The 72,089-nt window shown below is 34.8% G+C and overlaps 6 protein-coding genes across 8 annotated transcripts in view; all 6 read right to left on the bottom strand.

The window, feature by feature from the left end:
* LOC147389743 (uncharacterized) overlaps positions 1-5,147 on the bottom strand; it is an 11,702-nt gene extending 6,555 nt beyond the window's left edge. The window contains exons 1-5 of the mRNA XM_086419798.1: positions 5,005-5,147; positions 4,671-4,904; positions 3,745-3,888; positions 2,825-3,631; positions 2,726-2,739 (exon numbers count right to left, since the gene is read on the bottom strand). Coding sequence (XP_086275924.1) covers positions 2,726-2,739; positions 2,825-3,631; positions 3,745-3,888; positions 4,671-4,904; positions 5,005-5,095 — 1,290 coding nt within the window. The 5' untranslated portion in view covers positions 5,096-5,147. The remainder of the gene's footprint in view (positions 1-2,725; positions 2,740-2,824; positions 3,632-3,744; positions 3,889-4,670; positions 4,905-5,004) is intronic.
* A 2,516-nt stretch (positions 5,148-7,663) lies between these two features.
* LOC147389742 (uncharacterized) lies at positions 7,664-14,220 on the bottom strand. Its single transcript, XM_086418815.1, is given in 10 exon segments — positions 7,664-8,236; positions 8,758-8,993; positions 9,834-9,990; positions 10,237-12,098; positions 12,101-12,440; positions 12,570-12,678; positions 12,777-12,814; positions 12,948-13,070; positions 13,167-13,367; positions 13,667-14,220. Coding segments are annotated over 9 exon segments (3,084 nt in total). The 5' UTR covers positions 13,745-14,220; the 3' UTR covers positions 7,664-8,236; positions 8,758-8,817.
* Positions 14,221-30,313: 16,093 nt separating this feature from the next.
* On the bottom strand, positions 30,314-36,066 carry LOC147389741 (transcription factor MYB17-like). Of its 2 annotated transcripts, none has more exons than XM_086419197.1 (5): positions 35,716-36,066; positions 35,228-35,364; positions 33,219-33,348; positions 30,714-31,351; positions 30,314-30,610 (listed from the first exon to the last, which is right to left on the bottom strand). In XM_086419197.1, the coding sequence occupies exons 2-5, from the start codon at positions 35,358-35,360 to the stop codon at positions 30,579-30,581; spliced, it is 933 nt and encodes a 310-aa protein (XP_086275323.1). In that variant the 5' UTR covers positions 35,361-35,364; positions 35,716-36,066; the 3' UTR covers positions 30,314-30,578. The 2 variants fall into 2 exon arrangements, with proteins under 2 accessions (XP_086275323.1, XP_086275322.1); XM_086419196.1 differs by having other exon boundaries at positions 35,228-35,452; positions 35,716-36,065.
* A 2,576-nt stretch (positions 36,067-38,642) lies between these two features.
* Positions 38,643-51,949, bottom strand: LOC147389740 (DEAD-box ATP-dependent RNA helicase 8-like). Its single transcript, XM_086419195.1, is given in 12 exon segments — positions 38,643-38,974; positions 42,748-42,861; positions 42,972-43,045; positions 43,122-43,210; positions 44,159-44,339; positions 44,471-44,722; positions 45,407-45,546; positions 45,549-45,644; positions 48,732-48,947; positions 48,950-48,965; positions 50,225-50,285; positions 51,292-51,949. Coding segments are annotated over 11 exon segments (1,464 nt in total). The 5' UTR covers positions 51,552-51,949; the 3' UTR covers positions 38,643-38,974; positions 42,748-42,782.
* Positions 51,950-55,234: 3,285 nt separating this feature from the next.
* On the bottom strand, positions 55,235-62,478 carry LOC147389739 (acetyl-coenzyme A carboxylase carboxyl transferase subunit alpha, chloroplastic-like). 2 transcript variants are annotated; one of them, XM_086418190.1, is made up of 11 exons: positions 62,323-62,478; positions 61,301-61,749; positions 60,361-60,435; positions 59,590-59,697; positions 59,345-59,505; positions 58,578-58,692; positions 58,326-58,480; positions 57,854-57,905; positions 57,696-57,764; positions 57,465-57,542; positions 55,235-56,526 (listed from the first exon to the last, which is right to left on the bottom strand). In XM_086418190.1, the coding sequence occupies exons 2-11, from the start codon at positions 61,673-61,675 to the stop codon at positions 55,498-55,500; spliced, it is 2,217 nt and encodes a 738-aa protein (XP_086274316.1). In that variant the 5' UTR covers positions 61,676-61,749; positions 62,323-62,478; the 3' UTR covers positions 55,235-55,497. The 2 variants fall into 2 exon arrangements, with proteins under 2 accessions (XP_086274316.1, XP_086274317.1); XM_086418191.1 differs by having other exon boundaries at positions 62,287-62,414.
* Positions 62,479-65,639: 3,161 nt separating this feature from the next.
* Positions 65,640-67,606, bottom strand: LOC147389738 (transcription factor LAF1-like). The gene is made up of 3 exons (XM_086419049.1): positions 67,196-67,606; positions 66,466-66,595; positions 65,640-66,300 (listed from the first exon to the last, which is right to left on the bottom strand). The coding sequence occupies exons 1-3, from the start codon at positions 67,329-67,331 to the stop codon at positions 65,688-65,690; spliced, it is 879 nt and encodes a 292-aa protein (XP_086275175.1). The 5' UTR covers positions 67,332-67,606; the 3' UTR covers positions 65,640-65,687.
* Positions 67,607-72,089: the final 4,483 nt, after the last annotated feature.

Below are 72,089 nucleotides of genomic sequence, written 5' to 3'. Positions count from 1 at the left end.
GGAAAACAAATCCATGCTCAGATTATAAAGCAAGAGTTGCAGTCCGATGTGTATATATCTAGCACTCTCGTTGACATGTACTCTAAGTGTGGGAATATGGAAGATGCTCGGCTAATGTTCGAGAAGATGCACAAGCGGGATTTTGTGTCATGGAATGCCATGATCTCTGGGTATGCACAACATGGTCTTGGAGTAGATGCCCTTAATATATTCAAAAAGATGCAACATGAGAATGTGGAACCAAACCATGCAACCTTTGTAGCTGTTCTTCGAGCGTGTGGGTTTATGGGCCTTTTTGAGGAAGGGTTACGTTACTTCCATTCAATGCTCAATGATTACGGTTTACACCCTCAGTTGGAGCATTATTCATGTATGGTAGATATAATTGGACGATCAGGTCGGGTCACTGAGGCTTTCAAGCTTATCAACGAGATGCCATTTGAAGCTGATGCTGTAATATGGAGAACCCTCCTCAGTGTTTGCAAGATCAATGGGAATGTAGAGGTGGCAGAATGTGCGGCGAGTTCTATTCTACAATTGGACCCTCAAGATTCTGCTGCTTATGTACTACTTTCTAATGTTTACGCTGAAGCCGGAATGTGGGGTGAGGTTTCAAAGATGAGGAAGATGATGAGGCAGAATGGGCTAAAGAAGGAGCCTGGCTGTAGCTGGATTGAAGTAAAGAGTGAGGTGCATACGTTTCTTGTGGGCGACAAGGCTCACCCAAGATGCCGAGAGATATATGAGAGACTAAAAGAGTTGATCATAGAGATGAAGTGGGTTGGGTATGTGCCAGACATGGATTTCATTCTTACGGATGAGGAAGAAGAGCAAGAACAGCTTGAATCCCTCGTGTAGCTTCACATCAAGAAACTAACAAAGCGAGTTCTTGGAGATGAGACACCTATTACAAATGTGCAGATAATTTGAAGGCCAATGCCACCAACAAGGGATTAGATTCAAAGTGGGAATGGGAGACAAAATCAGATTCTGGGAGGATAGTTGATGCGGCACTTTACCTCTGGCAATTCAATTTCCTTCCTTGTACGCCTGTTCTTTGAAAAAGAACTACTCGATCCAGCGGTGTATGATTGGATACGAGTCCAACTCTACCTAGGACCTGGGATTTAGGAGAAACTTTAATGATTGGGAGTTAACTGAGGTGACATCATTCCTTGATCTCTTGCATTCGTTTCATTTCAACGAGAGCGAACAGAACAGGTGGGAATGGACAAGGGCAAAGGATTTGAGATTCTCTGTTAGATCCTTTCATAGATCACTCATTCCTTCGAACGAGCGATCATCCTCGAGGTCCCTCATTTGGTCTAAATCAGTTCCCTCGAAAATCTGCTTCTTTGTATGGTTGGTATCTTTTGAGAGGATTCTTACGATGGATAACTTGATTGTTCGGGGTTGGATCACTCCAAATTGTTGTCCTCTTTGTCTTAGGGATGCGGAATCTATTGATCATATTTTTATTCATTGTTCTTAGTCTTATATTATTTGGTCTTACTTCCTTGATTTTTTTCGTATTAATTGGGTCTTTCCTCGTAAGTTCTCCTCGTTGTTAGCAGAGTGGGACACTAATGTCTTTTTCGCCAGAAAAATATTCCTTTGGGTGATGCTTCCATCAGCTATTGCTTGGGGGGTTTTAGACCGAGAGAAATAACAGGGTCTTCAATAGTAAGAGCAGAAGTTCTCACGACGATTATCTGGAGATAATGAGCCTTTTATACCTTCGGTCAAAACAAAACATAGACTTTGCGGAGATCACTTTGGAAGACTTCGTTTTTAGATGGAACTCTTTTTTAGATCATTGACATTTTATTTTCCTTGTTCTGCTTCTTTTTAGAGGCCATCTTGGCCTCCCTGTATTTTGTTCCCCCTTTATTAATATCTTACACTTACCCAAAAAAAAAAAAAAAACAATGTTGGTCTTGCTGGCAAGCAAAGGTCCACCATTCTGATCTTCAGACTCACATCCGATGTATTGGTTTGAATCAGCCTTAACTTAGGTCAATTTGTTCAATATCATGAGCTATTTCCCATGAGAAAGATTTTTGAAAGATCAACTACCCATTAAGATTATTCAAGATAGTTTCGACAAAACAATGGGATTTCCGGCATGGGCATCCTCTTTGGGGTTAAGGTGATAAAAGAGGAAAAGCAATAAAGTTGTGTATTATCATAAAAAGGTAGTAGAGGAAAGACAATAAAATTGGAAAGAAGGTGTAAGAGGAAAGACGATAGAGTTACAAGAGTATTCTTGGAAAGGAAGAGATTAAGAAAGACAATAAAAGGTAAGAAAATTGTGCTCGAGATTCATAGTAAGATAAATCCCAACCCCTCTTTACGTGAAGGATAAAAGAGGGAAAAAGGGGGGGGGGGGGGGGTTAAAAATGGGGGTAACCTAAATTTCCTTGCTTTTCTAAGGGTAGCCTTATGGAATGCCTCTGATATGAAGCTTAAAAAGCTACCCAATGATTTTGACAAGTTCTTAAAAGTAGATCCACACACGCACACAACCAAATTACAGGAAAAAAAAACTAATTATAGATACACGCATAATATTATTTCTCACTTGATACACCATTTTAACCTTCTTGGTCCAAGAAGAAACACACAAACAAACCCATTTTTCTAACTATTGATCCTCTGCTTGGTTGATCGATTCTTCTAGCTTCCCCTCCCCTACCTTGGCCTGCCCAACCTCATCTCCTCTTACCTGTTCTTCTCCTCCTGCATGCACCAAGAGAATACAACATTGGTGTACCATTGTAAATCCTAAAACTAATAAAAATACAACATATTGTAACATACATACCATGAGAGGGGCTGTGATACTCCTGTGAAGCATGAGATTCCCCTGTACCTTTCCTTAACCAAGAATAAACCGTTCCTCTAATCATTTTGACCATTCCCTTTCCAGGGCTCCCACTCCCTCCCCCCACTTCCTCATTTGTGCCCAATCGTTTTGCCACTTCGGGCGACTCCGTCACCATCCCCATCGGCTTATTGTTCTCTTTATCTCCCTCACCATCATCCTTCCACTTGTGCAAGGCTTCTGAAATTACCTTTGAAAGCGCTTTGTCTTCATCACTTGGCTTCAACTTCTCTGCTAAGTACTCCTTCATTGATACTCCTTTATCAGGCCTTTTTTTTTCCACACCACCACCACCACCCTCTGTCTCCATATCCGTGCCCGTACCCGTACCCATACTGGTATCCATAGCCGATCTAGTACTCATACTTGTATCGTACACTTTGGACACAACTGAACTTCCAGCCCCAGCAACCTTTTCATACACTGGTGTTAGCTTCTCTGTCACTGTTGTTGCGATAATGTTTTTAGCAGAAATTGCTTTATCCGCAATTGCAGACGTAGCTGAAGAAATTTTCTGAGTGTAACTGCTTTGCTGTATTGTTTCTCCCACATTTTTATTTTCTACGATTGATTGGGGATTTTCAGGAATGGTCTTGGTCTCAGTGGAAGAAGATAAGTCTGGAAAGAACTGATTGTGACGTCCAGTATCAGTGTGCGACTTTTGTTGACCTTCTGATGGTTGATCGAAGACTTCCATCTTCCCAAAGGAATGAATAATAGGAGTGATCCCTACCTCTCCTCCACCACCTATTGTACAAGTGAGCAATAACTTGTGCATGTTAGTATTGGCACGATAGTAAATAAAAGCACATTATAGCATGCCCTTCGAATTCATGTTGATTGTGATTTGATGATCTTACTTGCGTTTGTGGGGTCCATTACTTTAGTCTGGTAATTTGAAGGAGAAAACGCTTGAGATGGGTCCTTGGGTGCATCTAGATCCTCATCGAAGGGTTTTTTGTGAGCCAAATCGATCCTTGATTGCCCTGGATTTATCTCCTGACCTGTGACTATGTTACTAGTAGCGGTGGACTTATACACTTAATTTTATCAAAATTCTAGGGTGTCCCCATTATTCAACAAATCAGATCGAAACCCAGGTCCAACCCATGATAGTAAGCATTTCTTAATCGAACATCCTAGCCTCACTAACAAGTTGAGACTCTTCATCGCATTGACAGTTGGAATGGAAGGGATTCCCAAGAAAATGTATCCTAGGAAATTATGTGTTAACCCATCCCTAGAAGTACGGAACTTATTTCAAGAGGAAAACTGTGTTTTTCTCCTCTCCTCCGTCCTAACGATCTTGTTAAGGTGCAATAAATACGCTTTCGAAATTGGAATCTGAGTGTATTTTGGTAAAAAATAATTTTTTCAAAGTCATTTTCAATACAAAATCCAATTGCCAAAGTGTATTTATAGCACTTTAACGTGTGCCATTAGGGCACATGTTAACAAGTCCCAAATGTGTATCCCTATGAACTGATCTTTAGGAAATCTGCTTCTTGTTTTCTTCAAATCCCACGGTCATGTTGGAGTGCCGTACTTTTCTAGTGACCAACAATGCCTGAGATGGAAAGTAATTTCAAGATTTCCTTGGGATTAGTTTTACTAAGGAATCTGATCTCAAGATTTCCTAAAGATCAGTAGCATCCTTCTAGGGATTAGTGCATTCTTTTCTAGGATACATTTATCTTGGGAATTCCTAGCATCTTAACCGTCTGTTTGATGGAAACCCTCAATCCTGCGTTGAGGCTATTGTTATCCTAGAAATGAGAAAACTTACTCGCTGGTGCACCATGAACTTCTGGTTCTTCTTCTTCTTCTTCTTCATATTCGTCATCTTCTTCTTCCTCCTCGTGATACTGATCACGATCTTGATCTTGATCTTGATCTCGATCTTGTTCGTGACCATGGCCGTGCTTTTTAATCCCAAGTGCGTCCTTTATCTTCTTTGCCTTAGCCTTAACCTTCTTCAAAACCGACCCCTTATCATGGTTTTCATCTTCACCTTCAACAACTAAAGCAAAACAAATTCAAAAAAAAAAAAAACCACAGAACCAAAAAATCTAACATAAGTTAGACCAATTTAGATATAGAGAACATTAATGGGTTCTTACCATGGTGCGTTCCCACGCTATGAGGATCTTCGTGACGATGTACAGGTGCCATTTGAGTATCCATCTTGAGCACAAAAGCTTCAAGAGACATCTTTGATTGACTTGCAGAATAGATATCTTTATGAAGGAGATAAGTTGAACTTCATGGTTTTAAAAGGAATAATGGAAGTACGGTTTTGCCACCTGTGCAATTGGCAGACCGTTATACTTCCATTATTGTGACACGTGTAAAATGAAAAGAAACGTGTCTTCTCTCTGAACTCGTATTATCTCGAAGTTCCATACGTGGCACCTAGTCGTGGGAAAGGCGTTATCTATCTAAAAGAAATAGAGGAAAGAAAGTTTGCTGTACTACTCGAACAGCAAAGTTTGCTCGTCCAGTCCCTTTAACCACAGCGCCTATAACTTTGTTTGGTCCCACTGTAGGAGTTGTTTCTACTGCTCTTTGATCTGGTGATTGGTGTTTTTTTTTAATTATTGTTCTCAGTTGTTTGGCTAAGATCATTTATGATTAATCATAATTTAATTTCGAGATGAAATCGATCCTCAAATAAGTGAGCTTGAAAAAAAAAAGATGAGCTACGTGGCGCTTTAGAAGGATGTGAGAAATGGAACTTTGCTATGCCATGTGGGAGCTAATTCTTTTCAGAAGTTGAAGGTCATGGAATCTAAAGTAACCGTTTTACCGCGGTTGGAGTAACTATTTGTAACGAACTAGACAAATCGAGCATGAATTTAACGGAGTCCAATTTTATTGTTTGAAAGGAAAATTACTTGAAGGACCCGTGGGGAAGGGTTTCTATTTAATTACTCCCTAAGATTTTAGTGGACTTTTAGTAAACTTTTTCTTTTTAAATGGTCTCTGACCTCAGTCCCACATTTTTTACAATTAAATGCTTTAATTGTTTGAATTTATTATTTTTATTTAAAAATTGAATTTTTGACATTTCAATCGAATTTTGAAGACTTCATTCTATTAGAAAAATTTTAAGAAAGAAGAAGAAGTCATTTTCAATGATTATTTTCAAATATTTTAAAAATGTATATAAAAAAATTAGAGATTATTAACCGAACAATGACAAAAAAATTTGTGAGTAAAAAATCACTTCTATTTATTAAACAGCTTTATCATAGTATTTTTTTTATTTTTTTTATAAGGTAAGCGTAAATGCACTTGTATAAAAAAAAATATTTATATAAGAATATTTTTTTATAATTAACTTAAATTATTATTTCAAAAGATTTAAATAGATAAGCTAATTTATCATAGTTTATAATTTCATATCTTATAAAAATATTTCTATAATATAAAATATCAATTTGGGCGAATTTGAATTTACACCAAAAACTTATCTCATTATAAGTTTAAATGTATTACTAGGACATTTTTGGAAGAGAATTTGTGTGTTAACAACCATCCACTCGGCCTTCTTTTGTTTAAATGCATTAAGAACACTACGTGAAAAAAGCGGTAAATTTGATGACAAGCGGTAAATTTGATGACAAGATTCATCGAATTTATCCCTTTTTCATGTAGTGTTTAAAGCACCGCTACTAAGCTAACCCAGCGAAAGTGGTTCCGCTCACATTTCATATGGTATGGGGGCAAGTTTTAGGCTGTTTGACATGTGCTCTAGCGTAAGCATATCCGTGAACTCACCTGAACATCACAGGGAGCGAGATGCGTGCAATGAGATTGGAACTGAAGACAAAACGCGAAGTCTAATGGATGAATTACGCTCAATATGGAAATATATTGATTTTGTCAAATGCCCCGACCTTTCGCGGAACTCCACTTCGAATTAATTCGTGAGCCAAGCTAAGAACCCACGCCTGAGCCACACACATCTTGCGATCAAACCCTGCGAACTATAAGAGTGGGCATGAGACAACTTGCATGGAAGATAGGATGAATCTTCAGCTTGGGAGGGAGCTGAAGTCGGTATGATACCTTGCCTACCTTTCTTAGTATGGGAAAGGGACTCTCATACTTGCGTATCAACTCCTTGTGTATCTTCATGAATACTTTGAATTGTTGGGGTTGGAGCTTCACCATCACCAAATCCCCATCGATCTTGGTTGGCCTTTCACCCCTAGCCACAAGTCATCCCCGTATTTTGCCACATACGTGGGTTCGGTCCTCCAAGGCCTGTTAGAGCTCTCTTCAACCTGCTCATGGCTAGATCGATCGGTTTCGGGTCAAATAGGAAGAACTAGAAGATTCCACCTCTGGAAAGCGCCTACACCTCGGGAGTAATCATTAGTAATAGGGCGCAAATTGTGGGGAAGGACAAAGGAAAGAATGATGCCTAAATAAAATCAATTGATTCGTCATGATAGAGAAGGAAAATGGCGTACTGACCGTACTCGAGCTTCGGATCAATCTCCCCAGAAGCAAGGATTCATAGGGTGGATCTTTTGGGAGTCGATCTAGATTTGAATGCAACTGGCACACTAGACACCTTTTTAACATAATTGATGCAGTCTTTGCTCAGTCTTGACCAATAGTATCTGAGATGGATTCTTTTCCCTTTCTGTCTTCCTTGGCTCTTTTAAACACTACGTGAAAAAGGGTTAAATTTGATGAACCTTGGCGTCAAATTTACCCCTTTTTTCATGTAGTAAGTTTTGTTGAATTTCATGTTTGTCCTAAAACGAATGTGAATCGACTGTCAAAGAGATGATGAAAGAAGCTGTAAAGAAAACAGATCCGGAACCCACCCAGACTAGATTTCTTCTTGGTAGATGGCTACTTTGTTAAAGCCAAAAACTTCACATACTTTTGTGCAATTTTTGTGATACATTATGGGGTCATTATAATTCTCGTTTAGTAGTGTGCTTGTTTTCTCGATGAAGACTATACGAATTCAGCCATACGATTATATGCTCTATGATTATAAGCATAACATCCATTAGTATTTCAGCACAAATCTTTACTATTTTCAGATGTTTTCATCATTTTTTCTCAATGTGGGTGTTAATCCAGTGGTCTTGGTTCACTCTTTTGGTTCAAGTTCGCTATATTTACCTCTCTTCAGGACACTCTTTTAGCTATTTTGAAGAAGAAAAAATATTTTAAGAGAGTGAGAGAGATATTCTCCTTTACTCTTCTCCATTGAAGAACTTGAGTTGAGCTTTGACCTCCCTCTTCCTTCCTCTGGTCATTTCCTGTTCACCACTTAATAATAATCAAGGTCTTATCCACGAGCCACATGGTTGACTTCAGCGAAACCTGAAACCCATACAAGACAATAGGCCAACTTGTGAGATGTTTAAATTAACAAAGTTTAAACTGCCTTGAACCAACCCAATGTGACTTGTCCAAAATTTGAACTCTCGAACGTCAAGAATGCATGCTTTCTTATGTGTTTCTGTGTGTGTTCACATATCATCTTTAATCTTCATCAATGATGTTCGGCGTTCAATTTCTTGTATTTAAAAGCATTGATCACTGTCTAGTAAATGTACCTTTTCATAATCTATATCATTTTCACTTGGTAAAAACCTCAGAATCACATAATGTAAAAGAATATATTAATGAAAGCTATGTTACATTTTTTATAACGACTCATATGGCACTGCAAGACCTAGATAAACCACACTTAGGAGAACACTTAGCTACCTTATAAAACTAATTGGAAATTTTGTGTTCTCAGAAGAGAGATAAAGAAGCATGAAGAAAGAATGAAGAATTGATATACATATTATATTTTCCTTGACAAAGCTCTAATATCAATCTGCCACTTAAGATACCTCTCTGCTCCATCTGTGCATCATATCGATCCAGTTTTCGAGCATCTTCAAGACCACTAATTAGTTCTTCTTAGCATTCTTGAGATTACGAACGGTCATTACAAGCTGTTGCCTTTCACCTTCTACCTCTGCAAACTTGAGACTTATTTCTGAGTATCTCTCTTGCATATCTTTCAGCTCACCTTCCATAGATTTGTTCTTCGCCTTCAGTAATGCAATTTGACTTAGCACTTCATCTAAGTGCCTTGATCATAGATACCAGAAATGGAAACTTTCATTTCTTTTTCTGAGAAAGTTTCACAGTTGCTGTGGAGACACAAAAAAAAAGGCAATAATTATCATCATTAGTACTAAGATAATATGTCCTTAACCCATAAATAAGTGTTTAGATGCAAAAAATAGAAGGAAAAAAAAAAACTTGAAATCAGGAAAATGAACTTGTAATTAACCATCTTATACCTTTTGATTGCTTCTGTAGTGCCATTCGAATCAGACAAGTAAGCTTTAGTGCCCATCTCTGTATCCAACAAAATTTCTGCTATATTTCTTCCTCCAGACTTATTAGCAATTGCAGTTACGTTCTCGGCATCATTAACTTTCTGTATCTAGAAAACAAACCCTTGCATAAGTTAGTTTGATGGCCATAAAAGTTAACTTCAGAAGTTAGGCCCAGTGAAATACCCAAGTTGCCTTATTTGAGACTCAAAAAGATTTAGCTCTTACCAAGAAGAAGAAGAATTTTGCTTGATTTTTAAGTTAAACAGCAACTTAAAAAGAATCTGACAGTGGTCTATGTATTAAAGAAATTCCTCCACTTCTACATCTTTCTCATTGAAGTATAATGAGGGGTTTTTTTTTTTTTTGGTAATGCAGGGTTAGCCAACACCCCATTTGGGATGGGACCCTGACCTCACAGAAGTTTCCCAATATGCAACAAGGTAACTCAGGAGACCACCCAGTTTCGAACACATGGCCAGAGCCAGAGGGAGCAAAACCCTGTTGCTAGCTTTACCAAAGATTATGACTATTTATGCCGTGTATAACTTGAATAGTATTTCATGTAAGTGAGAAGATACTAACCTCTTGAAACTGATGTTCACAACTTGTACCATTCTGGTTGAGCTCTACCATCCTGTTTTCAAGTTCTTCTATTATGTTATGCAGATCCTTTTCCTTCTCTAAAAATGCATTGGTTGAGTTTTCTAGGGCAGCTTCCTTGAGTTTTATCTGTCCCTGTTAGAGTTTGCAAAACGAATCATTGTATTTCTAAGCCAAATCCACAATAAACAAAACTCGAAATAAAAAAATCTAAAATTATATACAAAGGCTAACATCATGCGTATGAGACTATATAAACATATTGGGATACTTTACAAAGGATTCTACCGTTTCTATACTTCTCAAACAATTGATTTTTATACAAAACTAATTATGCTTTAAACATCTAATAGAATATACTCAATGGAGTAGCAAATTTACCTGAAGTAGTTTGATTTTCTCCCGCAAACCAGCAACCTCCTTAGATCCACGAGGAGCTGGTGCTGATTTATTGTTCCTTGAATTTGGTTTTGTCCCATCTGTAACTCGTTCAATACTGTCCTTTAGCTTCTTCTCAGTCGCAGCAATCATGTCTTCCTTCTTTTGTAGGTCACCTCTTAAGTTAAAGACCTGTTTTCTCAGGTCCTCTTTCTCTAACTCATCCTCAAACAAGGAATGTTTCAAGTCATTATACTGAGCTCTAAGGATTTCAACCTCCGATTGCATAATTCCGATCATTGTCTCCTTTTCCTCCTTTACAGACCTCATATGTTTAAATTCCTCCAATGACTTATCTGCTTCTTTCCTCAATGAATCAATTATTCTCACCAATTCATCTCTTTCTGCATTTCCTCTTCGAAGCTCCATCTCTGCCTCGTTAATCGATGTCTTAATTATTTCCATCTCAACTCTCAATTTTTCTACCTCTTCTGTCTTTTCAGACCTGAGCATTAGGATCTCCTTTGACAAACCTTCATGCATTTCTTCCTCATGCTTCTTTTGACATTGAAGCTTCTTGGACATATCTTCGAGTTCCAACAACATCTGCTCAGCTTGTTTTGTTTCCAAATCTATTTGGTTTGAAAGCTCTTTCAGTTTTCCTTCATATTGATCTTTAACCAACCCAAGCTCTTCTTTAGCTTTCTCGAGCAGTTCTTCGTGAATGCTTTTCTGCATACGCAGTTCATTTGCTTCCATCAGTGCTTTCATAGCGAGCTTCTCATTTGCATCAAATGTAGATGCCATTTGTATGGAAAGCCTTCTAAATTCTTCTTGAAGCCGCTCAGCCGTGTTAGCATTAGTCCATCGTGCCTTCCTCAACGCCTCCTCTGCTCGGATGGTCCTTTGTTCCTGCTCAACTTTAGCTAGCGTCACAGCTTCCAGATCGGCTTCAAATCCTTGTGCTTGGTTCTCAAGTTCTTTCTCCAAGCTCTTGACCTGGTTTTCAAGGTCAATTATGGTAGCCGAAGAGACTGAGAATTCTGCTTCTTGTTTCTTGAGTTGCTCCTCCAAGCTTTCAACCTGGGCTTCAAGTTCATTCATCATATTCAAAGAGGCTGGGTACTCACATTGCATTGTAAGTTGTTCTTGCAGATGGTTTTGTTCTAGTTTTGACAAGAGATCGTGGTTTTCCTGTTTTAAAATCTCATAGTCCAAGGCAATCTGTTCCATTTGCATCTCGAGCTCATCTCTCTCTCTCCTATATACATCTATTTCACTGTACAAATCAATGATCTTTTGCTCAAGCATGTAAGATTCCTTAGCTTCATCATGATCCTTCACTAGTTGTTCCAGTGCTTGTTGTTCTTCATCCTCTTCTGTTTCATGTTTGGAGATTGTTTCCTGTTGGACATTGTTGGAAAGAGCGAATATTTCCCTATTTTTCTGCTCCAACATTTCATCTAGGTCTTGCACAGCAAGAATTAACTCCGAGTTGGCCTCTTGTGTCTTTTGCAGTTGTAACCGGAGATTGGCGTTCAGATCTTTTTCATAATTCAATTCTTGTCTGATTTCTTGCAGTAGACCTCTCGGATCTTCACTCTCAAACTGCAACTTGTTTGAAACTTTTGCCGCATCATTACGTTTCTGTGAAGCCTTGAGTTGCTCACATTCTTTTTTAAGCACATCTCTCTCCTCTTTCAGGCTAACAACTTCTCTTGAGAAATCCTGACCCCTTTTGCTCTCCTTCACAATTTGCTTTCTGAGAGTCTGTAGTTCCAGCTCCGACACTTCCACCTGTCTTGCCAAAATAACAAGATCACTCTTAAGCTTTCCAACAGAGATATCGGAAGACTGTGGTGACCTTCTTTTGTAAGATTGTCTTCTGAACTGTTTGAGTCATCTGTACTTCCATCTGGAGCAGAACCTACGGACCACTCCGCGTTTGATCTCCAGTTCTCCTGCCCATTTGTCGCTGTGGCATTGGTTATTGATTTCTGAGGAATAGAGACGTGGCTCAGAGATGATAGGAAGCTGGTAGGGTCCTGATGTACATTATTATTCTTCAATCCAAGTTCTCTTGGGGTGTCTCTCTCAGAGCTGCTCTCTGAACCCGTTGTTGATGTAGTATCAGAGCTTCTACATGCTACAAGGATGCCATTGGTGGCCTCAACTCTCTGAGATATCGTTTTGTTAATAACCCCATTCTGTGAAACAATCAGAAACACAAACCAAACCTATGTTATTATAACTTTTGCTTGAAAAAACCCAAATGTCTAAAGGAATCATAATCGCAATTCATAGTAACAAATGTTGAAGATGAGATGAGACCTTACTTCAGTAGAAATGCCGTCAGAGTTTCCATCAACTTCACAATTGCTGAACTGGCTCCTCAAGCTCCTATCTTGGGATTTAACCGTCACATCTCCATTGTCTTCAATCTCTCTGCAAAATCTCTCATAAAAGGAAGAAATAAAAAACCGTAATCCTAATTCATAGTTACAAATCAAAAAAAAAAAAAAAAAACTAAACCTCATATTCACCTTTCATCAGTAGCACCATGCATTCGCTCAATAGTAACCTGTCACGGAAATCATAATCACAAATATCAGGAATCTCTACAACCATTTAGGCTTGAATTACATATCTTAATCAAAATTGCAGTTTAGTCTCTCTCAATAAACTACAAAATCAGGATGGAAGAAAACACTAACATGAAGAACTGCGCCAGTATTTGAAGTTTTAAGGGGAAGCGAAACCAAAGACGGTTTCATTGCCTCAGAATAATCTGCAAAATCAATGCTGACTTCTCCCAGAAGTCCAGCTTTCGATGATCCCTAAAGAACCCATAGAGCAAACCAACAGAAATCCATCAAGAAGGAAGAAAGAGAGAAAAATGAGAAGAAAACTCAAGAGATATCGTCATTTCTTACGGTTGAAACAATGAACTGGTAAATTTTCTCATTAATTTTCCCTGTTTTTGGTTCCCGGACGAATTTTACTGTTTCATAGATTGGGTTCTCCCAGTGACAAATTCCATCACGAACCATGGCCTTCTCCAATCTTACAGTTGGTTTTCCGACATCGACAGGAACCAGAGACACCATCAGAGTAGCCCATCCTACTTGTGGTACCTAAATTGAATGAGAGAACATTAAACAACATCACATTGCCAATTTGAACACACTTCAGTTAACCGAAAACATGATTTTATACAGAATTAAATGAAGGAACCGAACTCATTCAATCCCCAAATTTGGAGATAAGACTCTGACAATGATGATGAAATTCACATTCTTCATCTGGATCCACCGATCTCAATCGGTTCTTGAAAATTCGAATTAAATTACTTTCTAACAATCTAAACTAATAATCTACAAGGATTCAACTATAAAAAGTTGAGAAATTTACTTGCATTATAGTGAAATAATACCTGAGTTGCATGAAATTGCAATTTGAATACAGCTTTGATCTTGTTTTTCTCGATCCTCCATCTAGCCGACTTGAACATCTTTGCTTTCCGCTTCAGTTCTTCAACATCTCCTCATCGAAACAAAGCTTCCGATCTTTCAACCAGAAACCCTAGCTAACATCACACTCACCTCATCAATTTTCAACTACCAAATGCAGGAAAATCTCCAATCTCAATTTGCTCTGTAAAAGATTCAATTTTTTCAGAATTAAAACCAAAAAAACTTAGTTTTTCCTGAAATGCGAAGCAAGACCTTTAATTTATCTCTAGTTCAACCTCATTTGGAGATGAAGAGATCAAACCAGAAACTGTAGATAGTTGGAAATGAGAATGAGTAGTTGATCGGTCAATGTGATTGCAGATCCATTAGAGAGGAGTAGGTGAAGTTCTGAGATGAAATTCACCATAAACAGATAATAAAATTATAAAAGAGAATTCGAGAGTTGGAAGGAAGAGAACAACCAAACAGATCCGAGTGTTCTTACCGTTGTTTTCTCTCTGTAACAGTCCTTGACAGAGATGACTTAAATTAAAAAAAATAATAAATAAAGAAAAAAAAAAGGTGAAAAAGAAGCTTCGCTGAAATATTTTATTAAACAAATCTCTATTAGGCCAAAAAGTTCTGCCGGTAGGTTGCGTGAGAGGAGCACTAAATTAGGGTTTGAAAAGACAGAAATGACCTCAACATGTAAGATAATTCATTGGTCTTTGATTGGGAAATTCTATGAAAACAAGGAAAGTCACTTCAACCTTATCTTATTTGAGCCCGATGACAATTTATTTTTCCTAATTTCGTTTGATTTGATTTAGTATTAGAGCCTAGTTACTCTAAATAACATTCTACGTATAACTTTGTGTGCAAGAGAACCATCGATTTTCCTTAAATATATAATACTCGTATCTCAAGTAAAAGCAGTGATGTTCTTACATACTCAAGTATGTTTTATGGGCTATTTCAAATCACTTTATCCTTTTCTTTGCTATTATGGGTTATATCAATATTAAGATACATGATTTTAGATAGAATTGAATGGAAGAACAAGATTTTTTTAATTAATCTACCGTGAACATTTTAATTACGATCACAATGATGTTAAAGATGATATTGGTGATGGTTATTGTGGAAGAAAAATCCATAGCGATTGATGGCATGGATGATGAGGTTCTTTTTTCCATTTTCTTTGATCAGGATACAAGTAATATTATTTCAGTGATTAAGTCAATTTTCAATTTAATAAAGTACTGATTTTAATTTTCGTTTTAAAGATTTATTTTTGCCTCCATTTTTATAAGCATTGGACATGGTAGAAATTGCCACATTCTTTTTTATATAATATAGGATCATGTGATGAAGGTTAACAATTTTTTAATCACATTAAAGAAAACATAATCTAATAATTAACTCTCTTTTTTATCATGTCTAGAGGACATGACGTGATCATTAAGTAGTTATATGGTTTTAAACTATGTTGGTGACAATCACAATACCAAGGATTTGAGACATACTTTGGACAAGATGAAGATCGAATTACCCATTAGAGATTCATTGTACCCAATAGTTGAAATAGTTGTTCAATTAATTGGAAGTCTCTACTTCTTCCTTCTTAGCTTAATGGAATATGACATTAGGACTCCCTTACATTACGATGTTTCCTAAGAAAAAACGCTTTGACGATCAAATTAATAAATAGTTCGGTTGGCTTAAGAGTATGGGAATTGAATACGTTTGTTTTCAATCTTTATTTATTAATAAATCTAACTATAACAATAAAGCACTCTCAAAGGGCATGGAATGTCTCATTTTTTTGTTGTAAGAATCTCAATAATAATGTCTCTATTAGATTCTCCAATCGAAATCCGGGAAAATTAGGGTAATTGGTTATAGCATGTTGACTAGGTTGTATTGTCGGATAGGTGTTGACATGTGTCATGGCCAAATTTTAGTCACATGTGATGGGATGGTGTGTTTTAGAAAAGCATATATATGGGTTCATGTTTTGTCAAGCTGAAATGAAATGATGAAAATGACTTAAATATATCACTATGCTTGCTCGTGAGTTTAATTATTATCATTTGAATGTTGTGGCTGATGACTTTGGACATGCAATATTTTATGCCCTCTCTTCTGGGTTGCCTATAACGTTCACAAAAATTGTTTATTTTGGGTGGTTGTTGATCTAGGGGAAAGAATTTATTCTTGTCTGCGTAGCCCATGCATACAATTCTATTCTCCATAGTCCTCGTTAATGCACTCCCAAGATAACCCTCTTCTAGAGGAGTCAAACTCAATTACCATGTCCATTTGCAAATTTCTTCTTACAACATTTGTCTTTCATCGTGGACAATCAGTGTAAAGATGTGTTTATGTTAGGAATCGTGTGTGCTTTTGTACCTCACACTTGATGTGAACAACACATACAAATCAAATTGAAAATGGAGATAATAGTAGTAGTCCCTAATGACACACATACCTACCTTTTCGATTGTCCTTTTTTTTCCTTTTTCTTTATGCTCTCTCTTTTTCCATCTTAAAGTCAAATTATGTGAGCTTTTTGCTAAAATACGTAGTTAATCCACGAACTATTAGCACTCAATAAGTATAAGAAATGTGAGACAAACCCAAACCCCACCATTTTTGCACAAAAACACAGCATGAGCAACAGCATCATCACCTCCAACTATGCATGATTGCTCAAATTCAATCTTTATGGGCTTAAATGTGGTCCTCCCTTCGTACAAATATTTGTCCATGTTCGAGCTGGAGGCTTCAATGCTAGACAAATTTTTGGAAAATTTTAGTAAGCAAAGTAAGACACCAGTGTCAAACAAAAGCTAGTGGTAGGAAGATATTACCTTGGGATTACGTATGAAACCGATCTGTGAAACTTGTATTTCTCTTTCCATCTCAGCCGTTGCCCATTGAAGGGCATTGTAGTAATTTGGTCTTGATGGCTACGCTTTGTTAAAATTTTGCTCTCGCTGCGCGATACGGCTCGCAAGCTAAAGATCTAGTAAGCATAAGAACGCTAGATCCTACATGATCGATAGGAGAATATTCTAAAAAAGCCGCCGGCTTACCTAAGCTATTGCCGGCTTCTTACTTTGACTCTTAAATTGGTCAACTTTCCACGTCATTAATTTTCAGTAAATATTTTCTATTTTCAAAAATGATTTTTTACCTTATCTGGTTAGTACTCTTACATGAGTATCTTAGAAAACAGACATTCGAAAGTGAAATTGGTTGTCTAATTGTGGACCGAAATAGCAGTCTAGCACTTTATGATGGTACACGTGGTGATGTACAGGAGGGTGTATTGGGGCCTACTTCAAGTACTCGTGTCCGTTTTGAAGTTTTACAAGACCACTGATGGACTATGTAGTGGGCCCAATGTCTCACATTAATTGATACCCTTCGTATCATACACGGTGGTTACAATTGAATGGGAATAGATTCCTGTTCTGGTAATATTAAAAGTGACTTCAATTCTCACATTAATCTCATGGGGAGGTGCATAGATAATTATAGATATTTTTCACTTGTATTCATGATTTTTAAATTCGGTATAACGTCTCGTCTCGTTCAATTCTGATACCGAGTTGACTCGGATGATATGTCTCGTCTTTATTCGAGTTATCTCGTTTGATAATAAGACAATGATTTTTAACCATTTAAAAAATATGAAAATTTTATAAATTATTCTTATTAAAAAATGAATCCAAAAAAATATATATATATAATTAAACAAATTGATTTGGAAGTGTAAGAATAGAGGGTTGAGGCTTTAACTCATTTGTCTCGGTTAACTTGAACGAGATTTTCAAAATCTCGTCCGTTACATCTTGTTTAACTCGTGAGTTAATCATGTTCTGCACTGTCTTGTTTGTATCGTCCGAGATATCGGAAAATATCGTTCGAGACGATTCATTTGTCTCACAATACGCAGTTATCTCAAAATACTTTGTGAGTTGATCTCGTTCTGCTTCGATACCGAGTTAACTCGGACGATACGTTTCGGTCTCAGACGAGTTTAAAAACCATGCTTGTATCTCAATGAAAAGCATCTACGATTTTGTACATACATCCACGTTAGCAACGTGAGAATCAATATCGATTTTAATGTTACTTCAACATTTTCATGGGAATATTTTGAATAATGTTGAAGTGACCTCAAAATTGGATCTCACATCGTACACCTTAATATGAAAATGTAGGTAAACCATAGATGCAAATCCTCAAGATACGACTAAAAAAGCATTTATGATTCCTATCTACTTTCAAGTCGAGATGTGCAATGTGAGATCTAATCTTAAGGTCACTCCAGCACGACTCGAATAATATATATAGGATTTTTGGGGGTAAACTCTTTTAGGGTTGACGAAGGATTAATTAAGAGTGCTAAGATGGCCACCCCAACTTTTATTAATGCCACATCAATTCCTATGTAAATCACCAAAAAATTTCATGCAGTTGGTATGGCGTTAGTTAAAGGTGGTGTGGCAATAGTAACTCTCTTAATTAATTGAGGGTAAAAGAGATTGACTTCTTCTTCGAATCAATAGGGTTAGGTGTTCAAGAATAAAATTAAGATTAAAAAGATTCTCTACGTAGTCTCTTAAAATATAGTAGGCTCCATATAAAACAGTAAGGGAACACTTTTTTTTTTTTTAGACATCGCATCTTTGCCTGTAAGGGACAATACCCTTCCACGTTTAGCTGTTTATTTGAGATGTCCTGTGTTTTTAAAGCTGATGACACGTGTCCTTGATATCAATCTACACTGGATGATTAACAGAAAATTACTTGTAATGCCCTTATCTTTGATCTATAGTCAAAATTCTTTGATTTTTATCCAAATCTTTAAATTTTTAACTTCTTGGAGAAATTACATTTTAGTTGTTAAACTTTTTTTTCAACTCTCCAGTTTCACCCTCTTGTAGAAAGTTGAAATGAACAACTACCGAATTCCAAATTTTAAAATTAAAATTAAACATTAAAATTAACTTTTATTTTTTATTTTTTATTTTTTTATTTTTTTATTTTTAACTTCTCATACTGTTGTCCTTTACAATGAGATAAAGTTACAAAATTTTCTCTACTAAGTTAGTAAGGATGTAATAGTGTTTTTCTTAACTTTGACCACATCTTAGTGGACGTTTAAAAAAGAAAATACAGCCTGATTAATAATTTATAGCCACTGGATTCCAAGGCAAATTGTACTTCTTAAGTATCATGTGCTATCCTATAGTTTGACATAATGGAGTCATACTTAATAAACAATAGTTTCATATCTCATGTGTTACTGTTTTATACAAATTATAAAATCTAGTTGCACGTGTCAAGTGGCATAAGTCCAATGCAAGATGATCTAACACTCAATTTATAAAATATAACAACAAGACTGTGTTTTAAAACCTAACAACTAAGAAGGCTTGAGGTAAGAAAATTAATAATAATAATCTCAAAGTGGTATTTTGAAAATTGGATCGAAGTTTGACCAGGTCTAATTGGATTTTGCTAAAAAATGCCAATTTCTATGAAATGTCCATTGTTCAATTGTCGAACCAAATAAATCTATTTCAATTTTTTTAATTGAATTTAGAAAAAAATTCAATTAGGGAAGATTTTTTTTTTTTTTTAAGGTCAACAGGTTAAGGCAGACCCAAACCAGCTACTACTGAAGAACCAGGACACTAAAAGCATCCTAAAAAATAACAGAGATAAGATCGTTAAAAAGTAACTCACAATCTAATTCAGTACAATCTAAACTATCAAAGTTATTGATAATTGATTTTGGAAATGTTTATCTCAGGAGAATTTTTGATGTCTAAATCAATACATTTGTTAATAGATTTTTGAAAGTTATCTTTTAAGGTAAGATTTAAATGTTTGATTATTTTCTAAGTATGTTATTACAGATATTTTTAGAAAGTTTTAATATATGAAAATCAATCCAACCAAAATCTATCATGGTTCGACCAATTGAACAAGTTTTCGATCTCATTATTGGTCCGATTACGATTCTTTAAACATTCTCAAAGTGTTTTTTTTTTTTTTTTAGTACATTTTATAATAAAATAAAGAAATGCTAAATAAAAAAGGAAAAAGTTTTAAGTTAGTTGGGCTTCCCCTGTAAGAGACGCTGGAGAGTGAATAGGTGGGGCCCACAGTAAGGTGAGATGGTTGGCTCCTGCCTTAACTTGGCTTTAAAGCTGCTCCTGTTGGGCGTGAGGTGGGCTTAACCACAGTTTCTCAATTAACCATGTGGACTGTAGCGTGGATGTTCAGATTTCCCAAGCCAAGCGAAAGCGTGCCAATCTTTGTACTCGCCAGAGTTGCCTTGAAAATGAACTCCAGGCCTCCTTTGCCTTCCACGTGGCACTTCATTTGTCACTGACCCTTGAATGTTTTTTCATGCGCTCATCCATCAAAGCTAAAATCAGGGTCTGATTTTTCAGGACAGCTGCTATTGACACCCCAACGTTTACTTATTACATGTCATTTTCTTACATTATTTATCACACTTTAATTAAATATTAAAACACACTCTTCAAATATTACAAAGGTTTGGCTCAAATTATTATTTTAACATTAAAAATAAGACATTATAACACAATTTTAATAGTTGTTTACAATTATGATTAGGTTCATATAAAATCCTAAACCCAAAAAATAGAAATGTAGCAACAAAAAAAAATTAAAAAAAAACATTATCGACACCCCCAATCTTTATTTATTCACAATCACTCACTTATGAGTGAATCTTCATTTGGTGCATTGAATATGATGAAATTTCGAATTTGTTACACTGTTCATTTTAATTCCTAAAACATTTATTCGTAATTTTTATAACCTACGAACTCAAGAGTTTGTCATTTTTAATATCTACGAATCCATAGATGTACTAGTAAATACATTGATTATAGAAGTGATGAATTTACTTGAAATACATGTTTCGAGAATTAAAATGAACAATATTGTATCGAAACAGGAATTTGAACTTAAGTTGAGCATGTTTTTGGAAAAAATCCTTCACTTATTGTCCTTACTTTTATTTGGGAAAGGAAAATCTGGGGTGCCAATAGCAGCTCTCTTTTCTAAGGAGTTAAAGTGGAGAATTTTTCACAATGGTGGAGTTGAATTGAGACCCAACATCCTGTAGCACTTGACCCACGCTCCCAATTAAAATAGAAGGTAACAGCATCACGAGTTTACTACTGCAGTTTTCAATATTGTATAACTGTCAATCCAACTGCCCTCGTGACTCCACACCCGATGTTGGGAGTGGGTCCCACTAATCCTCAGCTCCTCCATTCCTCTTTAGCTCAAATAAGAGAACCTAAACACATGGTAGGAACCAAAAGATTGTAAACTTGTCACACATAGCTGTCAAAAAGGCTTTTAGTATCTTGCCCCAGTGTAAGTGGACCTCAGTCGGTGGCCCACATATGGGCCTGGCCCAAGCTTTGTGGGCACATTGGAATGTCAGTTGTGGCTATGACTTTGTTCAGAAACCTTGGTGGGCCACTACTAGCCTTATTACCATTATGACAAGGTAGTTAATGTATGTTGCTGTAAGAGATGGTCACCTTCTCAAGGTTTGGCACATTGACATGGAAGGGCTCAAACATTCAAGAGGTGGGAATAAAAAATTTGTTTTGTTTTTTCACCCAAAACTTGTACTACTAAGCATTTGATCTACCCTTAAAAAAAAAAATTTCTTTTAATGGACCAAAAGGAGGTACTTTTTTCTTGGATATGTATGTAGCTAGAGCTCTATAACATATAACAGGGCTCCCAATGCACCTATGGGAGGTGAGAAGCGATCATGATAAGACTTCAACAAGTTGACGCTTTTATGTAAGACCCCTATTAGGGTATGTTTGGAAGGTGGATTTATAGGAGTTGAGGTTGGATATTGAGAAATGTCCGCAACTTTGTATAGAAACTCTAGCATTTAGTTGTCCAAGGATCTAGAGTCATCATTTGATATTAGCATAAGTGGCATGTTATGGTTTGAGGAGCCTAAAGATAGGTACTAGTGTTATTGTTTGAGGAGCTTGATGGTATTGGTCACGAAGGAGTATTGTTCATCTTTATACGTAGTGAAGACTTCGGTCAATCTATGGTTTTCTTTTAGAAATTTTTTCAAGATTTTTTTTCATAATTGCATTAGTATTATGTAAAACCCTAATTAGGTTTTCTGGGGGGTTTAAATACCTATTTTCGGTGAAAGAGTATAATATGTAACCATGAGTTTTCTTTTCATTAGTGATCAGTGTGATCTGTGGATGTACTTCAATGTTGAGGGAACCACGTAAACTCTCTATGTTTCTGTGTGTGATTACATCTTATTTTTCTTTTTCTCAATTAGTTTTTTTAGTTCAATTACCCCTATTTTCTAAACAACTAGTTATTAAGGAGTTACTATTAACCATTCCATAGTATTCAAGGGAATGTATTTATCTTTATTTGGTAAAAGGGTGTAATCTATTATAGAGAGTTTTCTCTTCATAGTGGAATCAGTGTTAATCTATGGACGTACTTCAATATTAAAAGAACCATATAAAATCTTTTTGTTAATTTTTCTTTATGTGATTGCATCTTTATTTATTTTCTTAATATTATTTTTGGATTGATTTCTTTATATGGCATAGGTAATCTTTTTTGTGGGAAACTCCTAAGGATTTTTTATATAAATGGTAGAAGTGGAGTTGAGTCAAAGGAGTTGCAACTTCGACTCTCTCATGTCCATCTATCATAGAAGCCCTTTGTTGCCGATCAAATTGGGAAGGTAGAACTTCTTGTCACCAAACACACCCTAAATATTTCTTACCATTTAAGTGTGGTTGGCTAGCCCACCTACAAAAGCATAGCCTCTTGTCATATACTAAATTTATGGAAAGGGAAAAGGGTAATTTAGGAATTATGTAAAGAGTTTGGATAAAGGAAACCACTTCATAAAAAGTAAAGAGCAGAGATAGTTATGCCAGTAATGATGAATATAGAGGAGAAAATGGTTTCCAACACAAGATCCCTTCACATTTGGAAACATTGTCATGAGAGGGACCCTTTATCCACTTCTTTCATTATCCCTTTCTTTCACATCTTTATAATTTATAAGCATTTTATCTCTACCTAATTTGGCAAATAAAATTATATCCATATAGCTCAAAATTACAAAAGAAAGCTTATGTTCTTATTATTAGGCTATCAGTATGAAAATCTGTGAGGAATTGAGAATAATAACATGCTTTCGGCCTCACCTAATCTGATCTTTAAATGAAATCAAAGTGATAAGATAAGAAAGGTAGGTAATGATAATATACTAAAAAGGATAAATCCATTTGAAATCATGATGTAGTTTAACTCTTAGTTAGACAATCTAAGAGAAAATTAATTTTGTCCAAAGCAACATCAAATGCATGGATCGAAATTTTGATGAGATTTGCGGTTGATGGATAGCAACCAATCACCTTATGATTTTGCAGATAGACAATTAGGTCCTCGAAAATGGCATTTGTTTTTTGTATTATGTTGATTTATACCAAGAAGGGCCCTCTACCAATTAGATCTTAACAACCAAAGAGGGAAAAAAAGAGGTAATGAGTACTTAAAACCATTTTTCAAAAGAGGGCTTGTTTGGGTTTGAGAGTTGATTCAACTAAATTAACCATTTGTCGAAGTCTTAAAAAATAAAGATTTAAAAAAAAAAAAATTGTAGATTATCTAATAACATTTTAAAGAATTGAAATTACATATATCAAATGATTACAGTAATCTTTCCCTAAAACATCAATAAAATTCATAAATCATCTAAGCGTTTATCTCATAGCAAACTTTTATCTTTTGCTCTTTCCTTCCTCAAGTCACCAATTCTCTTTTCATCATTTTCACTTTTTCAGTACAAAGGGATAAGAGTATGGCTAGGACCACGCCTCAAGAAACGAAGGTCTTGAGTTCGAATCGCCCCTTAAGGATCACCCTAAGGGATTTATCCCAAAAATTACTCGATGCCTTTGATGGTCCACAATTTTTTAACATTGTAAATTGGGGTTAGAAATTTTAAAATGGATTTAATTTTTTTGTGAGGATGATCTCCCCTCACAAAAAATCACTCCATTTTGAAACTTCTAGCTCATATAACTCAAAAATTGTTGTCACCATATATATTGCTCACGAGCATTCTCTTTAGGTTAAGAGGTAGAAGAGGAAAAACAATAAAGTTAGAAGTGTATTATTAAAAAAGGGAGAAAAAACATATAGACAATAATTAAAATTAAAAGGATATTTTTGAAAAGACGGAGAGCGAGAAAAAATGTAATAAAATTAAAAGTTGTCCTTCTTATGCCTAATAAGCTTAAATCTCAATTACTTTTTGTGAAAGATAAGTTAGACCTTGAGAAATTAGACCTCTTTTTCTGATACTTATCTGCTATAACATCAGACTATTATTGATACTTAATTTTCAATCAAAGAACTTCGAAAGACCTAATACTTTAATTAATCAACATCATATTACCACATGGGATGTATCTGGCAATCGAAATGAAGCTTGTGACATGGGAGGAGAATGAAGTGACCACGTGGAGCCTTATGTGGCTGTCATCTCACCAACAACATGTAGATTGTAGGATGACCCGACCCTTCCTATAATATGAACATTTCCTTAACTGTTAACTTATATTAATAGACTAAATTAAAAGACCCAACAATGGGGAGACTATCATGAGCACATGTGCGTCCACGGGAGACAACACAAGAAGCTCACGAGCTTAGCCACAAAAAACACTAATAATAAATAAAGAAAACAAGAAAATGGCTCAGATGGTGGTGCTCTACAATCTATAAGACCTCTCCCCCCTAATAATTAAAGGCTTTGGTCCACCAACATTGAAAGACTACGACGAGCACATGTGCACAAACAGGAGACAACACATCCACAAAAGAAGACAACACAAGCTACTCCCCAATGTCCAAGTGGTAAGGGATCGAACCTTCTTCTACTATCAAGCATTTCCGTGATCTGATCCTGATGTGATCCTTTAAAGTAAGACCTCATTTCCAAAAAGGAAAGAAAAAAAAGAAGAAAAATAGATGCAAAGATGCATAGAGATCACGTGCTAGAAAATCCAAAAATCAAAATAACTCATGTGACTAAAGATGCATAGAAATAACTAAAGAAAGTTGAAAAAGAGAGAAATAAAGCTAGAGCTTCATTAGTAAGTTTGTGTTTGAGAGTAGGGATCCAATAAACTAATACAGAGACTCGCAGGGTTGCAATGATCCAAGAAGGTATGCCATGTGCAATGTTTGGCATTAGCACCAAATGTAACATGTATTTTTTGTGGTTAAAACTTGGGTTTTCCTCTTGAGAGAGAGAGAGAGAGAGAATATATGTCTAGGTCCCTCAACTTTTTGTGAATTTCTAGTGTAATTTTGATGCGCCTCTTGGGTTTTTGGTGAATGTTTGAAATACCGTTTGTTTTTAAATTGATCATCAATACCCTTGGTCTTTAACCTAGAGTTTTGGTGACAATTTAGTTACTCACAATTGGATTAATTACTCGATTTTTATTACCATTCTATCTTCTAAATTAATGAGAAAAAATAAATATTTTTTACTCTAACTAATGATAATATGATGCTCTTTTGTCAACCCCACATAAGCTCCCTGACCTGGTGGTTACATAACCATAAATCTTTTTCTTGTGTATACCAAAGCAAATGATCTACGGTTCTATGATGGGGGTGTACAAAAGGTGATCAGGGTCTAGAAAGTTGTTTCTAGAACCTTATTTACAGAGACTTTTAAGGGTGAATAATACATAAAATCTCCTAAATAGACATAATATGTTGATAGTCCATATTTATTATTATTTTTTAATAAATTATGAATTTTCGGACTAATTATGATTATTTATATATAATAGGTCAAATCACAAGATCTAAAAGGATAAACCAGGACAAATGAAGAAGTACATCACAATTCAAGACCCAACATAAGATTATAGATTAAGAATCAAATCCAATGGGTTCATAAGCACCGCAACACAGTGAACCCCATGAGCAACTTAGTGAAGACAACAAGATGTTCATTGAGATTCGTGCACTAATAAAACGACGTGATTTATATTGTAACAAGTTAAGTTTTTGAGTCCTTGTAAAATATTGAAGTATTTTGAATTTAGAAAGAATCCTAATCTGGCCTCTATAAATAAAATGTCAAATAAGAACTACAGAAAGGAATTCAATATCTCTATTTTTTTAGTTTTCTTAGTTTTTAGGTTTACTTTTTGTTGGAGCTTCTAAACAGAATGAGTATTTTACTAGATTCAATTCAAGATTAATAAAAAATCATCATTTTCTCCCATATTCTCTTCTCTTTTACTTTTATTTTATTTTTATTCTTGCTATGATATGTGGTTAAACCTTTGTTAGAGAGGTTGATGAAACCCAAACAAGATTATCTTAGATAATTATTTATTTCAATTAGGCTTGCATATTTTATTATGATACCTATTTCTTAAGTAATGATCATTGAATAGAATAACTAGTCTTATGATTTTGATAATTTAAACTTAGATAAATTAAAGATAAACTATTATTGATTAGAGATTTAATGTTTTACCTTTGATTTCGTTTTATTAAATATTATCATAAAGTTTGGGATTACTAATTGGATAAACAAATTTCATCTCCCAATTCAATAACATTAGCTTTGTTAATTGGATCGAGATAAAAAGTAAACAAATAAATTGATAAGGTGACGTGTTTTGGTGGATTTGACTAATCTAATTATTTACATTGTGATTTACATTTATATTTATTTTAGACTAGTTTTAATTTAGTTTTCTTTAATACTTCAAACCTGATTGATTGTTTTAAGTCAAAAGAATAATTGTCGGATCAACATTGTCTCTGTGAATTGACCCCTTGCTTACCAAGGTTTTTATAGATTTTTGTTCTCTTATTTTTATTGATAATCTGCACCAAAAAAGGGGCCTATAAAAAAAGAGTGTCAAATTATCATGACTCTTTTTACTCTAGTTGTCTTTGATGAATAAAAAAAATTAACATTTGAATGGGATTGGTTTTTGGAATATCATATATTTGGAGGACAAAAAAAGAATAACTGCAAAATTATTCAAAATTTACATCCTAAAGATTGAAAATGTGGAAGATAATGAATTTTTATTTAAAAAATCAAGTGGGATAGTCCCTCCATCACTTCCTGCACATGGTTTCAAAACTCGTCTGAGATCAAAACATATTGTCCGAGTCGTCTCGGTATCAGGCATGAACGAGACAAACAAATCAATTTTTCAAATGAGATTTAATATCCCACATGCATTTTTGGACGAGACATCTCAAACACATAAATTTTATTTTAGTAAGTCTAATGCTATTTTGATCAGCACATAAATTTTATTTTATATCTTAAAAATAAATACAATATAAAAAAAGAAAATCACTAATAAATAAATTTGCACACAACCTTCAAACTCATTAATTTTTATAGGATTTTGTTAATGTGTGCCCTAAGGGCAAACGTTAAAGTGCAATAACTACACTTTGGAAATTGGATTTTGTACCAAAAATGCCCTTAAAAATTTGTGTTTTATCAAATATCCTCAGATTCCAATTTCCAAAGTGTATTTATAGCATTTTAACATGTGCCCTTTACAAGACCCATTTTTATATTATAATTTTTTTTCATTAATTTTACAAATATACTTTAGAAGAGATAACTAATATTTTTTAAAAATAAATAAATAAAAATAGTTATATATAAATATATAGCATCTGGTTCGGGTTGCCTAGAGTCTCAATCCGAATTCAATTCAAGTTTAGATTTCCTAGCTCAGGCTCAATTCATTTTCCATATAACCCAACCCAAGCTCACCAATCAATCGGATGGAGCTTGGGTTGAGTTTGGGTTAGCCCGCTCTAGTTATATGGATTGTAACAATCCAGCCATTATCTAATGTTGTCGTCTTTTGTAATCCGTATTCTTTTTTAGCTTCATGTGTGACTCCTTACTTAAGCGTTAGTGTAGAATTAGCAACTACCACATGAATACCATGTAATTGGAGGCCTTTGGAACTACATCTCAACAATTCATGGTATTAATCTCGCAATGTAAAGATCTGTTGTGTAAATGTCTTGTATTATGTCGCGCCATGTAGAGCTGTGAAGGTCCAGGGGCAGCGCCCTCGTCGGGGGTCCCATTGCCCAATCAACGAGCAGGGGTGAAGGGGGAAGCATCTCCGGTCCGAATTTTTTTAAGGGGTATGGAAAGAGCAATCTTGTAATGTTTTCTTATATTTTTGGGGGGTTTTTTGTTTTGAGGAGTTTTACATATTTGATAACTCTCAGTTATATATATAAAGATCTCTAGGTCTATAAAACTTGTGAGAAAATAGTGATTATTCTTATTTTGTTTTGTGGACGTAGGCACGTTGTCGAACCATATAAATCGTTGTAATTTGTGCAATTGAGTTATCTTTGCTATTTCATTTTTTCACAATGTACGGAACCCCCCCCCCCCCCCCCCAACCTCCACGACAAAGTAATTAATTGTACTAAGTAGTAATTAGACTAAATCTTAACTAATCCCACATTAATTATAGTGGTTAAGAAATCAAACCATACCAAATACCCACCTCCCACTTAAAGAATAATCTCTAATTTAATTATCCATTTGATTCCACTATTTAACCAATTACCATATGAGAGTTGGTAGACAGTTGTTTGTCCTTATGAAATTAAGTATAACATAGTGGGTGAGTTTGTCATCACCCTAAGTATACTAAATATTCTAAGTAAATGACTTAAAAATTTTCAAATAGAATAATGTTTTTTAGCTAGAAAGTCTTCATTCGGTCAATACTTGGCTGATGTGGTACGGACATCGATCCATAAATCTTTTTACTCGAGATATACAATTGTAATTCTTTATGAGGATGCGTAATTGTGTATCCTGAGGAAAAGATATATCGTTCCGTCTTCATGCCACATCAGCCAAGTATTTGACTGAGTACAGACTTTCTAGTTCAAAAATCAGCACTCTTTCAAATATGATTGAACTCTTTGCAACTCCTTGGACTTCCTCTCAAGTAAGATTCACCAAAGGACTTACTATTTATTTATAGTTGAGAAGGATTAATTACTTTTGGCCTTGTTTTCAATGTTCCTCGCTTGATATAGATTGCTGAACATTCCACCATTTATGTTATTGATTATGGAGATACCACCATTCTCCAAATAAATCCAATTTCATTTTTTGGTATATTAGTACACCTTATTCCAATGCATCCAATATGGATAAACAACTTAATCTAACACGGACCCTGGTTAACTGGTTTAACCAAAGTGGGCCCAAAGATCATGGGCCAGAATTAGTTCAACCCCTGAACAGCCTGTGCTAATTGGGCAAAAAAAATCTTGATCAAGCCCAGCCCAGATGGACTCACACGTAGTTTTCTAATTTCATGTTATACACCTGACAGGCCTATCTCCCAAGTCAGAGCCCACCTTAAACATGAATCGGATCAAATTAAGCCCAACCCAATAAATAAATGGGCCAATCAGCATTACCCAAACCCGGTCAACTCCAGAACCGGGCTAGGCCAACAACAACGTACGACCATTAATTGCACTAATTAGGGGAGCCAAATCAGTAGCAAATGGCATCTTGCACGTGGTATTGCGATCAATGACCAAAAGTGCCTATTAGCACTCTTTTGGGCCAACTGATCCTAGGAATTTTCAGGTGGATCGAACAAGAATCTTTTCTAATTGGTAATTTCTAGAGCTCGTATTTCCATATTTTCCTTCATGATCTATACCGTTGGGTTGTGAAGTACATTACATTTCAAATTTTTAAATGAAAAATGATGATTTAGGCCAAGCATTCAAGAGATGGGATGGAAAGAATGTGCAAGAACCTGAGCTATGAAATAAAAGTTATTTTAGATGGAGGAATACAAACATCCAATGCAAGTATGGGATGTTAGTGACCTCCAAAAAATCATTCTTTTTTCAATAGGACCCATTTGAAATGTCTTCTAATTATGAAAACAAGCAATTGATAGTTATGTTAAAGTTCAATTACATATTCGTATACAGCACAGGATCCCAAAAATATATATATTTATATAGATGTCATTAGCAAATGTTAATAGTCGCCATCAAGAATGTTGTCTCGTTCCTATTCATAGGAATGCTGTCTACATGGCACATTTGGATTGGAGAATATACACATTGGGCTGCGTACACGGCTTGGTTTTAAACTCCAATTGAAGCGTGCCACATAGACATCGTTCCTATTTTATAGGAACAGGACACCATATTGGATCCTGAGTCGTGTTAATAACACCATTGATATTCACTACAATCAGTCCAAAAGTAGCAAAAGTAAGAGTCCCAATTAGAAAGAAGATGAATTTGACAGTTCCAACAGAGAGGACGACCAAAAAATATGATAGGTGGAAGGTATTTGAATTAACGTGACACAGTTTTAGGCAGAAATTGAATAGAGAAACGAGATTCACCAGTCAATAACAATATTTTTTGGGATAAGGCTTCGATAATTAAGACAATGATGATGATATTAACAATGATTATATATTGAACTATAACAGAAGTTTAACTGAATTTCTACGATGAAACCCCAAAACCATCCTAAGCTTCTAAAATGAAATCAGAAGCCATTTCCAACTATATTTACCAAACCAAAAGATCCTTAAGCCTAGCCTCCATTGCTATTTTTTATCAGGGGTGAAAGAACAGAAGACCAGCTACAAAACAAAGATGTGAAATCCATAAAGAACTGAGAAACAAAGGAGTCCCCAAAAGCACCACTAACGCGAACTATGACGCTCTCGAAACCAACATTTCTGAATCTGTACAAACAATTCTTAAGGATATCAACTTCAGGGCAATTCAAACAGAGAAATTCAAGGAGATTTCTGTCTATATGTAATTAGGGGGTCAGAGAGAAATTACCCATCTGTCCTTGGAAGTAGCTCAGCTCGTCACCACTAGGGAAATCTAGGAGCAGGTGCAACGACATATCTGAAGAATAATCCATCTCATTTGAGCTAGATGAGTCTGACCCAACAACCATATTGTCCCCATCCGACCTCCAGCTCATACACTCCATGTCCTCATGTTGATCATTCTCCATGTAAGCATCTATAGTGGATATTTTAACTTCTGCACCCACCCCTGAGCCTAACTCGCATTTTGTTGACGAAGATGCTTGAGAGATGGGGCTCTGACTTGTCATGGTGTCTCGCCCGTTGAATCTTCGGAATGATTCGCCAATTTCAGAATTCCAAATCCGGAGGAAGTAGTCAGAATTGGGATTCCCAGATGATGGCGGTTTGGATTGGGATCCGAACAATAGTGATTCCTTTGATAACCGGGCTTCTGCCTCAAGCCTGACACTCTCCCATTGTGCCATATGGCGTGTTGAAGGTGCAGCAGATGATGCTGCTGACAGACCAGAGAAGGTGGAGGAGGGAGAGTGGGTGTGTGGGTCAAGACCCATGCAGCGGAGGCGCTTCTTTAAGTGGGTATTCCAGAAGTTTTTGATCTCATTGTCGGTTCTTCCTGGCAGTTGGGAAGCAATGGCGGCCCACCTGAAATCATGCGTAAGCTTTATTCATACAAGCAAACATTTCACAGCTTCCGCATGATTAAAAAGTCACCATGTGTCCTAATTGGGCATAAGCCTTACATTCGTAGCCAAATCCTATTTGTAATACTAATCAAGATTATCCATTTTTGTTGGTTTCAGGATTGGAGTCAAATGATGCTAATGAAAGCAACCGATGGTATTGATAAGAGTATATGATGTAATATATGTTAGAATTCTATGTCGTGTGGCCCAATTGACCTCACGGTTTTGTTGTTTTAGTTGCACAAGGATTCAATAAACATTATAGATATCAGTAAGAGACCTTGATGGATAGGAAATTTACTAAAAGAATAAAGCTAAGCCCTCAACCTTCATCTATAAAAAGGGGTCAGCGACGACCCCATATTGGAAGGTACGAATAGAAAGAACATATGTGTGAAAAACACATAAAGTAGAGAATTCATAAGAGTGATATCCATCAATCACTAATACCTAGCCAATCCATATAGAAAGAAGGGAGAAGGTGAGTATAGAAGAAAGGATCAATTTAATTGGGGTTTCAAAACTTTCGAGGAACACGTGGATAGAGAGACACACCTCCAACGTTTTTTAATCAACGATTTCACAATGGCACAAGGCAAGTACCCTTAACTCGTTTTACATGGAATGAATAGTATGTTTAAGATATGTGACAGATTAGATCCTATTGGGAAAAATCAAAGCATATTAAGGTTATGTTTCAGGATTTTGAATGCGTAAAATATAACAATATAATGATACGTGTTCTGAGATGTCTAGCATTTCTAAGTTTGGCTTGGGTTTGCAGATGCTAATTCAAAAGTAAAAGGGGCCCTTTCCTGGCGTAGGGTTAAGTATGCAATTTGCCGAACCACTTGAATCCTTGTGTTCTCTGTATTTGTTTTGATTTATTTGTGGCTCATGTTTCGCTTCCACACAACAACATATGAGTATACAGAATCCACATTCAGTTTATCTCCTCACCAATGGCAAGTTGTGATGAATGAAAGGTTGTGGTAGAGCTTAAGAATGATATTGAGAAAATTAGTATTATTAGATACTTAGAAAGTTAATATTATCAGTTAGGATTTTTTAAACTAGGAAAGTCAATTTTAGATATCATTTTCTTTTATATTTTGGCTCTAGTAATTTTCTATATAAACTAGCCAAGTTGTTGTGATTTGCAGAGCCTGATGGTACCAATTAATAAAGAGGTATATTTTCTTGGGGTATATATTTATCTTTTTCCCAATGGTATTTTTGTAATTTCACTAATATTATGCAAAACCCTAATTATGTTTTATTGGGGATATATATGTTTATCTTCTTTTTTTTGGGTGAAAGGGTGTAATCTGTAACTGCAAGTTTTCTCTTCATAGTGAAATCGATGTGGTCCATGGACGTACCTCAATCTTAAGGGAACCATGTAAAATTTGTGTTACTCTGTGTGATTGCATCTTGTTTCTCTGTTCTTCGTTCTCAATTATTTCCGTTTTTCTTGACACAAGTGTTCTTATAATGACATCCAAGAACGTAGCAGATGCAACTCATAAGTCAAGTAATGATTGATTAGAATCTTCTAACACTACACCATCTACAAGCAATAAAAAAAAAAATTGCCAAAGAGTGATTAACATCCATGCATGGTGGTACTCAATCAAATAAAATTTAATGTGCAATACCTTTTCCAAACCATTGTTTCATCTATGGATTAATCTTTTCTTATGTAAGAATAGATGATAATTGTGTCTCTCACACAAATACAGACTATTAGGGATGACTGTAAGGGGAGTAAGTGTGGCCTCAAATGAATTATAGTCTGAAAATATGAGTAAATGCAAGCAGAGTACCTGTTGCCGAGAATGCCGTGCAGCTGGATAATAGTCTTCTCTTCTTCCAAAGTAAAGGGACCACGTTTTATGTCTGGTCGTAGATAGTTCGTCCAGCGAAGTCTACAGCTCTTTCCACAACGAAGCAGACCTTAAAAAGCCACAAAATACCCATAATTAGAATAATGGACTCTTTTACATTACATTTTACATTTTACATTTTATCTTTAAAAAAATAATAATAATTAAAAAAAGACTCTTTTACATTTTACTACTTCTATTCAATTAAAACCCTGTGACTTAAGGCTTCGCTAAGATGTAGGAGTGCAACTTGGTTTGATTTGAGGTCAAATTGAAACGAACCAATATAGGTCAGTTCCACTAAATAAAAATTAAAATTGAACCAAATTCTATTGGAATCAAACAAAATTAAAGTCAGCTTGATTTAGTTATACTCTTTAGACTGCTAATATTTTTTAATGAAAAAATAAATCTAAAATTTCATACAATAATCAATAATCTTTCCATAAAAAGTCACTAATTTATTTTCTAACTCCTAAAATAATTCATAATAATTATTATATACATATATATTTATTTATTTATTTATTTTTTTTTTTGATATAGGGATTCGGTTCTCGGTTTGTTTCGGTTCTATACAAGTTTAATCCAATAATCGAACCAAATTAATTGGATCTTCATTTTTGTAACCCGGAACTAAATCAACCCAAAACTATCGGTTTGGATCGGTTCTCGGTTTGAACCGGACCAAGTTGCACCCCTACTAAAAAGAACATATAAAGCTTTCATTTTGGGACGCGTTATTGACACCCTTTTTTTTACTTGTCACACCCAATAATGTGTAAATATGTAAATACTTTTTTTTTTATTGTATTGTTTTTATTGCATACACTCACCGAACAAACGCAAATTTTCCTTTCTACCAATTCAAAGTATATTAAATCCTATCAAAGTTCAATCAAATTCACATAATCGAACAATTTTTTTTTTAGACATCAAAAATTGCGTTTTGCTTCAGTTGTGGGAGTCATTGTTCACTAAAATCTGATTTTTATCATTATTTAGTATAAGTATTTTGATTGATGGAGGTGTGTTTTTATCATTTATTTTTATCAGTCTTTTGTTCTTGGAATTGTTCTTAATCGTTTTGCAAATGAATCATGAGCATTAATTCCTCAAGGGTCACCCGCAAGGACGCACCCTCACTTACCTAGTGTGTGGTTAATGGACTGTGCACACAGTCGATCCTCTGTCTAAGGAAAATACCCAGTTATCCAAAAAAAAAAAAAAAAATAGTTAAAAAAAATTTTGGTGGGTGAAACTAGTACATAACTACTATTTGTTGCATAAAGCCACAAGGACGGTGGGTAAAACGAGTAAGTGGGTGTGAATAGCACTCCCCTTTCATTTTCCAGACGAATGTCATGAATTTCTCGCCTATTTATTTAATTATCAGAAAACAACAGAAGAATACTCTTATTGGTTGGACACTTGATCATTAAACACTAAAAAGAAACAAAACAAATAAAACACTGTTTCCCAAAAGATCAGTACAGGTTTTCGAGGGATCTGTAGTAAGGGAAATCCCTAAGATTTGTTTCCATCTCAACCGTACGTTTGATGTTCTGCCTCAAACATCGTTGAGGCTGTTCTGGCTAACATTTTGCTTTCATTAGCGCGTAACATCTGAACCACTTGTTAGATGGAGAATCTCAAACCTCGTTTGTGGTTACTAAAGTGAGCCATGTCCGACGACTCGAACGACTCCATGTCAATACCACAAACGACTCAACAGAGACCGAGTTAATTATGAAAATGTTTCTTCATTAACACATTAAAACATCAACAACAAGCAGTAAAAAAAAAAAAAAAAAAAGATTTAAGCTCGATCCTTTTAAAAATAGTTCAAAAAATGGTGTTTGCAAGTGAAGAAAAGGATCTGATCGAGAAGCTTAATTAAAAGTTCAACTTGTTTGTTAATGGCGGGAAAAGAGAGACAAATATCGAACCTGCAAGCTTAGGTAGATGTCGCCAGCTTACATGTCCATTCTTCTTAATGTATTCGACGAGGATCTCGTCTTCTTCTGGAGTCCAAGGTCCTTTCTTCAGTCCTTGCTTATCACAACAAGGTGTTCTTCCCATCTTCCTTCACTCTCAAATGAAGCACCAACAGAGAGATAGAGATCAAAAGTTCCAACTTTATAACAGAGACAGAGAGAGACGAAAAGATCGATCTACGAATCGAACGATCTTTTTCGATTAATCAAACCTTTAAATGCTTCTATTTATCTACTTAAATCAAACTGAGTGATTTAAGTACTTTGCAGACTTCTTGATGTGAAAAGGAGCAAAAAACTGGAAGAATAATTAGAGAAAAAACCAGAAAAAAAAATGGAAATGTTAGGGAGATTTTTGAGAAACGTACAAAAGAAAGACGGGCAGACTTGCAGGAATTGCAGAGAAGATAGAATCCAATGCATTAATGGCGGATTCTTACCGTCAGAGTAGGATTAAAGAGAACCATTAATGCTTGGCACCATAGTTACAGACTTCTTATCGGCCATGAAAATGGCGATTTTGTCTTCCAATGTCCGCTCCCTCTTTCTTCAAGGTTGTTGGAAAAAAAAAAAAAAAAATTAGGGCGAAATTTTCCAGAAAACTCAGACGTGAAGTTCTCTATGTTTCCGTTTTGGGTTTCTGTTTCTACAAAGAAGCAAAAATGGTGCGAAAATTTGAGTTTTTATAAAGTAGAATTAATTAAATGATGTCAAACTTTGTCATGCAAAAGTAATACGAATTTACGAAAATACCCGTATTTTTTCGTGAAAGTTACGAAATTGGTCTTCTGTTTTCTTTTAGAAAGAAATTTTGAAAATGGTCAAAGTGGGTGCTACTCATGTCATCATTGCTTGGAACGTAAATCACAGAGTGTAATAAAATAGAAACCAACAGGACGGTTGAGATATTTAAAAAAGCCAAAAATGAATGAGGCTGGATTACCATTTCGTGAGCTGAAACTGAGTTATTTACTATTTCGATTAACTGTTTTTAATTAACAAAATGTGAATGAGCATGTTTTCGTTAAAAAAAATTGAGAATGGTAATAAATTTAGAACTCGACGGTTTTAAAGTACTATTTCGTAAGATTAAGTGACAAACTTGTAAATTATCACTTTAAACCTGTGAAATAATCACTTTAAAACCTTTAAATTCATGATTGTTCACTTTCTGATAATTAAAATGAACAGTGAGTTGGAATTGTAAATTCATCAAAAATTGATCATTTAATAATTTGTTAAAGATTAAAAAAAAATTAGCGATCTAACTTTCTTGAAAATTATAGGCACCTCAAGTCTTTACTGTTTAAAATTAATTTGACTAGAATTGAGTTTTTACCCACTTACAAATGGACTTAAGTATTCATTGGTATTTCATTACATGTAATTTCAACCATAAAAATTGATAAATAATTTTTTTCTTTGAAAGGTAAAAAATATGTAAAGAAATTGGAAATAATTGTTAAACAGTCAAATGTAAAACCATCATATTAGATGGTATATTCCACATGTACGATAGATAGATGAGGCATAATATCATATAATGGAGTCATTCTCCAACGACGAGATTGTATGGTGTTTAAACTTTGTTGTGTATGGTCCAATGGGGCCAACTCATGCAGATTTAACTTTCAGGATCTCACAAAATCAGGAACACACAGTACTACGAATAGATTTTTTTTTAAAAGAGTGCGATAAACATTGAAATGTACATCAAGAGGGGACATTTCTGATGTGTACGTGTGTCAAAATCATAAATGTTTTTAAAACATAAGTTCCATGTTTGAGAAATTAGTTTAATTTTCTATTGATAATTTTTTTGAGACTTTCTTGATCATTCATTTATTTTTCTTGTTAGGGGAGCTACGTTACCATTTTTCAGGGATGATAAAAAAAATTACCTCCTTTGTTGGGTTAGTTTAGCTGCAAATATTTTAGGGAATACTATGCTGAATGAGTCAAAATACCTGCTTTGAATCCTGATTTGATGCAATGTGGTATCCTATCGTTCATTTGATAGGAGTTATGACCCAGCTGAAATATGTTAACCTAACCACCAATCAGATCAGCTATAGATTGACTGTTTAAAAATGGGCCCTACCACAAGCTGTGTGCACCATCGATTTCCCTATCATTCTACTTCATATAGTAGAAAGTATTTGATACTGCTGCACCACATCAAGTTCGTCGTTTTTATTTCATCAACCATTAAATGGGTAACATTTAATGATCGTTCAGCTACCTTGTATCGCTCAATAGGTCAAGGGCAAATGGGGACAGTGGAAGCCATTTAATAATAATAATATAATAATTTACAGAAGAGGACAATATTAAATAGGATGATTGGACACAAGACAGACGCATGTACAGTACAGTGGGGTTCAAAATATCAGTGCATGAAGTAGGCACATTTATCCCACAACGCCTCAACTAACTACTACGTTGGAACTGTGCATGTTGGTGGGTGTCTCAACTCTCGAGTAGTTGTTGGTTGCTTTGTGAGAAATTTCTGCACTCGTACTCGTTTAAATAGAACCATTTAATATGTTTGTACTTTAACACGGCACATAGTTTGAATTGAAAATTTGTCAACGAAGCTCTCATATTTATGGAGGGAAAAAAAAAAATAAAGAGAGAAACAAGAGAATTGAGATAAGGTTTCTCAAAACGGAAATACCAGATCAATTCGGAAAAAAAGAAATAAACAAGTGGGAATATGAGTTACTTCACACAATCATTTTGTTTCTGCCACGCAAAACTAAGACATTTATTTTTATTGTCAGAACGCAAGCGTGGTCAGAGGTCCACAATCCTCATATGGATATACAGAGACTTTATTACCTAAGAAACTCTGACCATACGTTTGGGGGGGAGGACCATTCTGATATAAACGTTCAAACTAAAAGAAGATCCCAAAGATTAGGATCCCATCCCAGAAGACATCATTGGACAAAGGTATCAGGATGCTTAAGCAAAATATCGTGATCTCAACCAAGTTCAGACCAGAACAAAACAAATTGAATGTTTCAGATTTTTTCAATTATCATAATTTTTTATTTTTCACTTCTTTTTTAGGAAAAAAAATTGAATTGAAATGGGATCTTAAATCTTAGGTGCCAAAAGATGTCATAGAGTGAATGATGCAGTTGACTGCTAAACTAAGCATAATTTCCTTGCCTTATCCCAAAGATTTTGGGTCGGCTAAACTTCCACGTTATTTACCTACTTTCACAACATCCCTCAATGTTCTAATCTCCTCAAAACATTGTGGGCTAGTCATGCGTTGTGAAAATACTAAGGCCGATGAGAATCCTTGATAATATAAAATCAGCCATACAACACTTCAAAAAGCTTAAACACCACAACATTAGATAAAGTAAAATATATTTATATATAAAATATCTCATTTTTGGAAACTAAATCTGCCTGGTGCAAATAAAATTTGGATGGAAGACGACAAAGAGAAAGTAAAATTAAACCAACAGAATAAATCCAACTCTCTATCAAATCATTCTAAAGTATCTTCTCATGACCATAAAGGTTTCAGCATTATGAAAATCTACACACACTAGCAGTATGAAGTAGAAAAGGTCACACCAAGTGGATCAAGTAGAGAGTTCCACAAAATCAACTTGATTCCCAAAATGCCTCTCCATCTCAGAATTAGATGCTTTCAAGGATGACACAGCTTAGTAGGCACTAGACAAAGACATCAAAGAGAATAAGATATTGATTACTAAGAACAACTAATAAGAAACACAACATGAAGGTCAATACAAAATCATGAGTCAGAAATAGCTTAGAGAAGCCAAACATGTTGATACAATTTGTTGATAAAAAGCAGAAGATAAGGAAAGCATATCAAGATATATCATCACACCAATTAGAATATATAGCATAAAAAATCACCACCATCCAAAACTATGTTACATGATTCAGCTAAGTTTGAATTTGGTTTCACAATTTGCCACTCTAGAGCAAGGAGCTTTTATCAAGGGTAGACAAATTTTAGATGGCGTTCTGATAGTTAATGAGTGTCTAGATTCTAGGATTAAAAATAAGGAAGAGGGGATGATAGGAAAAATTGATTTACAAATGGCTTATGACCATGTGAGCTGGGAGTCCTTAGAATATATGATGGGGAGGATGGGTTTTGGCTTGAGGTGGATAAGTTGGATAATGAAATGTGTTACAACGATATCGTACTCGATTCTTGTCAATGGAAGCCAAACGGGTTTTTTTAGAAGGTCAAGAGGTTTGAGGCAAGGGGATCCGTTATCTCCATTTTTGTATCTTATTGTTACTGAAGCTTTAGGGAGGTTGTTTAGAAGAGCGGTCGACTTAGGTAAACTCTCGGGGTTTAGGGTGAATGAAGGACCGTTGATCTCTCACCTTCAATTTGCCGATGATACCCTATTGTTTTTGGAGCATTCGAGGGATCAAATGAGGGTGCTCCGTGTGCTGTTGTGCTGTTTTGAGGCCATGTCAAGTTTACATGCTAACTTGCAAAAAAGTAAATTGTTCGGAGTAGGGGAGGTAGAGGATATTCATTTGATGGTCACAACTCTTGGTTGTGGGTATGATACTTTGCCCACTTCCTATTTGGGCTTACCGTTGGGAGCACCTTACAATAGTCCAAAATCTGGGATGACATGGTTGAGAAGCTGGAAAGAAGGTTGAGTACGTAAAAGGCCAATTATTTGTCGAAAGGAGGGAAAGTGACCTTGATAAAAAGCACATTAACGAGTATTCCAGTTTACTTTCTTTCTCTATTCACTCTTCCGAGGTCCGTCGAACTTAGATTGGAAAGGCTCATGAGGAACTTTCTGTGGAATGATAAGAACGGTAAGAAGAAGTATCATTTGGTTAGATGGAAGACGATTTGCATGCCCAAGAAGAATGGGGGTCTGGGCATTAGGGGTCTTAGATTAACCAATAAAGCGCTTCTAGGGAAGTGGCTTTGGAGGTTTGGTAAGGAGAGGGGTAGTTTGTGGAGGAAGGTGATTAAGGCTAAATACGGGGACAGGAGTCTAGATTGGTACAACGACGAGTCTAAAGTCTCGTATGGGTGTAGTGTTTGGAAAGGGATTTTGGAAGTTAGCAAGGATTTCAAGCAAGGGATTAGATTCAAAGCAGGCATGGGGGACAGAATCAGATTTTGGGAAGCTAATTGGTGCGACTCTTCATCTCTGGCGACTCAATTCCCATCCTTATACACTTGTTCTATTAAGAAGAACCGTTCAATTCAGCAGTGCTTGATTCGCAACGAGTCTGATCCTACTTGGGATTTGAGGTTCAGAAGAAATTTTAATGATTGGAAGCTAACTGAGGTTACATCTTTCCTTGATCTCCTGCATACATGTCACCTCAATGAAAGCGAACAGGATAGGTGGGAATGGACTAGAGCGAAGGATTCGAGATTCTCTGTAAGGTCATTCTATAAGTGGCTCACTCCTCTTGCTGAGCGAGCCATCCCAAGTTCTATCATTTGGTCAAGGTCAGTGCCCTCAAAAATCACTTCTTTGTTTGGTTGGCGTCCCTTGGTAGGATTCTTACAATGGATAACTTAATTATTCGGGGTTGGATCACTCCCAATTATTGTCCCCTTTGCTTATTGGAAAGGGAATCGGTTGATCATATTTTAATTCATTGTTCATTTTCTTATCAAATTTGGTCCAATTTCCTTGGTTTATTTCGTATTAATTGGGTTCTTCCTCGTAAGTTTTCTTCATTGTTGGATGAATGGACCAGTAATGTCTTCCACACCAGAAAATGTTACCTGTGGACTATGCTTCCTTCGACTATTGCTTGGGGGATTTAAATTGAGAGAAATAATAAGATGTTTAACGATAAGATCAGAAGCTCTCATGCAGGTTTTTTAGAGATCTTGGGTTTATTATACCTATGGTCTAAGCAAAACATAGAGTTTGCAGGGATTTCTTTTGATGATTTTATTTTTAGATGGGACTCTTTATGTAATTAGTGTTTTTGTTTGTTTATTTTCCTTGTTGTTCTGTTGAGGCCTTCTCGGCCTCCTTGTATTCAGTTCTCCTTTTTGCAATATATTATACTTATCAAAAAAAAATTTGCCACTCTAAAATGAACCCAGTTTGTAGAGGTAGTTTCATAGAGAGTATTTACGTACTTCACTGAAGCCTTAGAGAAGAAGACCTAGATCAAGGGGGCATGGCATTGGTTTGAAAACATGGGTATCTCTAATATTGAGCAAAATAAAAAACAGGGTATCTCTAATACATACCAAAACACAGTGTGCTAGGGGGGGCGGGTTATCTCTTACCTTGACCAAAATGCGGTGGTGGATTTGTTTGTGGGGAGGATCCAATATTTGACAAAAACAGGGTTGTAACAGGTTCATTGTCAGTATGAATCAAACCACAAACTGGTTTGCTTAGTACTGGTTTGCAGTTCGGAATATTAGGAACAGATCTCATAACTCATCCAAACTATTGGGATAAATAAAGACAATTTTTTCTATGAGTTGTGTTGCTTCAGCATCACTGGAACACATGACATAGGTAGTGAGTGCCAAAGCATCGTCAATGACCTCCAACGATAAACAGGGCAGTTGCACAAGTTTAATTTAATTCATGAAGAATGACTCAATCATCTCAGTGATCTTAAGACTAAAGAAATGAACCCACTAAGTGCTACAGGCACATTATATTAAGACGGATGTGCATTTCCAGTTTCAATTTTAAGACTGCTACCGACATAAATAGAAAAAGATGAAGATAAAAGAAGTTCAAATTGATGGAGTGTCTCAAGAAATCTAGTCTACACCAAAATCATGCATTATTATACTTCGAGTGCTATTTAGAGAGCATAGAAATCCAATCAGAAGAAATTAAAGGGCACAAGAAAGAAATGAAAAACTCCGAATATCTTAAATGCAATGTAAACTATTACAGGCAATAAAAATCACTTCAGTAGAATGAAAAACTTAGCCATAGCATATCCCAGGAAATATGGGGAAATCTCACACATAACAGTAACTAAAACCTCTAAAAAAAAATTTTTTTTTTTTTACAAAAAAAAAAAAGACACAAGAAAGATATGAAATCCTTAATCTAAAATGCATTACAGATTATTTCAGAGAATTAAAATATAGACGCAGCAATACGAAAAACGACCTTGGCCATAGCATATCCTAGGAAATAAGGGGAAATCCCACACAACTTAACAGAAACCAAAACCTCAAAAAATGTGAAATGGGCTTGGGTTAAAAGAGCAGATTAAAAATACATGTAACTTTATCTGTGCATGCCTAGAACTGAGGGGTCATGTTGAGTTTTGATACAACAAAAACAAAACAAAGTGGGCACAACATAGCGGTGATAGATGTTGGGCATTCATGTCCAACTGAAATAAATATTTAGCACGTATTGTTAGAAAATAAGGACTTACTTCACAGGCCGGTATGTACATGTAGCCAGATCTTTGCTTTTACTCACCATTGTTGAGAGCATGGAGAGAGTACAATCACAGGTCACCTGCAGTAAATAGCCTGGTCTATTTGTGGAGGAATTTGCTTTATTTCAGTCCCAAGTTCTTGCTCAATCCTATACCTGTTAGAAACCAAGAAATTATCATTCTTTGATCAATGAAATAAAGATAACTGCAAGAATCGGTTCTATATCTGTATACTTCACAATGTCACAGGAACCAAGATACATACAAGTTGAAGCGATCCTCATAAGTGATCAAGTTCACAGCTAGCCCCAGATGTCCAAATCTTCCTGATCGACCAACCTGTAAAAAAGAAACTTATATCCATCTGGAAATAAGTAGCTAGAGTGACCATATATAAAAATAGAATTTAACATACCCTGTGCAGATACGTTTCTGAGTTTCTAGGGAAATCAAAGTTTATAACAACATTGACTGCTTGAATGTCTATCCCTCTAGTGAACAGATCTGCCGAAGTAAAAAAAAAAAAAATTAAGAGATTAGCATCTGAAATGCATCTTCCAATTGTCTCTTAGGATTTGCTTCCAAAATACTAAAATAGCTACTTCATCCAAGAGACAGAAGTTAATATCACGTCCAAAAAGAGTAACCTCCCATTTTTTGTATTAAAAAAAAAAATGCATCTTTCTTCAAGAATAAGAACTGTCATTTGCCTGTAATTTTCCCTTGACAGCACCAAAAGTTGTGTTGCACTCAATTTTTTTATAGGAAAAGAAAAGCCTTTATAAATAAAGAAAAAGAAATACCATGAAGAGTGAGCCATTTCAAATCTGAAGTGGCTGTATTAAAAGTACAAGGAAACGGGAGCATGTCCAAGATTCCATGTAAAATTATGTTACAAGAATTAAAATACGCTATTTATATTTTTGAGTATTATACCACAAGGAAAAGAAAAGGATCTATTTTATTCAATGATTGTGTTCTTGGAACCAATGTGTTATGCAACTGATTGAGCTAAGGTGGTCTTAGAAGAATAAAAATGGTGATGTTGGTTAGAGAATGAGGAAGTTAGGATGTATAGATACAAGTAGCATCTTAGAGTTGAAAATTCCTGAAATCAAAACTTCACATATAGATTTTGTTGCCTCAATCGTGAAAGTTAACTTCCACGAATTAGCCATCTCAGACGCTGTGTCGTGTGCATGTGTTGGACACATGCCTACAAACTTTCTCAAACAAAAACTAGCCTATTCAAATATTCTGTTCCATCTATTATTTATGCATTGGTTAATATAATTTAAACGTATCAGATTGTTAAAAAAATTCTTTCTATGTTTTACACTTGATATGAGCTACAATATTTTGAAAATGTATTTCTCAACCATATCCATTACTTTTTGCATATAACGGTATTAAAGAGCCTCTTCGTGGCGGAAGAGGAAGCTAGCATCATACCTGTACAAACAAGATTCCTGCAAGCACCATTTCGGAAGTCATGAAAAACTCGGTTACGATGGTCTTGCAACATTTTAGCATGAATGTAGAAGCAAGAATAGCCAAGCTCCGTAATTTTCTTGGCCAATAGTTCCACCCGATTAACCGAGTTGCAAAATATGATCGACTGGTTGATTTGAAGCTGGAAATGAACCAATAAATGGATCAAATAAAGGGCCCATAAGCTCGTTATATATATATATATATATATATATATATATATATAGATGAACATGAAAAATGATACATCGCATATATCAGTTCAGGACAAACCTTAGAGAAAAGAGTGTTTAGGCAGTGGACTTTCTGTCTTTCTTCTACAAAAGCATAGTATTGTGTTATACCCTTGAGAGTAAGCTCGTCCATGAGATTAATGATGTACGGCTTTTGTAAATATCTATCTTTGAAATCCTTAACAGTTACAGGAAATGTTGCTGAAAACAACAAAAATTGCCGATTTGCAGGTAGAAAACGAATCAGCTGCTCAACCGAAGGTTGAAACTCTGGGGACAAGAGTTTGTCAGCCTGGGAAACACAAAGTGCACATGTTATCACTCTTGTAATGCTTACCTCGCAAGCCGTAATAAGAATTAAAGACAACCAGAATACCAAAGAGAAAACACAATCGCCTAAATTAATTACTTCCACCAAACATTATTTCAACAATTAATAAGAGATCTCACTAGGGATGGCGCAACTTCCAAAGAAAAAAAATGAGAGCTAAAATCGGACCGTAGATATTGTGAAATCACTGTCTGCAACTTGCACAAAACCCATTTCCTATGTTCTAATTCCCAAGTGACAAAAGCATATATTTGATGTATGTCTTCATAGATGGTATTTACTCTTAAACCTAAATTCTAACCATTTCTATTACTGAAAATGCTCAAAGGAATCTTACTGAAAAAGAAGCACTACTGTAAAACAGAGCAAAAACCCAGCCTTCCCCAGACTAACACGGAGGCATAAACAAATAATATAACACAACAAACATCAAACAGGAAGATCAATATTATAGCACATGCAAATCACACAGTTTCTCACATAAGCAACAACACTCACCACTTGTCAAACGAAGAAAAGAAATGAGCGGTCTCTCTAAATTGTCTTAATTAATTTACCAAAATAGAAAGATTTAGAGGAATTAATCATAGTTAAATCTATCAAGCTAGACAGATTTAGAGGAATTAAAATATCGTTACATCCTACCTCATCCATAACAAGCATCGAGCAATCTTTCAAGATGCAAACACCCTTTTTTGCAAGATCAAGTATTCTTCCAGGAGTCCCAACAAGTAAATGGACTGGCTGATATAAACGCATGATATCGTCCTTCAGACTGGTTCCCCGGTGGTGACCATGACTTGAATCTTCAAATGCTTCCCAAGTTCCTTACAGACTTGCGATGTCTGAAGTGCCAACTCTCGTGTTGGAACCAGTATAACAACTGCATTATACAAAAGGGATAATCAATGTTCAAATTGATGCCCCAAATAACAAGCAATTATTTCAAAATTTAGACATAATGGTGGCACATGTGATGCACGAGAAGTCAAATGCTACAGTTGCCCCGAACATAGTGGAAATTGTGAAAAACAATAACAATATTACAAATCAAACCGCTCATCCATCAAACCATTTAAATAGTAGTAGCCAAACAATTTGTGCTTTTTATCTTAGGAAATTAACCTCTCTATAGTGGCTACCTGAGTTTTAGCCTTGGAATTGATAATTAGGCTCCCCGAGCGTTGGTCGGCCACTTGAAATGCATAGATCCATAATTGGAAGGCAAGAGTGTGATAAATTTAGGGGTCCAACTCAAAACTAATTGGCAATGAGTAGAGAGGCCCACAATCTTATAAGGAGACGAGGCAATTTATGTCCAATGTGGGACTAAACTCAACACGGTCCCGCACGTGTGGACCGGACTGGGTCAAAGCACGTGGAGATATGAACTGGGTAACGTGGAGGAGAGAAGGCCGTCACTGATACCATGTAGAAACTGATCTAGGGTTTTAGAGAAGATAGAGAGAAAGAGAAGAGAAGAAATTCTAGAAAAAAATCAGATTGATTATTTCTCCTTGTGTATTGTTTATATACTTACACAAATAAATAGGAAGAGACAGAAAATGACATAACCATGAAAAGACTAAAATAAACATAGACTAAAATAACTAAACTAACTACTGTTAACAAAGTGTTCTAGGAATATTTTCATCCCTAATTAAAATGTTTAAATTGACCTTATATAACACATCAACTCCACATTAATCACATGCAAATCCTAAAGATTTTATTCTTTGAGCATATCTTAGGATTTTTGTTATTAAAAGGAAATAGCTTTCTCATAAATATATTTAAATTCCCAAAAATATCAACATGGTTGGGATTATATTACTTGGATACTTCAAAAGGAATGTCACATCCAAGGTTTCGAATCTCAAATCGAGGCAACATTTCGGTCAAGAGAAAAACCAAAGATTCTCAATTGAAACATTTTGACATTTAATGTTTCGATGTTGAAGTTCCACTTCAATTTTGACCAAAACCAGAGAATGTACAGCTGACCATTCCAAAAAAGCACAAAATTTTGAATCATGGTCTTATCCATGTGGGATACTTCAATTAAGTGTAAAACCTATATTCATGCCATATCAAGGCTATATCCATGGTGTATCCAGGTAACATAGTACAAGATAGCTTTCAGCTCTCCAATGGACCCTTATTTTGAACAAATTATATGCATAGTAATCTTAAAAGGTCATTACCGATCCAAAAAAATCTTAAAATGTTATATAAAACTTTCAAAAAATGCATTTATTTTTGGAACCAAAAGAAATTAGTAAAGAGCTATTTTTTTTCTAAGTATTATAATATTAGAAAAGGACGAAGAAGAAAAGGAAGTTGAGGTGGTCCCCAAGGGTACAAAAAAAACAAACAAAAAGAAAGAAGCACAAAACCTAAACAAACTAAAAGAAGATACAACAAAACCCGCCCAATGACATCACAAACCACAAAGCTCTTCCCACTTGAAGACTAAGTCCTCGAAAAAAACACCCTCAAAGTCTTTTGCTCAACTTGCACCAAAAGAAAAGCAAACACAAGATTTCCAAAATTACATCATAAGCTTTCTACATCCCTAGATGGTCCTTTTGTTTCTCTCTTTCCAAAGCCTCCAACATATAGCAAAGGGGAGAATGGATCAACGATGCCTTTTCTTGCATGAGAAAACATTAAGGCTCCAACCCAAGAACAAAGAACGGACCAAATTTGGGAAAACACAGTCAATTTGGAAGAGGCAAAGAAAGTGACTCTAGATATTCACACCAAAAGGACAATGAAGTAAAATATGACTCCCCAATTCACAGCTTGCCCTGCACAAATAGTAAAAATCTGGCATAGGCAAACCCCTTTATATTAGGATGTCATTAAGATTTTACTAGCGAAGCCAACCGTAATGATTCATTCTTTCTGGTTGGTTGGGATCATAATCAAATTAATGCAATATAAACTGTAAATAGAAAAATAATAATTTTATCATTTCATGTAATCAAATTTAGATTATAATATAAGGGTAAATGCAAGGTCCAATTATGAAATAAAAAACATTTTGTCCTGTAGTTATCTTAATTCCTTTCTTTCATAGGCGAGCACGTTACTACTAGTAGTTAGAGAGGTTGTCATATGGTCATAAGCTACACCAACTTAGCAAGTTGGGACAATCTTAAAAGAAATCAGTTATTAGTTAATTGTTAAATCGTTGATCGATGGTATCAATTCATACAGGTAGCACATTAAGAAATCTATTTATGGCACTGACTATTTTAGCAACATATTATTAGGATTAATGGGCAAGATTTCAAAAAATCATTGTTTCATATAGTTTTTGAAGAAATAAATATACAGAATGGCAGTTGGTCACTAATGAAGGTAAGTTAATGGTATTATTCTTTTTGTACGGAATAGATCATTCTGCCCAAACCTTAGTAACCAAAAATTCTAGGTAGCAGCTTTATGTTCGGAGTAGGAGCATCATCAAAAACTATAAAATGAACTATTTATGATCAGAAGTGGGAGCAAGAGCAGCACCATAGGCAGAAGATTCTTGCTACTGCGACCAAGTCAAGAAAACTTTGGAAGCCGGGTGTGCTTGGGTGGATAGTTAGTTCCATTCTAGTCCAAGAAAAGAGTATACCAACAGCTTTTCTCGTGGAAGAATGAAGACAAGAAGCTAACTTAGGAAATATCCTTAACCTTTGCAGCCAAAAATGCCCTTATGGTAGAAAACAGAACCTAAGCAGAAATCAAAATAAAAAATATAAAAAAAAAATGTATATTCCCCATTCCATTTTTAGCTCCAGAAAGAAAGAATATCACTTCCAGTTGAAGCAATTAGAACACTTGTTCCAGATGACAGCAGATACTACCAAGCACTTTATCATACACGTCTAATTCTATGCAACTATCTCAATATTTCTTACTGACTAAATGAGCTCTACATAAGCAATGGCAACGAGATAGTGAAGATCAGAACCTTGAATGACATTGTTATCTTGATCAATTCTTTCTAATGCAGGAATGCAAAATGCAGCAGTCTTCCCTGTCCCATTTTTAGCTCTAGCAAGAATATCACTTCCAGTTAGAGCAATTGGAATGCTTTCTTCCTGGATGGGAGATGGTCTTTCAAACCCCTTCTCATATATTCCCATAAGCAACTCACGTTTCAGAAAATAGTCCTCAAATTCATTCCTTTTGTGGCAGTCACATCCTGGAAAGAAAGCAGAAAATATTAAATCAGGACATGTATACTAAAAAGGGGTATAAAATGCCGCCCCAACTCCATAAATAAGGTCCAAGTACAATGGAAATTCCATGACTCAGATATACTTCGTCATTTGAATCAAACTCAGTGAAATAAATAATTAGAACATAAAATCAAGGGCCCTCCAAAATAGATTTTTCATACTTATCATCATCCTCAAACAAAAAACAATCCAAAATTTCTAATCCAATCAAATGTGCACATCAAGTTAATGTGAACTTACAATCCATTCCACTTTTCACAGGGCTACAAAATGTCAGAATGGGACAACTTTCATGAGGAAGACTTCCATGGAGAGGAAATCATCATCACCAAAAAAACAGGCCTTCTTCATGTGAGCTCCTCATGCACACATCAAAATCCATGTCAGAAATTCTGAGCCTATCAAAGGTGCACCCAAGTAACATGAAACAGACAATCCAAAACTTTCCAATTTGTAACCCATTCTTCATAGGGTAGAGATGTCAGAATGGGCCGAGTTTTTGTGAGAAAGATATCTCTGGAGAGAACCATCCTCGCCAAAAATATCCACTCAAATCCATGTGGGCTCCACATCCACACATCAAAATCCATGTCAAGATAAGCCACGTTAGAAATTCATGAACCTTTGATCTTTAGGCCAGTCTAGGTCAAACTTGTAAGTCAAGGCTGTGTACATTGCCGTGTCAGCTACGGAGCTCAACCTTCCCCACCCCCAACCAAAAAAAAAACAACCATTATAATTTCCTGAGAGCTGGTGAAATAAGCAAGTGGATATTTCTTTTTTTTATATAAGATATCATTTCAAAAACACAAAAAGAATCTGGGTTTCCAGACTGGCTGTGTCAGTAGCAGGGTGCAAAGCAAGAAGAAAATAATCATTTAACTAGGCTAAAAGTGTAGTTTGTCTCTGAGTGTCCCAGCCAAGACACCTTGGTTTTAGGGGTTCAGAGGTTCCCTCACTCGCTCAAAAGGATGTTTAGTTTAATGTGGAGGATATAGGGTACCATAATGCTTCATGAGTTGTGGATCTATTTTAGTTGGATAAATAATAAACCTCTCCAACTCATCGCTAGAATTGTTTTCCACCTTTATTTGCCCAAATAAGTACCACATAAGTTCTTTGATAATGTTAATTGATCAGATGCCACTGTTGAAAGATTCATAACTTCAATTTCATGAATATAAAGTCATGCACATAAAGTAAGAGTACCATTTGGACATACCTCTGTCCTGTAGCGTGTATCACTTGGTGGTATTTTTAGCTGTGCCTTCCAATCTTGAGAACTAAAAGAGAACAAGAGGGAAAAAATAAAGAAAAAAAATGAGATCGGTTGAAAGCTTGTAGATGGTACTGGTGATGAGAAAAGGTTAAAATACATGACAATGTAATTACTCTATCTTCATCTACCAAAAAATTTAAATATTCTCTTTTGGAAGCTGGCATGGGCTGCGCAACACAACAAAAGAACAAGCCTTCCATGTTCCTTATGTGCCTTCATAACATTACACAGAGAGACTCAAAAAGAAATAGGGAAAAGTTTTTAATGAGATTGTTCTTTGTAATCACAAGGATGTGGGCCTTCACCCATCCATCAATGCACAAGATCAATAGGCGAGTCTCTCTGACTTACCAGGTTTTGAAATTTTTTTTTTTTATTATTTGTATAAAATATAAATCTAAGAATTTTTCCTACACAAAACTTCAATTTTTCACCTCTGTTGTCTTTCTTGTTCTTTTTTTTCCTTAATCACCTAGAATATGATTTCCATTTAATATATATTTACCAGAGTGGCAATCACGCAACATTGGCATATCACATCATCTTAAATTTAAATTTGTCGTCAATTATCAAAAATCCTAATGTCTCAAAATAAAATCCTATCTATTTTTTGTCTATTAAGTTTCAATTATCAACACATTAATTATCACACGGATGCATCCAATCTAACATTTTGAGATCACCATATCAAACCTCTGAGCTTACTTCATGCCCATTTTGTTCTGAACTTAAAATGGTTTTAGTCCAGTTCCACTCTTCTGAATTTCCACTAATTCTGGGCACAAATTTTCACAAAAGCAATTTCAACCAACAAATGCTAGCTCAACATATACAAAACTTTTAACTCAGTTTTCATCTGAAAAAGGGCTTTTCTCTTCTCTTTCCAATAAAATTAACTTTTTTTCACATTTATACTAAACAACCCAATAGAGATCTAAACTCCCAAAAAAACATGAATAATAACAAACAGAACAGAGAACAAAGAAACGTTGCAACACTAGAAACCCTACCTCGAATCAACGGTCGTAGATTCCGACTGTACTGTTTTCTCAACTTCATTTGCATTGGAATCAATCCCTATTGGATTCCTTCTCAGCCATTGTTGCTGCTGTTGGTGATGAGTCTGCTGCTGCTGTTGCTGTTGCAGCTGCACAGGATTCCTCTGCACGTATTGATGTTGAGGGTTCCTGGGTTGAAAATTAGGGTTTGAATTAACATATCCCCCACGACTGTTACCGATGCCAGGAGGATACCTACCTCTCGTATTCATCAGAACGATTGGTCAAACCAAATGAAAAGTTTCGATTTTAGCAAAACGAAGATAAATACACGGATATACAAAATCACGGACTCTCAATAAATTAGAGAAGAAAGATTGGATCAGAGAAAAAATGAGGAAAAATCACTTTTTTCGCTCTGTTAAAATCTTTCACGCCCAAATCGTAAAGAAATACAGAAAATAAAGTGAATCAAGAACTAATATAGAGAAAAGGAGACGAGAATGATTGGAGAAAGATTCGGTTTCACAAGATCTGAAGAGCAGAAAAAGATTATAGATTTCTTAGGTGAGTGAGTGAGGATCTAATTTGGTGCCCTAGTTACATAGAGAGGCAAAGTTCAGGAAAGAGGGGTCTTTTTTTTTCTTTGGGAAAGGTTATTAATTCTTATAGGGCATCATCGATTACTGATGGTGAATAATGGTTTAAATTGCCAAAAAGTACCATGTTTTTATCATAATGTTTAAAACGTCTCTAAACTTTATTTATTTACATAAACCCCATTTCTACTGTTTTAATTTAGAGAAACCTCCCTTCTTCTTTTAAGAGCAAATGTCGCTTCCATGACGCGTGTCAAAACGTCAGTCCGCTGGACGTTAGCCGATACTTTGAACACGTTTCATTGGGAAATGCAATAGTAAGGACTGAATATAATCTTGGAAAATTACTTAAAAGAATTTGGTGGAAGGATTTCTTTCTGATTAGTCCTTCCGTTTTGGGGCTTCTCTTAACAGTTCAGTTAGTAAAAATATTATTTCTAATCAACCCTTGAACCTCACTCCCCACATGTCTCTTGATTGAAGCTCTGAATGTGCCCTAATTGTTCAAACACATCATCTTCGTAGTAATAAAAAATTTGAATTTTCAGCGTCTCAATCAAATTTCAAAAACTCCATCCCGATGTAAAAGATTTGAGAAGGAAGAATAAATCATTTTCAATATTTTAAAGACGTATGTAAAAATAAATTTTTTTTATTTTGTTTTTTGATGAAATTTGGTCAAAGATGATTTTTTTGGTTTGAATTCATCAAAACAAATCATTATATTGGTATTATGTAAAACCCTAATTATATATATATATTTTTAATATTTTATTTTTCAGTGAAAGAATATACCTCAAATCTTGAAAGAATCATGTAAAATCTTTGTGTTCGTAGGTGTGTGTGGTTGCATTTTACTTTTTTTCCTTTTTCTTCTTTATTACTCCAATTTTTCTTATGGACTTAAGGTGCATTTTTTTAAACCTACAATTAACCAAATAAGTGTCCAGCACATAAGTAATACACATGGCAATGCAACCATGATGCATCAAGTGATTTCACCTATATTTAAAGCTTGATCTTTATTTTTAAGGGTGAGTTTTGTTTGTGCACACATTTCATAGTCAACATTTATGTCTTAATCATTGTGATTGATAGCATTTATCCTATTTCACCATTTAACTCTATCCTAACCCTTGTACAATACCTTGGCACAAGTTAGAACCTATGTACTTGGTATTGTTAAGGATTTTAACATTATGTTTACATTAGGTGTCAACTTATGGAACCCTCTTGGGATCAACAATGGAAGCCTACTCAGAATAAAAACGAGAAGACTACTTGAATTAGGTTTTGTTAACTTTCATCATCATCATTGGAGTCATATCCCAAAGATAGTGGCAAGCCGAGCCTTGATAAGCTCCTTAGGAAGGGTAGGTAAAGTGTTCGAAACCCCACGAAGCAAATGAATTCCTTGGGGCAACCCTCCAGGGTCCGATTGACCCTCGACTCAACCAATTGCATGTAGGACTTTCTGAGAGAGTGTTGCGTGTGACCGTGAGATTAGTTTCATCCGAAGGGCATGGATACTCACCATAAGTAAATATATAAATATATATATATATATATATATATATATATATATATATATATATATATATATATATTGAAAGTGGTTTCAATCTTACCTAGAACCATATCTTCTATCATTGAAAGTGATTTCATATTAACCTTCGCATGACAATACCCTTAAAAAGTAACATAATGATTTTTTTACTTTAAAAGGTAATAAGGAGATAACTTATGGTTGGGTTTGGCTGTGCCATGAAGCATTGATTCAATGAAGTAAAATTTGTAGCCTAGGATTCCTATTAGATACAAATCCCTTAACAAAGCAATAGTTGAAATGAAATGACAAAAGAAAGATATAAGAAATGAAATTGACTTTCTCATCTTTTTGGGCCACACATTTTAACCCTTTGATTCTCTAAGCTTTTTTCCATCCACCTTACTTTCCTTTATCCTTTACAAAAATAAGGGATAACTTCATCTCCAAGTCCCCCTCATACTCCTAATTTTTTACAAATAGCTTTTCGTTATTGCCTCAAATCTCGTAACAACTTTTTCATTGTAACCCTTTAAGCTTTTCAGCTTTCGAAGTGAACGGTATGAATACATAGCTTCTCCTTGTTTTCATCATCATCATTGTCAAAGCCTCGATCTAAAAATTTAGGTCCAATCCAACTAAATTAATCTAATTTTTGTTGAGTGTTAATTTTCTTCCACTCTCAAATAGTGACGTATCCCACTTGTCTCCCATGACTCTCATATAATACTAGAAGATGTCTTTCCTAATACTAATTGATTTTGGGGTTAATAGTAAATTATCAATTTTCTCAATTTCTTTCATTAAATACATTCATATCCATTCTCGCTTTACAATTCTCACCCTTTATGATTTTTTTACCATTTTAAAACATTTTACTTTCAAGTTCATTCTAATTGAAGTTGTTGCAGGTTTTTGTTACACGTGATTAATCCATCTCAATCAATTTTTAGATTTTTTTCCCTAGTTTACTATCCATTGGAGCTAACACATTTTCAAACTACCCAAAGAAATGCGCTCATTAAACTACCCAAGAAAACCAACATTTCAGATCAACAGGATTTGGAAAAGGAGATCGAGAAGTTGAATGCATAATATGCCACAATCACCTGCCATCAAATTATTGGACTATCGAGTCAATTCGATCTGTCCAATTCTTGGCCACTCATTCGATGTGCTAAATCTCAAAAGTAGACCAACAATCCTTTATTCTTTTGTCATCTTGGATCTTGAATTTGGAATCTTTCGCATTATTATCTCTAAATAAATGGAGGCGAGGACTTCTTTCCCACATTGGGTAATGGCTTTGGCCCAACGAAAATAGACAACAAATGGGGGCCGAAGCACTAAAGGTTGCTTGGCTTCGTCCCCTCAAAAGCCATCATCAAGTCTCCCCAACAAAAAAGGTTTTTTAACTTTATAGATTCCACCTCAAGAGCCATTCCTATGAAAGCTCTACTACTTGGGAAAAAAATGTTCACCTTAAATTAGTTTGAATCAGTATTTGATGATAGATTTCCATGCGTGATTTGTATTACATCAGACATTTCAGATTTCTTTAGTTCAGTCGGATCAATTCTAATTTCGTTTGGCCATTCAGATGAAACCATGAGGGTACATTACCACACCAACTACTTTTTTGTAAAACGACAACGTGATTTACCAAAATGTTTGCTGAAAATTGTGAAATTCCCCTTTCAATCCCTCCCCAATCCCCACAACCAACCTTTTTTTATTATTATTTTTATGACCATGTTCTTATTGCATGTGAGAGATACATAATTTCATCAGTTTGTGTGCTAAAAGAAAATAGTGTGACGATAAAAGCTCTCTAAATTTATCTCAAACAGAGTTTTTTTTTCTAAAAGAATACAATTTTCCTCAAAACATGCAGAAAATGCACCTTTAAGTATAAAAAAATATCCCTAGCCCATCTTAATCACAAGTCCTAACTCATCATGAACTAAATCAATTACATTAAACACCACCACCACCAAGTACTAAAACAAATACATTTAAAAAAAAAAAAAAAAAACCCAAAACCTCATTCATCAAACCTTTAAAGTTACACTCTCATCGTCTACCATTATCAATTCCCATATTACCTTCAGTAACTGTCTCCAACGGTGGCAACGATGCCACCTCCACTCTTAGATTCTCAAACTTTTCCTTCAATGTTGTTAAATCCATTCCAGCTACAATCTGCTCCTTAATCTCTGCTTCCAACTTGTTTACTCTCTCTGGATTTAAGCCCTTCACAATCTCCCCTCTCAACTCCTCCATTTTATCACTTAAGCCCGCCATATTTACTACTCTATCAACCTCTTTGATAATCTCTTCGTTCGCCTCCCTTACTATCTTCTCTTCCAAATCTGTCTGGGAAGTCTCAATCTTTCTCTTACTCACTCCCACAATCTCCAAATTGGCCGACTTCAGTACTTCCTTCAGCTCTTCCTTTACTCTCTCCACTTCATCTGCAACATTTTTGTCCAACTGTTCTCCTTTAGCTAATTTTTCCTCCACATTTTTCAAAGCTTCCATCTTTTCCTTTATCTCCATTTGGAATTTCTGGTTGATTTCTGCCTTTAGTCTATCACTTTTCTGCTTCTGCTCAATCATCTTGTTAACCAAGTTCAACTTTCTGAGCTTCTGTTTTAGCCCAAGATAGGCCCCAGGTGTTGACACGTTACGGTTAAATTCATGAATTAGCTTCTCCACTTTTTCCTTCAACTTGGAGTTCAGAGGTTGATTAGGATGGCTATCTGATTCTTTGGATAACTCCATCTTCAAGGATTCTAGTTTCTCTTGCAAACCCATGGAGTTGAAAGCATTGGTTATCTCCTGGTCTACACCTTTCCTGAGTTTCTCGATTGTCTCATTGGTGATTGGATCTGATGGTCCTTTCGATTCTAGAATCTTCTTCTTGAGGCTCTGAATCTCAGAATCTATACCAGAAATTGTTGGTAACGTGTCAATGTCAGATGACTTCATGTTGTGTTTCCTCTCTGGGTCCACTGGGAGACCTTCGCTAATGCCTCCGATAGTTCGGAATTTGAGCATACGGTGGTGGAGCAACTCCTTTGTATCCATCTTGGTCAGCTCCTGGGTTTATTATCGGATTGCTTTCAGTTTTAGACTTGTAAAACAAAATAATCGTTAAAAAGTGTTTTTCTGGGTTACAGACTTATGGGTGATAAGTCATTTTAGAACAAAATCCAAGAACCTGATCAACACAAACCTCGACTGAGCACTCATTCACAATAAAAATTTTCACCATGAATTTAAAGTCTCCAAAATATTATATCCAATAAAAATTCAAAAAGTAGAATTTCAAGAAAGCATACCACTTTTTAGACAAGTAGATCAAACTGGACAAAACCCATGTAAATAACAAAAACAAGAGTAAAAAGAACTGTTTCATCAGTAACAATTGAAAACCTTTCAAATCATTTGAATGGATGTTTTCTTGAAAACTGAAGTCAAGGGATTATGGGACTCTTGTTAGAATGTTTAGGAGTAAGAGAATTAGTCACTATATGTTGAGTGTATATTTTCCTCCACCCTCGGGTGTGTCATATCCCACTTAAGCCCCGTGACACTCTTATATTCATACTTCTCACCCTCTCCAACAGATCAGTCTTTTGGAGTAGTCGGTTGGTAAACATGGTATGCCAAAAAACACAACCAATAACAACACCGATGAGAAGTAATGCTTTGGTACAAGTAGAGGACTCTAAAAGGACAGGAGGAAGACTGAGAATTTCTTGGATGAAAGTAGCAAGAAAAGATGACTTGACTGAAGATATGGTCCATGCTATACTTAATATTAGAGTATTATTGTATTAAGGTGCATCTACATACACCTTAATACAATGTATCGATTAATACTCTAATACTTGAGTGGTAAAATACGATTCATGTTGCTGACCATAGTAACTGGGTAAGGCGTAGACAATGAATATCTATCAAATAGAATGGTGTAGCCCAGTGAGATGGGGCATGAAAGTAAACAAAACTATCTGAATGTGGAAACATGTTACCTCCATGGCCTTTGTGATGGCAAGCTTTATTTGCTGAGAAGTCCAAGCAGGATCTTTGTGCGCACCGCCAAGAGGTTCCTGTGATTAATTATATAATAACATTAAAATAAACAAAATTAAAATGAAATGGACAGACACCATTGAATTTTTTGAATCCGTAATTCCAGCCGTGTCCCATTTTGAGAACACTAACAGATTGGTAAAACATAATGCAAGACAAAAGATACTTACAGGAATGATTCCATCAGCAATTCCGAGTTTGTAATGCTCTACAGCTGTTATTCTTAGTTTCTCAGCTGCCTAAGCATGTTCATAACAATGCGGAGTCTCAATAAATACGAGTCTCACTCTAGGGAGCCCAATAATCAGATGAATGATGAACCAAATACCTTGGGTGCTGCTTCGGAGGACTTCCACAAGATCGCAGCACATGCTTCAGGACTGCTCACAAGTAACAATAGACAGCAGTCAAAAGAAAATACTACAAGAAACCATGACATAAAATAATATGGGAAACTAAGAGGAACAATTTAAGAAAAGCCGCTTAATAAACCGATGAGCATAAATAATTAAAGTGTTCAGTTTGAGTTAGAAACCAACATTTTCTTACTAAGTTGTTTCATTTGGTTGCCTCAAAACAAGGATCAGGAGAATCAATAACAATTTTTCATACAAAATGGAATGAATTTATGCTCATAAATTGTAAGTGCACAATTTACAATGCATAACAAACTATTCACTGTAAAGAAATAACCCATAATTGAATGAGCAAGACTAATTTCAAAATTCGTGTACTTTTTCTTGAAATTTGGAGTTTTCGACAAGATTATGGAACAGGATATAAATAGGATTGAAGACTACCTGGCAACATAAAACGCAGAATTCTCCAGCATGAACAGTTTATTGCCACAGCCAATAGCAAGAGCACCACCAGAGCCACCTTCACCGGTTACAACAGCAACAATTGGAACTTTCAAGCCAAACATAGTCCGCAGATTGTAGGCTATTGCTTCCCCCTGCATATAGTACACTAGACCATATGTATTCATTCCGGTGCACAATTAACAATGCACAGGAACACCGGTAACATAAGAAGAATGGTTGGATACAAACTTGACCAAGTTCCTCAGATTTGAGATCAGCAAAAGCCCCTGGTGTGTCAATGAATGTAATGACGGGAAAACCATGAAGATCAGCATATTCCATCATACGCAGAGCCTTCCGATAGCTGTCCAGCAGCCAATTCCCTCAATGAGATCAGTTGTTTTTGTGAAAAAACGAAACAGCAAAGAAGACAAAAATAGCACAAACACAAAGATTTATGTGGTTCGTCAGTGTGCCTACGTTCACGGATCAGATCAAGAACAATCACTATTTTATCTTAAATTTTACAGCCCTAGAGATCTCTATTTATAAGACCAAGAGTTGCTAAATGCATCTAACTACCCAATAACAGAAACCCCCCAAACAATAGAAAACCCTTAAGAAAATATTACACAATTTCCCTTTTCGTAAACCTAAAAAATTTGGGCCGGGGGCACTGCCCCCTGTCACCCCCGCAACTCTGCCTAGCGCCAACAGAATACAAGACATTTACACAACAGTTTTTTCCCAGCAAAACCAAAAGCAGGGCACAAGGCAGGCAATTATTTCATTTTATAGCCCATAAAACCCAAGCAACAACCAGTTTGGGACTGGATTGAAATCCGTCATATGTTGAGAAAGAACAAATAAAACCCAACTCAAATAGATTGAACAAATTACAAGCAGAGAAGCCCAGTTTTATCATCCTAAAAATTTGACCTTAAAAATTTAGGAGAAATTTTTGACTATCCAACTGATGGTCCTATGCATGTTTAAACAGATCTGCAGAAACATACCCATGAGGAGTAGGCATTCCAAAGTTGCGCGCGATGTTCTCCTTTGTGTTCCTACCTTTCTGATGGCCTATGAACACGTAGGTTTTACCATCTATGGTACCGATACCAGTCACAATGGCCGGATCATCATAGCCTTTACGATCTCCATGGAGCTCCACCCACTTTGAGAAATAAAGAATGAGGAGTAACAGAATTACATTAGCTAGCCATTATTGAATGCAACTATCAACGATGTGCGAAATTACCTTCTCTGTCATGTTTAGTATATGGTCAAGAACGGTCGGTCTGTTAGGATGACGAGCAACATTCAGGCGTTGTATGGGGGTCAAATGTGTGTATAAATCTTTCAGAGCCTGAAAAACTCAAATTGAGGAAATCTCAAATCAGTCACATGAACTGCAGAGCCACAACAGCCACTTGTCATTGTGCAGATTAGAAGATAATAGTGGGACAGTTTGAGCGTTGAACTTCCATTGCATTGGGTCATAGAGTTGTTATATGCTCCTTTTGTTATGCATATTTATTTCAGACTTCTGGATAAAAATATAGAAGTTAAATGTGTTATCTGTCATGGCAAATGTTTCTTTTCTCGGATTTTGGGAGAAAATCATTGAGCCCACGATGTAGATAAGCCATAGACAAATCTCTCCTCAAACTCAAAAGTGTTGTACTGATATTATTGTACACGATAAACAACTACAGCTACATAAAAATAACATAAGAAAAGGGAAAAACTAATTTACTCCCAATACAAATGGCTCTTAGGAGAAGTAAAATAGTGAATTATGCCAAGGTTCATACGACTCCACCCCCTTTAAATCTTTGCAATTTGTATTAAATTTATAAATCATATTCAGATTAGAGAGTGCTCGATTAAGCAGGACTCTATCTACTTTTCCTAGTTCTAATTTCCAACTACCATTCACATTCAGAAAGATAAATATAAGAAAATAATTTTTTTCTTACTTCTAGTAAGTAATAATATACAATATAGAACAGAACCTTGTCGAAAATACCTGTTGATACTTGTTTTCCAAAGAACCAATTTGACTGCTGAAATCCAGACCAGTTTCATCAGCCATTCTACGTATCTGTAATAAAGATATTTGATTAAAAAACCAAATCTAAATTACAAAGAAGTCCAATACTAAATCAATCAACTAAAAACATGGTCCACAATCACCATAAGGTCTCTAATACTAGTTTGGTTTAGAAATTGAATTAGTATTAGTAGCTAAAAGGAACTGCAACAAAGAGAAAAATGTGATCCTAGGACCATAACATGATTATGATGAACAAAAATGAAACACATCACAAGCACAAAAATTATGAAATCCACTATTATAAAATTATGCAGAGTGGGGTAGGAAATTAGCCACTTGGATCCATTAGCTTATTGTACTGCACATTCCTTTGACAATTTGATCCGGGAAATGAAATATAATTTTTACATGTATGATACCAATTGTTGAAAGTTTCTTTGCATCAGGGAATGTCTCTGGAATTATGTCAATTGATATTCTTAGTTTTCTCCTGATCGAGATAACTTGAGATGAGATTTTAAATGTCCAACAGCTTTCTAACGAGTGACTTCTGCACATTGTTAGGAAAAAGTTTCTCTTGCCACATCAGCATTTTCTTTCATTCTTCTGGTAGAAACCAGGTCACACAATAATTGATGATGGTTCTAACAAAAAATGCTGATGGGACAAAATTAACTTTATTTTGACCGCACGTGATTTGCTAATAAGAATGTTGTCGGGATATCATGCATATTAGTTATCTTACAACAAAGTAGCCAATCGAATCAAGTTAACTTTGATAGCAATTGAATCTCATATTGATGAAAATTGGTTATCCTCAGGATATCCCCACGGACACATTTTATGATTTTGGCAGTTTTAGTCACATTAATTCACAAAATGAAGTATAATTAACATCCCGAAAGCAACTCACCTCAACGATCTTTTTCTCCAGATCAATCAGCGGTTTCTCAAAGGCAAGTGTCACCTGTTTGGGTTTCTCTGATAGGGGTTTGAAATAAGACAAGTAGGTCAAGTGTCCACCTTCGATATTTGGATCGATATCATCGGGCCACGGGTAGTCATGCCTCCTCCCCTTCTTAATCTGAGCAAGAATGCAAAATCTGCACCGGCTTCTAATCCTAGAGCGTTCGATACCCTCCAACCCAACTCCATTAATCCCTTTAAGATAACTCCTAAGGAGATTACTGCCAAAGAATTCCTTGCCGAAACAAATGTGTGATCTTGATACAAAGGCCCTATTTTCTCCTCCTCCACAAATTCCAACTGAAGGGGATATCAAACTCATCTCAAAAGCCTAATCTCTACGAAACGTGAAAGTTTCTTTAAGCTAATGAGAACTGAACTTCCATTGTCACATTCCTGCATACATACAATCATACCCACAAAAAGCTTAAAAACAAAAAATTTAAAAATTACAAAACCATTTTAAATAAAGAGTTTGAGAACAAAATTTCAAGCTTGAAACAATCCAAAAAAAAGTATCTTGAAGTGAAAAAGTCGGTTACTTGAGAAACTCTGTGACTTAGCTAGCTCAAAGCAGGGACAAAATCGATCACAAAAGTCAAAATTAGCTCTACCCAGAACTTAAAACAACACTAAACAATCAAAATGAAGTTCATTTCGAAAGGATTTGTTGAGTTTGATTCCTTAAAAGATAAAACCATTTCTAAAGCAGTGATTTTTATTTTTAAATGAAAAAAAGGCATTTTAATCAAATAAAACTTGCTGATTGTCTACTGAATCTACAATAATTCAAGTTCAGGAGCACAACAAAACATTTCTACACCAAAGATTCATCAATTAGAATAATTAAGAACCACAATTCTCACACTGCATAATTTAGAAAAGAAAAACACTGTATTAAGGGATAATCAACGAGAAACTATAAAAATTTACAAGCATTCATTTGAGTTCTAGAATAGTTTCAATTACTTGAGCAACTGAGTTTAAGCTCCAATTAACAATTCAAAGATTGAAATTGAACTTATATGCTTTAAAATGAGTTCAGAAATCGCGTTTCCTCTAACGAGACGAGAAGAAGCACATTACAAATAACTATTTGAGTTTCGATTGGATTAAAACGCAAATTGATTCGTCAGATGAGGATAACTCTTGAGTCAAGTGTCAGGAGTGGATAAGTATAAAGACGTCTTTATCAAAAGTTTGGGTACTGTATCCAACTGAGAAATTGTAGTAGGGCAACAAGTGACAGGTGGAAAATTGGATAAATGTGCAAGAAAAAAAATAATAAATTGTCATGAAAGGTTTTTGGAGAGGAGTAAGGCTAGCCTAACTAACTTGGGGGCACATGAATCGCTAAAGTGGTAAAATCAAAACCTCAATCCCCCTGCATGTCATGGTATTAATCAGATTTACATAAAATAATTTTTTTTTTTTTTAGCTTGATCTATTAATTTCTTAAAATTTTGTGATTTACATAGGTTTACTATCCAATCATATTTTTGGATGCAACATGTGTTGTCATATAGGTATTTTGTAAGGAAAAATTACTCAAAAGACCTTAGCGGAGGGATTTCTTTTTAATTAGTCCTTAGGTTTTAGTGCTTGTCTTAAAAATTTATTTAGTAAAACTTTTCTTTCAAAATCAGTCCCTAAACCCCACTCTTCCCCGTGTTTCTCAAGATTGAATTGCTGAAATTGCCATAATCCTTTAAACTCATCATTTTCCTAAAATAAAAATAAATTTTCGGCATTCCAATCGAGTTTTAAAGAATCAATTTTGACAAAAATCTTTTGAGAATGAAGAAAAAGTTATTTTAAATTAATTTTCAAATATTTTGAACATGTATATTAAAAAATTAGGATTTTTTTTTTTTTAATTTTTTACTTCTTTTTTGGATGAAAATCGATTGAGAATTATTCTTTTGGTTTGAAATCATTTACACAAGTCATTATATCAAATTTTTAGTCACTTTTTCCATGTATTTTAGTTGAAAAAACTTGAAAAATAAAACCGGATAGGTTTTACCAACGTCAAGCTCATCACTTTTTATTGTTGAGTTTGACATTTTTTTTTAAATTGTCACATTGAGCAATAAAAAATGTCGAGCTCGACAATAAAAAGTGGTAATCTCGACAATTAGTAAAATGTGGTAAGTTCAACAATAAAAATGTTAAACTCGATAATAAATAAAAAGTGATGAGCTCGACACTGTATAAATTTTTGAATCTCATTTTTGTTTTAAATCGTCAAAAAAAATCAAAAAATACATTTAAATGTTCAAAATAAGAAGTATATCATTTTCATTCGTCATTCAATATAAAAAATGACCATAAATAATTGCAATCACTGTTGAAAAACCTAAGTATGTGGAAAAGATGAGAAGAATAGTAGTTTGGGTATTTAAAAAATATTATAATGTGAGATAAGGTTGAGGGACTATTAAGAAATAAAATATTTACTAAATGGACTATTTAGTTACCGTCCAAAACTTAAGGACTATTTAGAAAAAAAAAAAAATCCCTCTTTAAGAGTGGGGTCCCTTAAGTAATTTTCTCCTTTTTTTAATGTATCGACCATGTTTTCAAAACTTGGTTTGATGTCTCGTCTAGTTCATGGACGAGTCAACTCGTCTTAGACAAGACAAACCATTTAACTTGGTTTAAAATGATTGATTTACACATATTTAAAGAGTCGTGCTTGGGTGACACAAAGGTGACAGAATGATGTGGTGGTGCACACATTACCGTAGATGCTTTTCCTCGAGATATGAGTAAAAACATCTACGATTATGTGCGCGTCACCACATCATTTTTGTCAACTCTGTGTCTCCATTTGTGTCATTCCAACATTTTCCATATTTAAATTGAAATAATTTGAATTTTTTTAATAAAAATAAGGCAGAGTAGAAGATGTTTAGTCACAAAATCATGTTTTGTTTATATAATAAATATTTAATTTTTTTTTAAAATTATTTGAATTAAAATATACAAAATCCCAATTGACTCGGTTGAGATTTTCAAAATATCGTCCGAGACATCTTGTTTGTCTCGCGAGATAATGCGAAAGTTGGGACACACTTTATACCCATATCGCCGAAGAACACCAAGATGACTCGAGTGAGTCATCCCGATCTCGGACGAGATTTAAAACCATGCTATCGATGTGGTCAAGTGGACTTTGTAGTTTTTGTACAACAATTTTATTAAATAAGATTTTGCGAATGAGCATCTACTAAACTATCTTATAATAAGAAAAATACGATTTAAAATTTTATTATGTCTATTTATATATAAACGAATAGTTTTAAAAGGAATTTAAAGATTTTACTTAACTCGGAAACTTAGTATAAAAAAAAGACCTAACTTGGACGAATCAACTTGGTATCAGTGTGGAGTTTTTAAACCATGGTGACACTGACATCAAACCTTTTGTTTTGGGAGAAAAACATGCTTAATTGCATTTTGAGTGTATCTTGTTTCTTGCCATTTTCGAATATAATTTTATTTCGAAGGCTTGCATCAAATTTTAAATCCGAAAATAGAAGTTTGAACATTTCGATGTGTTATTCAACTATGATACAAATTGCTTGAGGTCATATCTTATAAATGCCCTATATCACATTTTTCTAATTCACTGGTCCACAAATATTTTAGCTTATCAGTTAGTAGACTTTTACTAAAAGAAAACAATATATTTTATATTTTTTTATTCACAGCTTCATGAATATTTGGCCTATCTCTTAGTGGACTTTTACAACCAAAAAAAAAAAAAATCCAATATTATATGATTTAAAATCATTAAATTTGATTAAAAGACATTACATATTGTACAAAAATGCTCAAATTTAAAGACAAAGTCATGGATGAATGACTTTTGTGTGCATGAAAAGGATTTGCAAATATTTATGAGTCAATAACTATGGGACGGAATATTTTTTGGGCTATATGTCAGAGTATTTCAAAAGAAAGAAAAAAATAATAGAGTTTTCGAAGAAAAATAAGAGAATTTCTAAAATATTATCATAGATATTAAAAATCTGTTATGGAGGATTTTACGAAGGAATTTTCTTTGATGATCTTATATTTTTATTGGGCATGGTTGTAAATTTGATCCCAAAACCACAAAATCTACTATCTAATAAATTTATACCACAAGGCAAAGTTGAACACATGAAAGTGACCCATTAATATTTGTGACTTTGAAATAAACTTTTAATACCAACTTTTCCAAATCTTTTAATTTTCTACACATTTGATGAAACATGAACTAATAAAACAAACCAATTTCATATACACAACTGCAACATCAAATCATATGAGGTTTAATGCTTTCATCAGTAAATTACATCATGAGTCATGGTGAAATCATTATAAATTTCACCCATTGGAACAAAATCGAAGAAATCGCCCATTGGAATCTGATTCTGACACTCAAATTGTGACGAGAACTTGAACGATGAGACACCATCGCTCAATTCATGATGGAAATCATTAGCAAATGGTCCCTCATTGTGTAAGTAACCATGGTTTAACACATCAACAATGTTCGAATCATCCCAATTCTCCTTAGGAACCGACCCCGAATTTACAGAATTCTGGTGTTGGACATGATCTAGGGATAGCCACTCGGAGAATAAAATCTTAGGGAGGGAGCTTTGATGGGTTGTGTTAATGGGCTGATGATCGAAATTGTCTTGAACGGATTGGTCGGTTTCTGTGGATGATCCTTCCATCTGTTCTAACGATTCAAAAGAATCGAAACTCGAAAATTGGGTGTTAGGTACTTTAGGATTGGGTGTAGATTCCATGCTTTGTGGAGATAATTGGGTGTTGCTTTGAACTTCCAATGCTTCAAGCTTCATTAACTTCTTCTTAAGATAAGAATTCCAGTAGTTCTTAATCTCATTGTCAGTCCTTCCAGGCAAATGTTGTGCTATTTGGGACCACCTGATCAAAATATTAAACAACTTCATTAGTCTAATCCAATTACATAATTATTTATTTACACAAGTCAACCTTAATCTTTCTTCAACGTGGCCATTTTTTAAAACTAAAATGAATGATTCTGGTACAATCAGGTTTAGTGTCATATGGTGCATCCGTGGTGCTTACTTGTTGCCTAGCAAGCGATGGAGGGCAAGGATCGTCTCCTCCTCTTGTGCGGTAAACCCACCTCGTTTCAAACCTGGCCTCAAGTAATTAATCCACCGTAGTCTACAACTCTTTCCATTTCGTTGCAAACCTGATGTTTGTGTAACAATAACAAAGACAAAGTAAGGTTAACCATTGAGGATACTTTGGTCTTTTAAAAGATCGAGTATGAAAATCGACGTTTTTGAAGATTGCAAGAAACCTCACACTCATTGATCCATGCAAATAGATGGCATCCAACATGGATATTTTTTTTAAATTAGGGATGCCTTCAATACACGTAAACCAATGAGAATGTGATATTTTTTTGTTTTCTCCAAAACACTAGTCTCGAAAATGAAAAATCGCAACCCAAATGAGGAGTAGAGTAAATATTTTGTTCAAAGTACTGCCAATGTAAGGTCTAGGCTATATGCACCCATCATTTGTGCTCAGTGCATCCACTCGCTATGCATCCCACCTCAAAATGTGTTTTAAGTGGGTGCACAATGCCTGACAATTTATCTAAATTAATCACTGATTTTATCAAACATTTGATAAACAAGAAAGGGGGTTACGTTGGGTGCCCAATGCGCTCTTCCATCATGGAAATTCTATCTTGTATGTAACAGTTCTATCATGGATGCTAATGAGACACAAATTATAACATAAACATAAGTGCATAAGGCACAATTGTGCACCACAAACTCACCAGCCTTAATGGGAATGGAACTCCAGCAACCGATACCATACTGGAGGATATGATTCTTAAGCCTTTGGTCTTCTTCAGGGGACCATAACCCTTTCCTGTGCTTCATCTTGGGTTTTTCGCACGACTTGCACTCCATCAGTCCACCACTTGGAAGAATTCTCAACTTGTGAATGTGAGGGAGGGAGTAGATGGAGAGTGGAATTTAAAGAGAGATTAGTTGTACTTTGTTTATTAATTAATTTATATGATGAACTTGTCTTTAATATTATATATAAGAAATGATTAATAATAATTATTAATCATGCAAGGCAGAACTCAAAAGACATATATACTAAACAAAATTATAAACAAATAAATTAAAAAGAAATGATGAATTATGACGTGTTACATCCCAGCACACACAACACAAGCCGAACAAGATAGTATCAGTGTGATAACGGTTCTTGCTTGTTTGGTTTGGTATCATTTAACATTTTAACAAGCTTGGTCAAATTACATATTTATTAAAATTTAAAAAGCTTTAGAGTCAAATTAGTATTAAATTATGGGAATCAAACTATCAAGTCGGGGAATCAATGTGAGGCACGAGAGAGACAAGCATTATAATTTGAATATGGCTGGATATTGTACACCTAGGAGTTGAATTGAAGGCCAACTCCCCAGCCTCATCTGTAATTGATTGGCCCACTACTTCTAGTAAATTTGCAATCCAACATGGTTTTCAAATACCAATTTAATCCAAATTCACTTATTAGCTCCTTCTAAAGGGACTACAACTTATGCTCACTCTTTCCTCAAAATCGGAGAGTTGATCCAAATGAGTCAATGGAGCAATCGATGCTCTCTTGTTCTTTTATTCTCTTGCAAAATAAAAATGGATTTTGTGAGTGGTATATGACCCCGAATTCTATGTGTCACCATCTGATTGGTCTATAGGTGATGCTACAAAAAATTCCATGAAAAAATTGTGTGTGATTAGAATTAGGGTGGCAACCAGGACGGGTTGGTCCAAATTCAATCTAGGCTCAACCCGATTGATGGGTGAGCTTGGGCTAAGTTATGTAGAAAACAAGTTGAGTCTGGGTTAAAATATCTCAACTCGACCTCAATTCGGATTGAGGGATCGAGCAACCAGACTCAACCCGAACCCAATGCCTATATACTAATATACAAATATTTTTATAGTAATTATATATTTTTTATTTAACTTTTTGATTTCATCTTATTATTATGGCTTGTGGACAATTGGATATTATTAACGTGGGCTTTGATTAAGCATGATTTGTCTAAAAATTATCTCAATGATGGATTTGGAGGTTGCATGTGATTTTATTTACTAGTGAATTGTTTTTTATATTGTATTTTTTTTTCTAAGATATAAAATTTATTTATTGATTAAAATAAAATTAGAGATGTTCAAAAAGTCAACCCGTCCAACTAATCAAAATTACCTAGCTTGGGCTAATCCGAGTTCAACCCGATTTTAGAAGATTAAGTTAGGGTTGAACTTGGATTTACCCTTCAGCCCGCATTAGTTGCAGCCCTAATTGGAATTGGATATCATAAACCTCACCAAAGAGTGGAAAATAATTAAAGGTAATAAAAATGGATCACATTGGGTAGTTTGTAAATAGAATTACTGAGATCAATCTAATTCTAGTGTTGTGAGAACACGCAATCATTCAGATTGGGGATGAATATAAATCAATAAATATGCTTGATTGATAGGAAAATCATCTATTAATATAAAATATGAGTACAATAAGCATATGGAAGGGTTCACGACCCAATAATCAATGGGTCTCAACTTAGGGGATCTGATCATAGACAAACATGGGTGGATTTACAGTGAACAATGGGGGTATTTTCCCCCACAAGAATTTTTAAAATTTATAAGAATATATGAGCTATTATGAGTGGCGAAAAAATAAAATCCACCACTATTGCCTCCACCCCTCCCAACATTTCTTTTCTCAAACTAACGATAAGGGTCTTAGTTGCCCTTGCATAGACAAAATCATAGCCTTGCACGTAAAAAGGTTTTTTTTTTTTTTTTGCTTTAATTCCTCGTGCCAAATGCTTGATGTGGTCTTCCATTTAACAAATATCAATGTCATTGACTGTTGTTAAAGTAAACTTTTTTAAATGATTTAGGTGAAAGTTCAAAAACCAACTTATTAGTTTTTTTTTTTAATAATAAAAAAAAAAATTCAAAATATCCTTATTATTATACATCTCTCTCTCTATACTTTTCTATTAGTCACTCTCTTGTGCAAACTAAATCCAATTACGAACTTAAACGATTGTCCAACAAAATCAAATACAAATGTTCTCAACATCTGACTTGTTTTGAGCTTTTATTTCTAATGTTAAATAGTTGTGAACATATAGCTAAACTTAAAAGTCAAATGCTAATAAACATAGCAATTTCATGTAAAATAATATTAATCTTTCCATCACGGAAAAACCAATTTTGCTAAAGTTGTTGATTGAATATCCCTAGTTACAAATTTTACAAGAGCCGACAATAATTTATATTGTTGATTAATTTACATTAATAATGTGAAACAATTGACTTTTTTTTTTTTTTATGCTTGTTTGTTTTTGTGGTTTGTTCTTCTTGTTAAGTCATTGTGTAAGATTGTCACAAGTTTGAAGTAAAACAATTAAAAATAAGAAGTGGACTACTCTCTTCGTAGTAGGTGCTCCCAATTTAAAATTGTTGGATCGCGTGATTCTAAAAAATTTAACTAATAAATCAGTATGTCAACATTGTCTCCCATTTGTACACATGGAATTAACAAATAGGGACGATCAAACAAAACTGTCCTTATAATGGAGTATACACGTGGAGTTAAGATGGCCATTGATCATTTATGATGTGGCAGCTCTGGAATGTGAGAGATTCATAAGATGTCAATTATTGTTTGATAAGGACTGCTAATTGAAGTTCGTCCTTAAATAGTAAAGAATTCAAACAGAATAAAAAGTAGTTGTGTGGGCTTTGAAGATAGAAATTGGTCAAGTCAGAAAAAGACACAAGAGCCCTTTAGAAACACTCGTCACTTTTATTTTTCTCTCTAAAAGACCCGATCAACAAGACTAACATTTATTTTAATTTGCATGATAATGTGTTTCATACCAATTCAAAAATAAAATTAAACTTTGTTAAAGTTCACTTATGATCAAGTAAAGTATGGATTGGCTACTTTGATTAGAAACTCTTATTGGGAGCTCCAAACTTGCTTTTATGAAGTACCAAAGAGGTTGTTTTAAGCTTTTCCTTTGGAGTTAATCCAAATAACCTCCAAATATATATAAATAATTTATGCAAAATAACTTTTTATAAATAATTTAAAAGTAGAATGATTTGTTTGATGTTGAGAAAAATAATCAACTTGAATTTGATTATCTTTCTTAAAATATAAATTAAATAATTAGAGAAGAGGATTTGAACCTGGAAAAAGATTAGCAAATCTCATAAAGATCAAGCGAAAACAACCAATGAACCTACCAAATATTGTGGGGTCAATCAAAGCTTTGATTGTTGAATTTAAACTTATTCTCACCTTTGATATCTTTTCATATATATAAAACACAGTTGTTGGGTCTCACGGTTGTTACAATTTTGTTTAGATAAATGCCCATCAACTACAATTTTAAGGGGGACTAAACATTCGATTGAACTATACTTTTTGCAGGACATATTTTAATGCATTTCCTCTCCACCCCTCTAATTTTATTGTATTTCCTTTTTTACCTCTTAATGTTAGCATTCTCTATCACAATTTTTGTTTCACTAATGTAAAAGATAAGGGTATGTTAGTCTTTTATATAATAAATATATTTATTATGTTGATATTTATTGGCATAACATTTAGTAGAAAAAAATATTTAAATCAAAAGACTAAAAGGTTATTAGCATATATTATGTTAACAATCATTTAAGAGTCATGTTGGAGTAACATTAAAATGTGCATTGATTCTGACATTTTGATGTGGTGGCACACACATAACCATAGATGCTTTCACTTGTATCTCGATGAAAAATATCTATGGTTATGTGTGCATCACCATATCAAAATGTAAAATCAATGTACATTTTAATGACTTTAGCATTATTCATTATTAAATATTTAAAAGATCAATATTCCCTTGTCTTTTTTACTAAAAGACAATATAGGGAAGAGTATTATTGGACAATGAATGTAGTGAACAATGTTAGCTAAGGTCCCTCTTTTACCTCTCTACCACATGTACTTTTCAATAATATCAATTATTTTTTAAAAAATATTTATTAAAAAAGATAAGACTATATTATTTTTTAATACAATAAATATTGAAGTATTTTAATCTTTAAATTTAAATGTCTTATTTGCAATAAATATTTTGGTAATCAATACCAATATAATAAATGTCTCGAACATTAGTATTCCCCTATAGTTGCATATGTTGTCCATCATAATTTTTTTCTTCAATTATACTTATATTCATTTTGTCTTTTAGTAAAAAAGATAGGAATATATTAGTATTTTATATAATAAATGTTTGTTTACATTAATTGTAAAAGTACTTATTATAAACAAAACATTAAATCTAACAAATAAGTATCTATAACATTTATTATCTAAAAAGACTAATATACTATTGTTTTTTCACTAAAAGACAAAATGAGTAGGGGTATTATTGAAAAAAATATGGTAAATAATGTTAATGTCTACATGAGGTCTTGGATGTTAGCATTCCTTATACCTTAAGATTTTAGTTTGATAGTCAATGATAGAGAACTAAAAATTATCATATATGTGTCAAAAGTTTTGGATTGGGTTGATTTTTTGTGAATATGATCATAGAGATCATCCTCACAAAATATCAGCTCAATCTAAAATTTCTA

This window comes from Akebia trifoliata, chromosome 12 (genome assembly GCF_017979445.1).
Source record: "Akebia trifoliata isolate Shusen 1 chromosome 12, ASM1797944v1, whole genome shotgun sequence".
NCBI lineage: Eukaryota > Viridiplantae > Streptophyta > Magnoliopsida > Ranunculales > Lardizabalaceae > Akebia > Akebia trifoliata.
Note: the sequence above shows the minus strand (reverse complement) of the source record. Positions and strands in the feature narration are given on the sequence as shown.

Coding starts and splice junctions, on each gene's coding strand:
- LOC147389741 (XM_086419197.1), bottom strand. CDS start 35,360: ATGGGAAGAACACCTTGTTGTGATAAGCAAGGACTGAAGAAAGGACCT. Junction 33,349..35,227: donor ACATCTACCTAAGCTTGCAG/GTTCGATATTTG, acceptor TGGCTTTTTAAG/GTCTGCTTCGTTGTGGAAAG. Junction 30,611..30,713: donor CTACTTCCAAGGACAGATGG/GTAATTTCTCTC, acceptor TTGTTTGTACAG/ATTCAGAAATGTTGGTTTCG.
- LOC147389739 (XM_086418190.1), bottom strand. CDS start 61,675: ATGAGTTTGATATCCCCTTCAGTTGGAATTTGTGGAGGAGGAGAAAAT. Junction 59,698..60,360: donor TGGAAAACAAGTATCAACAG/GTATTTTCGACA, acceptor TGAGTTTTTCAG/GCTCTGAAAGATTTATACAC. Junction 58,693..59,344: donor GGAATGCCTACTCCTCATGG/GTATGTTTCTGC, acceptor GCTGCTGGACAG/CTATCGGAAGGCTCTGCGTA.
- LOC147389738 (XM_086419049.1), bottom strand. CDS start 67,331: ATGGAGTGCAAGTCGTGCGAAAAACCCAAGATGAAGCACAGGAAAGGG. Junction 66,596..67,195: donor TTCCATTCCCATTAAGGCTG/GTGAGTTTGTGG, acceptor CACAAACATCAG/GTTTGCAACGAAATGGAAAG. Junction 66,301..66,465: donor CATCGCTTGCTAGGCAACAA/GTAAGCACCACG, acceptor TATTTTGATCAG/GTGGTCCCAAATAGCACAAC.